The sequence below is a fragment of the Pituophis catenifer genome, unplaced genomic scaffold (genome assembly GCF_029215685.1).
Source record: "Pituophis catenifer annectens isolate HBS135680 unplaced genomic scaffold, rPitCat1.0.hap2 SCAF_6, whole genome shotgun sequence".
Lineage (NCBI taxonomy): Eukaryota > Metazoa > Chordata > Lepidosauria > Squamata > Colubridae > Pituophis > Pituophis catenifer.
In genome coordinates, this window is record NW_027256886.1 from 92,202,300 (window position 1) to 92,274,108 (window position 71,809).

Consider the following 71,809-nt stretch of genomic DNA (forward strand, 5'->3'; position numbering starts at 1 on the left):
CACTGTCAGAAAATTTCAAACAATGTCAAGTCAAAAAATGAACTGAAGTCATCCTCCTTCAGGGGTGTTGGAGTTATGGGACCACATGCACCCAAATTCCTTCCCTGAAAAGGTTGATTGATCACTGGGTGACATTGGCCAAGGTTGAAGGTAGTCAACCTAACACTAAAGGAACTGGAAACCAGTGTCCTTCAAGGGCTCCAGATACCATCTAGATCTGTATCCATCTCTGAGGCAACAGTTTGGAGGTAGATGGAAGCCTGGAGCAAGCTAGTGGCTTTTATCTTTTAAAAGATCTTTTTTCCCCTGACTAACATGTTTTATTAAAAGGTTTTGTGAGCTTATAAATGCTTATGCCTTAGATGTTAGTTAGAAGATACATCCAGATTTTTCCAGCCTAATTTTTTTTTCTTTCATAGATTAACCATCTCTCTAATATTATCTTCAAAGCAAATCACCCCAAGTCTTCAAGAAGCTGCTTGATCTGTCTTTGGGATACACGCAAGTGGTTTGGTTGCGTGTAAAAGAAACGACAGTAGTTTTTTCTCATCTCATCTCCCCTCCCTTCCCTTTTTTCTTTTCTGAGATAATCAATGAAGGGAGCACTGTGTTTTCTGATGCAAGCCTTGGTCAAAAACAATTATTTATTTAATTTATTTGCAAACAATGATGTGCCCGTCAGCAACCAAAACTGATGTCAAAAAGGGGCTTTGTGGCACTCCCATCCCTTTGTTACTCTTTATCTTTTTTTTTTTAACAGTAATTGTTTTAAGTTAATTCATCTTTTTAAACTTATTATAGTTTAAAATGACATGGGCGGCCACATAAATTTTCTTCATTGCTAGCACTAGCAATTATCATGCCATTTTGGTATATTAGGCAGCACTTTGAGGTGGTGAAAAAACGCCTGAAACCGGGGTGGGCTTGGTTAATGTTTTGGGTGGGAGACCACCAGGAAATCCTAGTGGCGTGGGCCCCTCCTGGAAGCCAAAAGTGCTTCCAAAAAGGAGGCCCCACCAATCACTCCGCCTGGCCGAACTGTGAAGCCAAGCGTGTGTTTATGTGGGGAGGGAGGGGGAGGGGAAGAAACGCGGCCAGCTCAGTCTTCCCAGCCTCCCCCGGGCGCTGAGTCAGCACAGCCATCGCCCGCCGCCTACAATCCCCAGCAGCCCCCGGGGCTGGCATGCGCACTGGGGCCCGGCCGCGCCCCGCCGCGAGGCGTTGCGCAGGCGCGGCGAGGGCCCGTCGGGCTGGTTGAGTAAGGCGCGCGCGGATTGGCGGCGTCCTGGCCGGGGGGCGGCGCTCCGTGACGGAAGCAGCGGGGGCAAATGGCGGCGCGATGGTCCAGGGCCCTGCTCGCAGCACCGCCGCCATCGTAGTCGTCGTCCTCCCCCCGGCGCGCAGGAAGCGGCGGCGCAGGGGGCGGCGGAGGCGACGCCGCGTCCTCCCGCCTTAGGCGGGCCGCGGAGAGTCGCTCGGCCCCGGCCGGCGGCTGAGGAGGCCCTGCCCGCCGCTCCTCCCGGGCCTCCTGAGGTAAGTAAGGCGGCACGGCCCCCCTCGGGCCTCGGGCCTCGCCGGCCTCCTCCGGGCTGAAGGGAAGCCTGGGACGGGGCGACGCCGCTCCTCGGCCGGGGATGGAGGCGGGAGGCGCGTCTGTCGGCGGAAAGCCACGCAAGCGCTGGGGGCGGAAATGGCCCTGTGGGGGCTGCCCCGGCCCGTCAGGCGGGGATTTCCTAGTGGCCTCCTCTCCCCCAGAGACCCCCCCCCCCCACGCACGTACCCGTGCTTCTCCCCCGGCGGAGAGGCGGCCTGGCCTGGATCGGGAACCCAAGGCCGCCCTTCATCTTCTGGGCCCTTTCCCTGGGAGGGAGGGAGGGAGGGTGGGGCGGATGGAGGGCAGCTGAGAAAAAGGAGCGGGGAGGGGGGGGCTGGCTTTCGAGGCCCCCATTAGCCGTGTCTTTCTCTCTCCCCCCCCCACAGCTCTCTTTAATGATAATAATAATAATAATAATAATAATAATAAAAGACGGAGAGGGGATCTCGGATGCGCCTTTTCGTGGCTTTGATGTGGCGAGATTGATTCTGGATCCATTCAACACTTTGTGTCAGGCAAGGCAACTTTTCTTGGCAGTGTTGTGGTGGTTGACGTTGTTTGATGCCTGGCCGAGGATATCCATGACGAAGGAAAAGTGAAAGAGGAAGGAAGGGAAGGGAAGCAAAGGAAGGGAGGGAGGGAGGGAGAGGAAGGAGAGGAAGGAAGGAAGATAGGGAGGGAAGGAGAGGAAGGGAGGAAGATAGGGAGGGAGGGAGGGAAGGAGAGGAAGGAAGGAAGGAAGATGAGGGAGGAAAGCAGAGGAAGGAAGGAAGATAGGGAGGGAAGGAGAGGAAGGGAGGGAGGGAAGGAAACAGGAAGATAGGGAGGGAGGGAAGCAGAGAAAAAGAGGGAGGGAAAGAAGTAGAGGGAAGGATAGGAAGGAAGAAAGATAGGGAGGGAGGGAAGCAGAGAAAGAGGGAGGGAGAGAAGTGGAGGGAGGAAAGGAGAGGAAGGAAGGAAGATAGGGAGGGAGGGAGGGAAGCAGAGAAAGAGAGAGAGAGAGAAGCAGAGGGAGAGAGGGAGGAAAGGATAGGAAGGAAGAAAGATAGGGAGGAAAGCAGAGGAAGGAAGCAGAGGAAGATAGGGAGGGAGGGAAGGAGAGGAAGGAAGGAAGATAGGGAGAAAAGCAGAGGAAGGAAGGGAGGAAAGTCCCTATAGGTACTCCTGGCTTTTCCCAATGGTGGGTTAAGGGAGTCATTTCAGACGAGGCTTGTCTAATTTAAGGCTCCGGCTGAGCTGTTTGGGAGCTTGAAACTTCCTAGCCTAATTAGACATAATTGTAGGGAGAGAAAAGGAAGATAATAAGGTGCTCTCTCTTCTTTTCTCTCTCTCTCTCTTTTAATGCCAAGTCTGCAGAGGCTGACTGAAGTTTTGCCTTGGCACATCTTGGGCTTCTTGAAATTATTCCTGCCAGTGAAAAACCGAGAGGAGGGTGGGGAGGATTGAATTAGATACAGTGAGGGAAAGCCAGTGGAAGTGCAAACTCTGGATCTCAGTCAGGGACAGCTTTTTGGGGGAAGAAGGACCAGGTAAACGGAATCTCACTGGGGCAGGATCGGATTGGGGGGAATTAGATATAGTGAAGGGACAGGACTGGGATTGTATGATCAAAGTTTACTGGGAAGAAGGGATAGGTAAAAGGATTCAGAGCTGACCCTGCTTTTTAGTTTCAAAATGTAAATACCAGTTGTTAATCAACATTTTATAAACACATGTAAGGTAGATAAGATTTCTTGTCTGTGACAGCAGCTTCTGGTTCACTCTTGGGGTTTTTTTTTTTCTTCTTCCCAGTAATACTACACTTGAACATGTCTCCCGACAGTAGACTTCCTTGGTGAGAAAAATCATTTGGCAGCCAAAGCTAAAATATGTTGATGAATGCCACCAGTGTTCCTACTGTGTCTGCTAAAGTTAGTTCCTTATACGAGTACAGATCACCTGGGACTTGCTCATTCTGATAGCATTTTTTTTTTGTACAAACATCTCCAGATCACTGCAATCCCACTCTCTTAATATCTAGAAAGCTTCGATATATTTTAATGCATCTGGAGCATTCGGGTTTAGAAAAGCTGTACAATGAACAAGTACTGTAGGCGTGTTTTCAGGTAGAAAGCCAGTGGTCTAACTGGATCTTCTGTATTGTAAATACTATAATCTAGTTAACATTCAAGTATCTAAATCTGCCTTTAGGTTAAGCTTGTTAATGTTTGTGCTCTTTAGTCAAATAACAGTCTCTGAGTATTCTTAAAATGGGTTTTATACATGGACCATTTTTTAAGTTGAGACTGGTGAAAAAAGTGTGGTTCTCTGGCAATAATCAGTCATAACTTATTGCCTAGAAATTGGCTAGTACAATACACTCTACTTTGAATGGATATGACTCGGGTGTTTGTGTGGGATAATGTATTAACAAATACGGGTTGCATTCACAGGATTTGTTTACCACAGTAAACAGACTTGACAGACTTCTCTGGGATCACATTACAAGTTGAAGTATACATTAACTATATGGCCCGAATTCATTCCTTATGTAGGCTAGTTTATAAGGACATGAGAATGGCCCTCCAGGATCAGGCTGAGGTATTATAATCTTAGCTGTAAACAGTTGTCCATTTTTATCTGTGAAAATATGCTGGATGAAGAACCAAAGTCATTTATTATATGTATCGTTCTCAAATTCCTTATTAATATCCACAATGTTTGGGGGCAGGGAGGACATATTTTCTTTATCTGTGTATCAGGGTTGATGAAATTCGACAGATGGCATTGGCTTATATTCACTATAAAAAACTTGCACTTGTAAGAGACATTAAAATGTAGAGCAGTTCCTTCATCCTCAGCTGTTTTCTTCTCTTCATCTTGCAATATTGATTTATACATAGAGAGTGGTTAGAGTTTTCAGCCATAGATAAAAGTGGTTTTACGTCAACAAAAAAAAAAAATCATTTACAATATTTTCTTGATATCACATGACATACTGTTTGGGGGAAAGCAGACTTCTTCAAAACAACTCTCGGGCATTTTCTATTTGTGCAGGCAACGTGTAAAGAACCGTGCCTTTATTTTGGGTGGTTTCATCACCTCTTGAATGATTTTTTTAAATGCAGCTTCGAAATGCCAGGGATTTTGTTCACCATTTTAAAATGTGAAATACGCAAATGTTCTTTTAAATAAAATAGAAATTGTATTTTAAAGCAATTTTTTTTCTTTCCACAGAGAATATGAAACAGGTGTCAAAATGACATCCAGATTTGGGAAGACATATAGCAGGAAAGGTGGTAATGGCAATTCAAAATTTGATGAAGTTTTTTCAAACAAACGGACCACTCTCAGTACAAAATGGGGAGAAACTACCTTTATGGCCAAGCTAGGCCAGAAGAGGCCCAACAGCAAGCCAGATATTTCCGAGATCCCTAAGAAACCCAAAGTAGAAGAGGAAGCAATAGAAGATCCATTTGGATTTGACAGCGATGAAGAATCTTTGCCAGTTTCTTCCAAGAACGTGTCCCAAGCCAAAGGCTCTGCTCAGTTGGAGTCACTTGAAGCTTCTCAGCCTGGAGACTTCTCTTCTGTACTTGAGTCTAATAGCAAATTTCCTCCCTTGGTTGGTGAAGATGCCTTGGCCAGCAAAATGGTGTCTTTTGATAATGCCGTGCATGATTTGAAAGAGAAGAATTCGGCCAAAAACGCAGCAGAAGAAGACTTCAGAAGTAGCAGTGCTATCCCTCTAGCCGCAGGTATGCTCACGTACTATAGTCGTGCACAAAGTTGACTGTTAGGCTGGTGTGGCAAGCTAGCTAGCCAGTCATTGTCTTTGCCAAATTCTAGTTTTCTGATTCGAATCACTCCAATTGGCATGTGCTTGGCAATGGTGGCAGGGAAGAAGGCGGTTTTAGATACGTCTCATATTCTGAAGTTTACCAGAAGATGAGAATCTTCACAATGTTTGACAAATTAGTCTCCCTAATCTGTTTCTGAACAACCAAATGTAAAATTTATTGTTAAAGCATCAATATCAGAACCCTTTTAATCCTTAAGTGAAGTGAATCCAAGTTAAGAAATTCATACAAAAGGCCACCTGTTCAACATAATCTCTTCCCTATCATATAGCACTAGTACAGAGTCAGCAACATCTTCCAACTTTACACATCTTGTACGGTTTTAAAATACTCATGCTTCCAGTACTGTACTGGATCTGTCAGTTAAAGTGTATAACCCTAACATGATATTAAAGAATACAACTCATTCACGGAGGGATGTACAAAACTACTCTGGGAACAAAATATTCTGGTGAATGCCAAAGTGTTCTGTTTCTCTGGATGATGCCAAGCTGGCTTCTGGGGGGGTTGGTGAGGTGGAGAAGGAACTTCTAGAAAGCTACCAAAATGGCTGGATTGGCATGGTCTGAATGAGAAACAAAATGTTACAGGCATCTCTGACATTTTTACTTCCTGGAACAGCAAGGTTTGTATACTTATACTGAGTGTATTGTATTAGTTTATATAGAGGAACGTTGCAGGATCATTGGTCTGAAATGAGCATATTTTTCTTTATCTCCTAAAGGAAGATTTCTTTAAATAGAATACAGTACCTCTAAATGGTATTTTAGCTATCCATTGTTATTCTTTTCCCAGTCACTGCTAATCCAAGCCATTAAAATCTGCTACACACTCTAGCACAGGGCCTGTTTTTTGAACCATCACCTACAGTGATTTGTGTAGAGGTGTGTGTGATTTCTTGGAAACAACAATATTGCTGTAGAACTATCTGGATCCAAGACTCCTAAGTTGATTTAAATCAAGTCAGTTTAAATAAAGTCGATTTAAATCATGATTTAAATCACTAGTAAAAAAGCTTGATTTAAATCCGCTCGATTTAAATCATAATTTTTAAAGAGCAACTGTCATCTCTGTCCCGCAGCGGCTCCTCCTCTGACCCGCTGTTGACTCACCGACCGTCCCATTCACTTTAATGGGATGGCTGGTGATGCGGCAGCGACACAACAAGGTGAGGGACGTGGCAGGCAGCAGGTGAGTGGATGCCCACTAACAGGTGCTTCCATGATGGATCTGAAATGACAGGTGCTCTTTAAAAGTAAGGACTCATTCTTGTTGGTAGTTAGAATCTTTAATATTATTATTTGCAAACAAAATGAAGGTTTCCTATTTAGCTTGCAGAGCTTGGACTCATTGAAGTGAGTTTACCAAAAATGTAAATATTGCAGAATATACAGCCTCATGCTACATAACTAAGCTCCATTTCATGCTGAATAAACTAAATTATTGATGTATCTTAAATAGAAAACTATCTTTAGATAGATTTTTACTCCAAAAGCATTTTATTAAAATAAATTTGATTTAAAAAATCCGATTTAAATAATAAAAATCCAATTTAAATTTTAAAAATCTGATTTTTTTTAATTATTTTTTTTTAATCGATTTTTATCCACCCTGGGTAATTCCTTTCAGGAAGTTACCAGAAGTGCTATCTTTTCTACAATGCTTTAATCCATTTCCTATTCAGTTTACAGGTGGTTTGCATCTACAAATAAACTCATCAAACTTCATTGCATTCATATGCTAAAAACTACTAACTATTGCTATTTATATAACATTTTCAACAAATCCAAAGCTTTTTGCTAATCTTAAGCAATCTTTGTAAAACTGTAGGGTGTACCTGATTACCGCTTAATGGCTTTATACTTTTCAGTTTTGGAACAGTTAAAATTCAATTACTTACCATCTCTGTTTAAGTAGTGTGTTAATTGAAGGCGTTTTCTTAAAAGAACTGTGCATATTGGAAGTAGAATAGAAATGTAATTGTAATGGCCTTCTGCTCTGTCTTGAAAGTGGGTACTTTTCTACCCATGGGGTAGGATAGGAATATAACAAGTGCTAAAACATGTAAATATCACCTGTGAATAAAAGTAAGTTAATGCAGGAATAAGTAGGGGGGAAAAAGAGCCATGTTTTGTTCTCTTGCTATAAATGTCCAACTGTTTTAAATTACATATGAAGTGTTAATGTAGAACTGTGTATCTGTGTATATGTATGTGTGTGTACACACACAATTTGTGTGTGTATTGGTTTTTGAAAATACTGAGCCTTGAAAAAAGGATACAAAATTGAAGGTTTTAATAGAACTCAAGCTTCGGGTGAAAATCATAGGGTAATAATACTATTCATTAGTGAAATCCACCTGCTCAAGAATTGGAAGAAAAACATATGGTGTTTACTTACTCAGATGAAATCCCACAGAGTAATAGTCATCTGGATTCCTGAAATCCTTGGTAAAATAACAACTCTTCATTCACTAGGCCTGTGCCTGCATATTTAGTCAAATTATGGTAACATACACATATATTTATAAAATTAAGCAAGGTTCAGGTGTGAGTGAAGAAATTGTTTTGGTTTCTGAGTCCTAGAAAATGAGCTGTTTAAAACAAAGTTGTGTCCTCATCACCTTGCACTTCAGCTAGTAGACATAATACCATTGGAGTGCTAATTTTTTTTAAAAAAAATCTTCATTGGATTTCCACACTTTTTGTAAGATTTAAAGGCATTTTGCTTGAGCATCAGATTGTATGTAACCTGTATGTGACATTAGACCATAGTTTATTGCCACCCAAATGAGCCACAGTGAACAATGCTTGGCTGCCTCTCTCTTCTGCATGGCTGGGAGATTAAAAGCTTAAATTATGGACAGTGTCTGTACTGATAAAGTACACGTTAAGTATATGTTATTTAGTTTGTTAATCCAAACAAGTTGAAAAATTATTAAAGCTTTTTAAGATTAACCATAGCTAACATCTAACAAAATAACGATCTGAAATTTAATCAGAAAAGCAAGAACTACTGAAGAAAACGGACAATAGGAGATTTGTGGCTTATCTAAATTGCACTAAATTGTGGTTTAGGGTGATGTGCAAATTCTGCTACCTGCAGCAGTCTTTTTACCATGCAAATTATGTAGCTGTTATAATTTGCAATACTGTCCTATACTGATGGCCACTGTTGCCAGATATATCATTTTATCTATCCATGGCAGATACTCCTCTTAAAAAAAATATTTCATAGAGTTCAGGTTTTCTGCTCCGTTTGGAGATATCTAATGTTCAAAAGCATCAAAATGAGTTTTATCACACCTTCTGTCTTTTTTGATAGTACTTTGGTGCACATATTCTTGAGTTATAGTTGGGGAGGTGTCTACTTAATGTTTCTCTTCTGATACAAACATTAGTCTATCAGTGCAACACCACACTGCCGTAAATAAGGTAGTTGTAATGCTGAAATTGTCTTTAGTTTCTTCCAAATCTGAGTTCAAACAAAAGAGATGTTAGGAAACTGGGCCCAATATTTTTACCTTTTCATAAGTGATCTGGAATTATAAATGAGAAGAGAAATAACCACGTTTGCAAAAGACACCAACTAATTTATTGTAGTCAAGCCCCTTCTTCCCTCTTCCCCCCCAGTCTCCCCCCCCCCATGGAATTAAGAACTTCAGCAGGAATTTTCAGACTTGGTGAATGCAGCTTATATTGTAAAACGTTTCTAGTATTTTAACTAACTGTTTTTTGAATTGCAAGCCATCCAGAATCATTGACTGAGATGGATGGCTATAGAAAATGTATGTATGTATGTATGTTCACCACCAGGAAAAGTCTAATTTAGAGCAATAGTGGACAACTTAGTGAAAATATTGTTCCATTGTGGAGCTGTTGTTTTTTAAAAAAGGAAATTGCATGGTGAGGATCACTAGAAAAGGAACTGTGCGTGCCGGGAAGCTGAGCTTCTCGTTTTCGGCGCTCCCGCATGCGTGAAGACCAGCTGGTCTTTGCATGCACGCCAAAAAACGGAAGACCAGGTGACTGGCGCCATGTGCACGCCAGAAACCAGAAGCTCAGTCTCCCAGCTCATGCATGCGCACCTGGGAACTGCTATTCCGGTTACTGGCACTCCCATGTGTCAGGGTTCCAAGGAACACCCCCCAATAAAATAAAGCTCTGAGGCCTGAGGTTCTTTTTGCTTCTAAACTGCCACACTGTGTGCGCGCGCCAGGGAGCTGCTCTTCTGGTTTCTGGCACTCCCCCACGTGTGCACGCTCCTGTTTTGGCACTTGGTGCTGAAAAGGTTTGCCAATACTGTTCTACTGGTTAAAACACAAGATTAGAAACCAGGAGATTGTGAATTCTAGTCTTAGGCATGAAAGCTGGCTGGGTGACTTGGGTTGTTTACACTTAGGTTGTAAAAAGGTTGTAAAATCGGTCACGGTCCCATGGTGACCTGCTTAATGACCACAACCTGTGACTATAATTTCGGGCTCAATTATGGTCGTAATTTTAGTACTACCTGTGTTGCTTTCAGTAAGATGTAAAATGGCTGACATATACATTGTTAATAGCAGTACTTTTATGTGGTATGTAGTTATATAACAGAATAACAAGAGTTGGAAAGGACCTTGGAGGTCTTTTAGTCTACTCCCTGCTGAAGCAGGAGACCCTCTACCATTCTGGACAAATAGTTGTCCATTTTCTTCTTAAAACCTCCAACGATGAAGCACCCACAACTTCTGCAAGCAAGCTGTTACAGTGATTGATTGTTCTCACTGTCAGGAAGTATCTCCTTAGTTTTAGGTTGCTTCTCTCCTTGATTAGTTTCCATCCATTGCTTCTTGTCTTCAGGTGCTTTGGACTATCTTCAGGTGCACCTGTCTTCAGGTGCTTTGGAGGGGTTGACCCCCCTTCCTTTGGGCAGCCCCTCAAATATTCGAACACTGCTAATATCTAAGAGCAGTGTGTCAATCTCCCACAAACACTATCCTGCGTGGTAGGCTGAGCTGAGAGAGAGGGAGATTGACTGGCCTCTGTTTCTAATGTTTACTGTTGTGAGCCTCCCTGAGTCCGGCTGGAGATAGGGCAGCATATAAATCTCATTAAATAAATAAATAAATAGTGCAACATAAACCCTTGCTGGCTCTTGTACATAATGGTTAGAAAATGTCATTTTATTGAGGTATTTTCCCCAAAATTTCCCTCTTGCTTGGGCAAAAGCAATAGCAATAGCACTTAGACTTAATTTTACAGTGTTTTACAGCCCTCTGTAAGTGGTTTACAGAGTCAGCATATTGCCCCCAACAATTTGGCTCCTCATTTTACCCACCTCGGAAGGATGGAAGGCTGAGTCAAGAAAAGTGTTTTTCTTCCTCAATGCGACTGTTTCCTTCAATCATTGTTTAGGGAAAACACTCTAAACAAGATGTGTATTATTTAAGTCAAACATGCCAAAATAGGGAAGATGTTATTTACAAAAACATCTGCTTTTATAATGCTGTTGATGAAAAATACTGTTAAACTCACTTTGGTTTGTAGTGTCAGGTATATATTTCTTTCACTGGTTTTTATTTTCTAGATACTGCACTGAGTTATCCCGAGGACAACGAGAACAGCCATTTCCTGTACAAGAATGCTGAAGACAATAGCGTTAACGCTCAAATAGCAGAAATTTCTGGATACAACATTGAACTCAAGGAAGCGCATGACTCTTGGGATTGCCATATTGCCAACAGAGACTCTCCCTTGGACGTATCCCATACTAAAGGGTCGCTAATAACTGGCTTATATGATTGGGAAGATGAGAACGAGGATGCCCAAAGAGGAGAATATATGTTAGGATTTGATGACGATCCGCTTTCAGAGATAAAACACAAGGACGAAGAGCTAGTCAAGGAAGAAATGGAGAGCCCAAAGGAAGCCATTAATGAAGAACTGATGCAAACTGTTCTCAGGCCGAGTAACTGTCGGACATATTGTAGATCAAGCAAAACGAAATTGCAGGGAATGTCAAATTTTGATAAGCTGCTGGATGGCACTCTTCAACCTCTAGCCAAAGCAAACAGTGATTCAAATGCAGATGGTGTGAACCCAGTAAGAAAGGTTGCTCTAAGTAGTGGGACCAGTTTTAAAGGCACAGGAAGGACTAGAGACTACACTGTTCTCCATCCATCCTGCTTATCGGTTTGCAATGTCACCATACAAGACACCATGGACCGCATGGATGAATTCACCACAGCCGCTCCCACTGACCTGGGGGAAGCGGGCCGTCTACGGAAGAAAGCCGACATCGCTACGGCCAAGACGACAACTCGATTCCGACCTAGCAATACCAAATCCAAGAAAGACGTCAAATTAGAATTTTTTGGCTTCGACGACAACGACGAAGGCGGGGGTGGCGAAGGCGGGTCCAGAACCTCTGGGAGCTCCAATTACAAAATTAAATACTTTGGGTTTGATGACTTAAGCGAAAGCGAGGATGATGACGAAGAACGACTGTTGGAGCGGAAAGTCAATAAAAAAAGAAGCCAAACCACAGTCGCCGCTTCTTCGCAACAATCCACTTCGGATGGAAATGAGAGCTATTCCCAGGATAGCCAGTCAAGTTCCAATTCAGGTAAGTCAGCATATCCTTGGGCTTTTAACACATGTGGTTTTGCCCACTCAGGTAGAGGGAACTAACTCATTAAACCTTAATTTACTTATGCTGAGAATAAGCAGCAAATTTTTATCTGTATTTTTTGATGAAAATCCATAGAATAAATGACTACTGAATACAGATGAACTGAGTTTTCCCGATTAGTAATTTCAAAGTGTGAGTTTTATCATTAAATTGAGAGAGTCTGAATACTGTGTTAAATTATAATATAAATCTAATCTACTGTAGAAGAGTCAACCTTGTAGGGTATATTTGCTCCCCGTGGGCCAATAGACTAATTTGTTTATTTTTTAAAGTTTCTGCTTCTTGACGCTAATTGGATTATAATTATATATCCTAATAAATAACATTGAGACTTTGATATGTCAAGATGCCTTAAAAATAGATGAGCAAATTTTCAGCTACCTGTGTTTATCCACCTCTGGAGATCAAACTTTGTAGAAAAACTGAATATCTGGGTCCTTAGAAACACTTTTCCATTCTAACATGCCTAATGTTAAAGTGTAGAATGACACTAATTTTGAATATGCAGAATTATATTATTTTAGAAGTCTTCCAACACAAAGGTATATCGAAAAAGGAATAGTAAACTGAAAGCATCCTTGGATTCAATGTAAGTGTTGAAGTGATTCAGGTAATAGGAAACCAAATCAAACTGAAGAATTTCTAACAAAGTCTTGATTATCCATCCTGCATTTTTATATAGCTTGATGTTTGATTGAGAGAAGTAACTTGGACTTTATAAAGGTAATTAATGGGTTTAAGCAATAGCAGGTAGCATATATTTGATTCCAGAGTCTTTATTTGTGAACATTTGTTAAAGTGATACAATGAATTGCTTGTGAAATAATTAGAAGTACATGTTTTAAATTTATTTCATCTACTGAAAAGATGCACAGTCTACAAAAAAAGAAACATCTATCAATTTATCAAGGAAGTGAAACTTTCAGTAAAAATGCTTGAACTGTGTCAATAATAAGATAGACTGGTTAATGTTTAAAGATTCTAAATAAAGGATGATTTAGCTGTGGTATAAATAATTTAATCACAGAGTAGGAGAGAATTACATTTGAACTAGGCAGTAAAGAAATTCTTCAGTTAAAAATAAATATTTTTTTAAATTACAGAATTCTCCATTACAAAGATAATTTCTCTGCTTTGCATATATTTCAAATGAAACTCCTCTGATACTTAATTGAGTCTCTAAATTAGCTTAAAAAGAACTAGAAAGAACCTTAATTGCAGTCAGATAGCTCTTGGTATTGTGCCAGAATAAATAATGTTTTATGATCTCATATTATTGAGATGGTTGGATTTCTTCAATGAAAATTGTGTTTAGCTTCTTTGGCCAGTTCATACATTTTATTTACTTATTTATACGTCATATTTATAATGATTTGAGACCCTGGGCAGCGTACATTAAAAAAGGCAATTGTAAAAAACAACAATTAAAACACAAAGTTGCATTAGAAAGTGGTTTGTTTTTCAATGAGGATAGAGTTGGGTGTGAGAGTTTACCATTCAAATGACTATAGAATATCTGAGTTGTTATTAAACTGCTACTTATCCTTGGAAGGAACCTACCATAAAGAAGTAGAAATGAAGATATTCATTTAAACTAGTGTTTTTCAAACTTGGCAACTGAAAGATATGTGGACTTCTATTCCCAGAATTCCCCAGCCAGTACGCTTCATGCCGGAATCCAGCTAAGGGCATTCACAACAGATGCTATCAGTTCCTCCAGAGAAGTGTGAAAGAAACGGGCAACCAAATTAATATATTATTTTTTTTAACTCCCTCCCAGCTACATTATATTCTACAAAAATACTTAACACTTACAGGTGCTATGAGTGGAAGTCTTTCTCTATTTATTCCCACTTTAAAAGAGGAGTCCCCACTCTTATTAAATATTTATATTAATTGCGTGATTCAGGCTCTACCCCAGAGCGTAATCCCCTTCCATGCCTCTCTGTGTTGACACTGCTGTCATTCTAGATTAGTGATTGTCGGAGGCTTCAGACTTCAAGCAACATTCTGCCACATTAATCAGTTGCAACTTAATTCCACTAAGTGAAGGTAGTCGTATTCCCCATCTTACCAACTGCTGCCTATTTGGGAAATCAGCAGTCTCTTGCTTGAGGTTGGCAAATATTTAGGAGTCTGCTTTCAGTCTTGATCATTTGATGACGACAAGACCAAAAAATAGCCATCTGTGTCCCTAAGCCCTCCCGTGCTAGTTGGAGTGTAATAAATAATTTGAAGCTGAGACTTTTTTTTTCTCTGCAGTACTCAAAACTATGATTCCATGTTTTTTTGCTCTATGCTGGAACCAAGTGAGGGTTTCTGAGTAGGCCATGGGAAAATTCGTCTTTTGAAATACGGGTTGAAACAAATTCCAGTCTATCCTCATCAACAAGATTTCTTCATCTTGGAAAACAGACTCGTTCTCCATAGTGTGGAAATGGGAGGTGCCAGGCTGGGTTATTTTAGGCCAGGGGTGGGCAATTGTGGCGCTTTTACAACCTGTGGACTTCAACTCCCAGAATTCCTGAGACAGCTTGGCTGTCTCAGGAATTCTGGGAGTTGAAGTCCACAGGTTGTAAAGAGCCACAATTGCCCACCCCTGTTCTAAGGCTGTAGCTCTATGGACTGAGTTAAAAACTTCTGAGGTTCTGCCTCCTTGGTGACGTTCCTCAGTTTTTTTCAACTCAGCCTGTGCTCATGGATGCAATATTTTAGCTCCAGAGCTTTGAGTTGAGCTTAGCTTAATTCCCTGGAAAGTTTTTATTTCTTTTTCCTTCCTCTTCACTTTCAGGAGGTTTTTGCTGGTTTGCAGCGGGGGAGGGCTCTCTGTGGCTACGGATTTGAGCTGGGGGGGTGGCCCTGGACGGCACCCCCCACCCTCCCCAATTCCCACAGGTTCCTGCCTATTTTTGCAGTTTTTTAGCTCAACCCTTGTTAATGTTTGGAGAAGAGAAAAGGTGGACAAAATTCTGCCTGTATTGTTAGAAGGTGGTGTCTTTGAATTATATGCTTGGCCAATTTGAATACTGTAGTTTGGTTACATATTTCACCCTCCAGAAACCGATTGTGCTTGATATTTGCAACAATCTCCTTTTTAATCTGTTCATTTATCACTTTAATTTATATTGTTTAATTTATATTACATGCATTCTCTTTCATTGTTTGTTTGCTTCCATCTCCTCCCCAATATGTTTGTTCCCCACTTTGCTTCTTTATGCATATTACCTCTATTTTTTTAAAAATGTCCAGCTTCCGTTTGAACATACCCAGTGAAGAAGAATCTAATACAATATCTCTCTGGCTCTTGGTGCCACTGTCAAATTACTGTTATAGTTGGATTCCCCCCCCCCCCCAAACATCCATCTAATTGCTTCTTGGTTTGCCTTCTCTATTATTAAACACAGGAATTGCTTTCAAAAGAAATAATGCTTTGCTGTTCAACTTAATTGCGCTTTCGTATTACAAATAGTTTATAAAATACCTTTTTGTGGCCTTTTTCTTTAGTTACAGGGAAGGGTCTGTCTGTTAGTAATGGATCCACGCATTAGGTATAAATATATAATTCTATAGTTTTGAACGATGAACGATTTGAACGATGTCTAGTAATTAGCCTAACATTCTGGTTTTTGTCCTCTTCTGATTACTTTAATTTGTTGGTTATCAAATGTTAGACACTATACAGATAAAAGTAGCTGGACATGTGTATCATAATTTTTACCCTTCTTAATCTTAAAACCTCCGGATGGAGGGGTTGCCTAGAATGATATTGGCCCTTCCATATCAACACAATACTTCTGAATTCATGGCAAGAGAGTTGGGAGGGTACTGTGTGGGGTGAACTCAAATCCCAGCCTTGTGATCCTTTCTTGGTGAGGCTGTTTTCAAATTAAACCATTTTAGCAAACACTTCGTTCCTGTTTCTAATTTCCTGCATGCAAAGTGGGTTTTGGAAAAGGATGGAAGTTATTAAGAGGCAGATTACTGGGAAGAAGCACATGCCTTTTAAATAGTTGTAGAATCAAAAATGCGAATGCATTAAATATTAAAGTAGAGTCAGTTTCTATAAAGAGGTAAAAATACTTATCAATACATCTTTGTGACTACTGCTTCAAATCCTCATCTATATTTGAAGGAGGGTTGCAGTTAAACCTTTTCCTATGTAGTAATTATTAAATCAATGTTATTATATGGAATGGGAGTACATAATTTCAGTTCATCAGGATGTTTTCACTGGGGTTTTGAGACTATTTTCTTGTTCATTTTAAAGTTTTATGTTATTTTTTTATTGCTTTTTGCTTCCATAGAATTCCAGTTATTGTGTTGATTAGTATGTTATAGACATTGGATATTCTGAGCTTTTTATCAATTGAAGAAAGACATTTCTCTAAATATATAAGCTTTTGCAGGTACTGTTGATAGATGTTGAAACAGTTCTGCTGCTTGTGTGTAGTCATGCATATGGTGACAGTTTTACCGTGTTTTGCCTTAATGAGTTCAGCTTTCATGTCCATGAAGCCATCCTGAAGCTGATGTTAACGGCACTCACCATTTGGCTAATGCTAAATTAAGATGCTTTCTACTATTAGAAGCGAAAATTGCTTTATAGAGCTGCTGTTGGTGGCATGGACAATGGCGATTAGCTAGGATGTTACTTAGCACGCATTTGAGGCTTTTTCTTACTTGCTTAGTAGGCTGATTTGTGAAGTTCCTGTCAGCTTGACCAAACACACTGCTACTTCAAAAGAAAGGTTCCAGCTTTCTTTAAAAATAAATAAATAAGATGGAGTAGTTTATTTCCTCCTCGGTTGTAATTTCATGTATCCCTGCTCCCACCCTCACTCACTCACTCAGTGGATCCTTTTCACATGACTCATTTTCACAATCTTTCCTCCCCTTTTTATTTTTAACATTGTGGGGAATGTTACATACTCAACCATAGTTGTAATCCGGAGTCCTCTGTTCCTCTTTTAAAATATAGAAGAGCCTGAAGCTACTGTGGTTTTAAGTCAAAAGAAGGTGGCTGTACGTTTTCCTGGAGATAAAATAGGTAAATTTTGCTGCCACTTCTTTTTATTTTTATTTAGCACCCTCCTCTCAAAAGTACTGCTGCTTTTTCAAGCAGATGCTCTCAGTCTATATTTAATCATTTCACCTTTGAAACAGACTCCTTTTTTTTTTTTAAAGAGATTTGTTAATTGTTAACCATATAACCTTTATTCTTGTAGAGCTGATGGACTTTGCAGAAGATTCATCCAGTGTTCTGGAAAGCAATAAGAAATCTACCAATTCGCAAGGCGATAAGTCTAAAGAAAATACACGAAAAATATTTAGTGGACCAAAGAGGGTAAGTAGGAATGTTAAAATCAGCTTCGTAAGTTGATTGCCTTTTCAAAGGTAGTTTTAAGACACAGTTGAGTCTCTTTAACCATTACATGTGTATATGTCCATAAAAAAATACAATAATAACCATGAACAACTCTACCTGCAGTTCATAGTATGTCGCAAATGTCCTTACTTAAAAATGGTAATTGGGATCAGAATTCTATCACTAAGCAGTGTGGTCATAAGGTATGATGTTGGGGTGACCGTGCTACTTAGCAACAATAGTCCTGGTGGTTCCCAGTTTCGGTTGTTAAGTGAGATCTTCACATGACTATGTCTTCTAACTTCCTGCCAGCTCTCCCACTGACTGCTTGTGGAAAGCTGACAAAAGAAAGTTGCAAATCTGATCACATGACCGTGGGATGGTTTGATGGTTGACAACCTTGGCCGGTTGCCAAGTGTACATGACATGATAGGTGTTTGGAAGTTTTGTTTAATCTGTGCAATACTGTATAGTTGCTTAACAGCTGGATATTTAATTAGGCATATTTAATTAATACAAGGACTTGATTGCTAAATAATTTTGTGGTTCTCATATACTGTGTCACGGCTTGTTATATTAACTTAAAGATATAAGATATGTGGGACTTTTCAAAATTGTTTTCAAGACTTACTCTTTCGGATTAATTTTGAAAAATTCTTTCCTACCTCTCTAATACCTTTTTTATTAAAATTTACAAAACCAGTGACATATTCTCGGAATTTGAAGCAATGAAATGGGATTTCAGTTTTGATGTTAGAGGATTATCTTTACAATTTAAAATTAAAATATAGAAAATGTTTTTAAGGGAATATTTCAAAGCACAGAAATAATATAATTGTATTAATATAATATTCTAATAGTATATTAGAATATTTTGAGAAAAGAAATTCTTATAAAATCTTCTATTAACCAGCACCTTTAACATTTGGTATTTCTGAAGAACAAACTGGGTACCTTTCAGAAATTAATGTTCTGTTTTAATTTTCAGTCACCAACAAAAGCTGTGTACAATGCTAGACATTGGAATCAGCCGGAATCTGAGGTTCTTCCAGCATCACAAGTGCAGAAAAATCCCAACGTTCCAGTAAGTATGATATTTTTATAACATCTTTCTTGAAAAATTAACCTTGAAAAAAGTTAAGGTCACGCACATTCACCAGTAGAAAGAAATATTCTGAACAACAGTTGCCGATTCTAGCGGTTAAGTTCTGGAGCAGAATTTCTGACACCACACCACATTGGAGACTCACTTAAAAATGGTCAGACTTGTGCCATAAATATTTTGGGAGGAAAGAGAGGGATAATGGTTTTGGATTTCATTAGAAAGCATAATATCTTAGGTTCTAAGTTTTTTTTTTCTTGCATGATTTTTCTAGGTTGTACAATCTAGTTGATCTCCACTTATTAGCTTCTCCTGTTTTGTATCTTACTGTATAGTTGGACCTAAACATTCCTTTATATGTTTTTGTATCTGCATTGATTATGTGATTTGATCTAAATCAGTGTTTCACCATCTTGCAACTTGAAAATGGTGGACTTCAATTCCCAGAATTCCCCAGCCAGCATGAACTGTCCTTCACATGAACTACCGTATTTTTGGGAATATAGGACACACTCCCCCCCCCCCAAAAAAGAGGGTGGAAATGTTGGTGCGTCTTATATACAGAATAAAGCCATTTTTGGCCTCCCGAAGCCCTGCCCCGCTTGTCCCATTTTTGCGAAAAATGGGCCCGTTTTTCACAAAAACGGGGTGCGCAGAGGGTTTGGGAGGCCTGCAGAGTGCTCCTGGGGGCCGGGGAGGGCAAAAACTTTTTTTTTTCTTACTTACCTCTTTGAAATCTTGGTGCATCTTATAGTCTGAAAAATACAGTATGTATTTAAATTAATTTCAAATATCCTTGCTCCATAAAAGGGAAGGGAATTAAGCATCATGCAATTTTCAGTTTATCCCATTGCCATGTCAGGTTTTATAAATATCCCCGTCATCCTGAAGAAGAGCATTTTTGGATCAGATAGGAAGGCACACAAAGCAGAAAATGTGTTTTGATTCACGTTTGGAATGAAAAAAACCCACTCAAAATGTTCTTGGTCGGCTGGATCGCATAGGCACAAAACTCTCAATAGAACAGCAGGAAAAGGTTAGCCAAAACCAAAGGAAGAAGTGGGTGGTAATCCATGTTGAATACTACCCTCTACCTAAATTGCAGAAAATTTGGGCAAGGCTATGATTTTTTTTTTTTAAATGAAGTCAAAGGAATTCCTGTAGGAAACAAAGGAATAGACCTTTTCTCTATGGTAAATTAATATTTGTTACTAAAAAAAAAAGTTCCTTCCCCACAGAAAATGTAAATTTTGTTTTTCAGATGGTTTCTTTTTAAACATAACATTACTTGGTCTCTTAGAATAAAAAGAGTAGCTAAACTCTTTCCTTCCAGTTATAACATGTGTTTCAAGTATATCTTTTTTGAGATTTTTTTTAATCGGTTTTTTCCCCCGGACCAATTTGTGCCAGTCACAAATTTGAAAATCATAATTATGTGAAGCAAATCAGTATACACCCCTTCTGTAATACCTATCAGCAAGAAAAAATGCTGCTCGGTACCCATCCATCCATCTGGTACCCATCCATCCATCCGTACCCATCCATCCAAGTAATTGATTTAAACTAACTATTCCTGACTTCTCTCACAGTTTCCAATAGAATGTTCTGCTTCCAGTTTTTAAAGAATTCTTCCATAGTGTAAAATATTTATGACCTATGATATCAAAATCCAATCTGCAACCCACCAGAGCTTAAATGTGTTTGTCCCAGAAATGAATCACCTTTTTATTATATATTGACCAAAACATTTTCGAAGACCCTATTAGAGATAAATAAAAACCTTCCAATGAAGCTGAGAATAGATGATATTCTATTAAATTTTCATTCTACATATATATGGCCAAAGATAAGCCCAGTAATATTTTTGAAAATCTGATAAATAAAACCAACATCCTCAAAATATAAATCTGAACCAATGAAATCCTTAGCAGCCTCTTTTCCCATATAAAATTCTTCAATAAATTGTCAAACTGAAGAAAATATATATTTAGGATTAATATTGGAATACCTCTTAAAGCAGGATTTAAACCTTGGCAATTTTAAGACGCGTGGACTTCAACTCTCAGAATTCCTCAGCTTAGCATAAAATTGCTAAGATTGTATTAAAGCATAAATAAATTTTGGAATACTACTGGAATAAAACATTAATTTTACCCCCTCAATCTAAGAGAAGCAGAAGGCTAAAAATAAGAATTAAAGTGCAAAAAGAGTATAATTTCTTTTGGAAAGATTGGCAGTGCAGGTTAAGACAGTTTGGAACCATTGAGCTGGGACTTTCCTCTGAATTGAGATATATAGAATGGCAAATTGGAGATTATGACTTCATTACTTCGGATGGGAAAAAATGTACATTTGTTTCAGTTGCTCACTAGAACCTTTCAGAATAAACAGTTTAAAAACATAACATTATCTCATTTATGTTGCATTGGCATCTTTGAAGCGTTAATCTTACATCTTCTAGCAGTGATGGCTAAACTTTTCCGTACTGAGTGTCCAAAGCGCGTGGCCAAACCCCCCAAATGCAATGTGTGCGCGCGCCACCCATGCACCGTGGCTGCATGCGCTGCAGAGACCTGACAACCAGCTGGCTGGTGGGAGGCGCGCGTGCATGCTTGGTGGAGCTGAACTGGGGCGACAGCTCGCATCACTGAGAGAGGGCACTGCTTGCCACCTGTGGCACGCGTGCCGTAGGTTTGTCATCACGGTTCTAAAGTCTTGTGGAAAGGAGAAACATTTCCCATCTTGTACTTGAACATCCATGTTTTTAATTAACAGGCAAGGTCTTCAAAAGAGGCAGTTCCTAAAGACGATGGGGTATTCAAAGCTCCAGCACCACCTCCCAAAGTGATAAAAACTGTGACTCTACCAACCCAGCCCTATCAGGAGATAGTAACTGCCTTGAAATGTAGGAAAGAAGACAAAGAAGTAAGTGGAACAACTCACATACTATTTTTCCATGATACCCTTTTTTTTAAGGTAAACATCTGAGCTATATCCCGTTGAGAAGCTGAGAAGCCTCTTTTAAAAATGAGCAAACCCAACCAGCGATTTAATTTCTGATCACGTATTGTTTGCTTGTTTTCCAGTTATACACTGTCGTACAACACGTGAAACACTTCAATGATGTGGTAGAATTTGGAGAAAACCAAGAGTTCACGGATGATATTGAGTATTTATTAAGTGGACTGAAGAGCAATCAGCCCCTAAACACCCGTTGCCTTAGGTAAGATATTTTTCTTTGGATAGTTTCTTCCTTAACCTTCGTAGATGGTTGCATGGTGGCACCAGGAGGTGAGAACAGGAAGGAAGCTGTTTGTTAATTTGAAACTGGCAACTTTGAGACTGTGAGAAGTTTTATATTGGTGCCGTGGTGCAAAAGTCTTACTGATGCTACATCAAACTTGTTTTAGTTAAGAGGCGTACCCAGGGGTGGGCTTCAAAAATTTTAGCAAGGGCTTTTCTGGCCAGTTGCTGGGTGGGCGTGGGCGTGGCCTAGTCAGCCTTCTGCATCACGGTGGGGAGGGGGGGACGAAAATGGCTTTCCCAAGCTCCAAAGGCCCTCTGGAGGCCTGTTTCCAGCCTTCCTGAACTTTCAGGAGTTTTTTTTTGCCCTCCCTGAGCCTCTGCGCACGCCCTGCACTTACCTACATCCAAAACATGCCGCGTGGGGACTCCTGGGAGGGGAGGGGAGGGGAGGGATGGGTGGGTCCAGCCAGGGGTGGGATTTGGGGGTTCTCCGAACTACAAAGAATCTTAGCTAGAGGTTCTCCCGAACGCCTGTGAACCCCCACTCCTGGGGGTACCTGACTCTATTCTTAGACAGAGTCAAGCCACCACTTTGCATGGAGACCAGGAAAGGCTACAGATCTTCCGTCTTTCTGACCTACTTCATGTAGCAGCTCCTTTCTTGTATTTCTAATTGTCTGGTGTGGCTTGCTCTCGCCCTGCTGTTTTGAATGTGCCACTCTGGGGCGACCCTCCAGAGTTGTGAGTCATGATCTTATAAATGTCAAGAAAGGCCCCAGTGTGTCTTCTTTTCATCCCAAGCCACATAGTCACCCTAATTGGGCTGAAAGTCAGTAACAATTATATTATATAGATTGTCACTCGTCTCCATTGCAAGTCACATTGCAAGAAACACAGTTTACAACAGCAGCGGACACTGTGGCAGAGAGAAAGACTGTTCTTTCTGTTCAGTTTCCTCTCTGCTTTCCAGCTCTTAAGAGTGATCTAATTCCAGAGGAACCTTATCCTCATGATAAGGTGGACTTTTATGAGTGACTTGACACAAAGTGATGCCTCTGAAAATCTCCCATGCTTCAGTTCATTCAGAGAGTAAGCTGATACAGTGTTAAGATGCGGCTCAGTGGACAAATCTTGCTAAACCATCATATAGTTGATTGCCTTTGGCTTAGTTGGATGGGTGAAGCTAGACACCAGGGCTTGTTAAATCAACCGTGGTTAACGCAAGCATGATAGGTGAGTTCGGTTTGTGTGCGCGTCTTGCGTAAGGAACTTGCTTCACTGAAGCTGACATTCTCCCATGCACTAAAGAAGCAGTGATGACCATTTCCAGAGGGCTCTTCTGTCTTCCTTGTATTCTTTTTAACTAGTTGTGATGGGTGTGCAATTAGCCTATGTGTGATTGTCAGGATTCCCCTGCTGCTTTACAGCCCCTGATTTGATTGGCTCATTGAGCACAAGGCCCCCTTTGGAGATTTTTGTGATCTTGCTGATGTCTATTTGGGAGCCTCTCAGCTCTCCACTCGACATCGGGGGGGGGGGGATAAAAGAAGAAGGGAAATCGATGGGGTGTAAGAATTGTGCATGGGAGAACAGTAGGCTAATGGCTTCCAAGCTTTGTTAAGCAAGCTGAATACAGCTTGGATGGTGTTTTACAGTCTGGCCACATCCAGGTAAACTGGAAGTGTAATTTCCAGAATTTGGTATTGCCAAAGACCATGATAGCTGAAAATGGCAAGTTGGAGCCCCAACATATTTTTAGGAACATCCAGGATATGTGATAGCTATCCATTTGTGTTTGCTGTCTCATGCCTGGTTCGCTTCTAGCTTACTAAAAGAGGGCAGTTGGATGTCTGTAGCTAATCCTGGCCGTAGGAATGTGTGGTAAGGATGGAGTTGGGTGGCAAGATTTGCGGTTCTCGTCACACCGCTTCCTAAAAGATGCATTTGACTAAAGATTCTGCTAATTTCAAGGCTAGCAGAGTTGAAATTACTGGGAGAAGAAGTCATTGGTGGATCATCCTTGCAGAAAAAAATATGAGTTTTTTTCTTTTACACCATTCTAGTGCAGTTGGTTACCTTTTACGTTTTATGGGCAAATTGTAGAAGAAAAACTGTGTTTCTTTTCTTGCAATGTGTATTTTAGTGATAAAACATTTGAAAGAGCATGAGAATGTCAAATCCAAGATACTTTGAAACCAACTGAGAAAACCCAAAGACTAAGCAATATGCACGTTCGCCTTTCATAATACTCACTGATTTTGAACACTGTTTTAACAATATTTGAGGGATTTATTTTCCTATTCCAAAGATGAAATCCAGCTAGCAATATTAATGTGTGCGCTTGAAGAATGCTTTTCTTCCTGATGTTTAGCAGAAAAAAAGCTAGCAGTTCTTCAAAATGAAACGACTTCATTTTTCTTGCTTGAAAGCGAGAGCTGTAGTTCTGTTTCTGATAGGTTTTCTGTCGAAAAAAACACATTTGTATAAAATATGAGATTGAAAAGAAACACCTCATTTTTTGTAAAGGATTAGTGTATTTGTTCAGTAATTTTACCTTCCTTAAATGACTGCATCAATTCTGAGTAATTTTAACCTCAATTTGTAATGCAGCTAATTTTACTGATTTTTTTAAAAGCACAGAATGCATACAATTTGACTCAGTATTGAACCTGCCTGTAGGTAACTAGGCAGAATTAATCTGTTTTTAGCTATAAACAGAGATAAACATCTCTGTGTCATGATGAAGTCCTACGTTTCCCCTTCAAAGTCATTGAGAGCATGTTAACTATGATTAAAGAGAAACAAAAAAAAAAGTAATTTACAGAGTGTGGTCTCATTTGATTAGGCTAGTATATTTATTACGACCAAAATGTTACTATTGACTGTGCAACCAGTTTTGCAGAATCCTTCATAAGGATTCATATAAGTGGTTTCATAGCATCCTGCCTTGTAGACTCTAATAAAGATATGTATATTTTTTAAAATTTTTCTGATGGGTCAACAGTATATTACTGCTTTCTCTTTTGCATAAACAGCTCTCTTTGATCTGGCATCTATCTGCTTTTTCTATTTGCTCAATTCTCATTAAATCTTGCTTCATTCATTCATTCATTTTTAGTGTTATCAGTCTGGCGACCAAGTGCGCCATGCCCAGTTTCCGAATGCATTTGAGAGCACATGGAATGGTTGCGATGGTCTTCAAAACACTGGATGACTCACAGCACCACCAGGTACCTCTGCCTCACATCGTTCGCTGTAGTTCAGAACTGTGTTTTCAGTTGACTACTGTTCTAAGGAAAATGTTTTTTGCATGTATTAAAAGATTAGGAACCATAAACTAAAAATGAAGTTTTAGTTTACTTTCTGTCCATTTCTGCTGATGATGTTGGCACTCTTTAAAATACTTGTGAAGGTACCGTTCGCGGGATTTCCTGTGTTTTTTTTTTTTTAATTTGCTTTATATGCCGCCCTTCTCCGAAGACTCAGGGCGGCTTACAATGCGTTAAGCAATAGCCTTCATCCTTTTGTATATTTATACGAAGTCAGCTTATTGCCCCCACAAACTGGGTCCTCAATTTACCTACCTTAGAAAGGATGGAAGGCTGAGTCAACCTTGAGCCTTGGCAAGATTCGAACCCTGCAGTAATTGCAGGCAGCTGGTCTTAATAACCAGCTTAATAACAGGGTGCCTTAAACCCCTGTACTACCAAGGCTCTATAACACACGATGTAATAATAGTAATAATAATAATAATAATAATAATAATAATAATAATAATAATAATAATGTGTTAAATTTATATGCTGCCCAACTCCTAGAAACAATTGAAGAATTGTTAAAAACAGTTAAGAAAAAAGCAACACACACACACACACACACACACACACACACAAACGTACAAACACAAAAAGAACACAAAGAAATAAAGATGGCAGAGAAGACAAATCCAGGTAGGAACAACAACAACAAAAAGGGTTGTATCTATCACTCTTGCTAACGTGTCCTTCGGAATACCAATAGGATGGGGGCCTTTTGAATCTTTAAAAAACATTTTTTTTTTTTTTTTAGTAAAGCAGGAAATGAGAATATTTCCTCCACGAGGAAGTGCCAGGCTTTGTCTTTACCAAGGGCAGCACAGTCGCATTCCATAGTAACAGTTTTGAAACTGTTTATATATCATGGGTGGCTTCTCTCTTGAAAGAATCAGTCTGCTAGCAATATGGAAACCCTGCCAGCGCACAAAGGATTGGTGCCACTCTGAATTCTGAATGCCTGGTCTCCAGTCCGGAACCGTGGCTTTGAGCATGAAACATCTGTTTGGCATGGGAAGCAGGGTGTTTTTGATCATATTGGAAGTGTTTCAAAGGTCCAGAGCCGATCGAAACGTCCAATTTGTCAGAACGACAAATTGTTTTGAATTCAGGGCCATGCGAAGTAGTAAGGCTGGGCACGGCACTGTTGAACAGCTTGATTTGAATTTTTGAAGGAGAGGAACACTTTGAGTATGCGCTGCATGCTCCAGAAGTAATGTCTCCGCATTAAATTGAGCATAAAAATATCTGTGGTATAGATTTTTGGGATAATTATCTCACAATCTTTGTACAGAAGTCTTTGTACCAAACATATGCAAGAATAGACACCGTGCGCACATACATGCAAATATGTACATGAAATTGGCTTTGACTGCTGTTGCTAAACATTAAGGAGAAGTTACTTATTTCAAGTGAATAGATGTGTATTCTAAGGGAAATGTATTTTAGGTAAAATAGAACAATAATAAAATTCCCTAGTCAGGAAAATCTAGCTAGCTTTCATTTAGAATTGTGAATTCATGACCCTTCAAAAACGACTTGAAACAACCAACCTAGTCTCAACGTTCTCCTACTCAAAGGAACCTTTTTCCTGTTCTTTTCTTTTTCTTTTTGCCGAAGAACTTGTCGCTTTGTACAGCAGCTTTAATGTATATCTTGAGCAGAGATCGCTTAAACATGGATCTAGACAGAGCCAGCTTAGATTTAATGATCCGACTTCTGGAGCTCGAGCAGGATTCCTCCTCCAAGTTGCTTAACGAAAAAGACATGAACAAAATCAAGGAAAAAATCCGAAGACTCTGTGAAACTGTTCATAATAAACACCTGGATCTCGAAAACATAACGGTGAGCACTAAGTTTACCTCTTTTTTAAAAAAATCATATGGAAAATGCAGAGAAACAGCAGTTACAGTTATATACGGTGCATTTTTATTCAACATAGCAGTAGCACTGAGACTTATATACCACTTCATAGTGCTTTACAGCCCTCTCTAAGCGGTTTACAGAGTCAGCCTCTTTCCCCCAACAATCTGGGTCCTCATTTTAACCACCTGGGAAGGACAGAAGGCTGAGTCAACCTTGAGTCTGGTGAGATTCGATCTGCCAAACTGCTGGCAGCCGGTGATCAGCAGAAGTAGCCTGCAGTACTGCACTCTAACCACTGCGCCACCGCGGCTCATTGATCGCACATGGAGGGAATCTGCCACGAAACATATATAAGTTTGCCAGTGGTTCTATTTTGTGGGAGGATTTTGCCTTTTGGCTGTAATTATATACAGATTTCACTTGTGTGTTTTCTAGACCGGTCATTTGGCAATGGAGACCCTTCTCTCTCTCACTTCAAAGCGGGCAGGCGACTGGTTTAAAGAAGAGCTGCGACTTCTGGGAGGTCTTGACCATATTGTAGATAAAGGTATTAATTTTGTCTTAAAAGGTACTTAAGTTTTATAACTGGAACGTATAACAATCTGTTGATGAATATCTTAACGCCATTTCGGGAAAGTAAAAAAAAAATCTTACAAAATGTCTTGCCGGCTTAATAATCATACCCGTCTTTTGTTTCTCAGTTAAAGAGTGCGTGGATCATTTAAGCAGCGACGAGAATGAAGAGAAATTGGTGGCTTCACTCTGGGGAGCAGAAAGATGTTTACGGGTCTTGGAAAGTGTAAGTATGAAATATCCTGAAGAAAATGGATGTTGAACCAGAATAAGGAGAAAGTGGTGTACGTGATGCCTCGTTTATTGGCTGGGGTTTGCCTTATTTGCTTCGCTGCGGCTTGAGGGAAGACATTTGGTTCTGCTTTCTGAAGTTGTCTGTGTTGACAGAGCTTTTGGTTTCAGGGTTTTTTTGAGTGGGGAAGGTGTTTGAGTGGGTCTGCCGAAAAATAATAAATAATAAGTAACATTGATAAGAATGATGGCGAGTGGTGCGGTGGCCCAGAGGTGGAACTCTCGCCTCACAATCAGAAGGCTGTGAGTTCGATCCTAGGTAGAGGCAGATATTTCCCTTTCTGGGCACGATGAGAATATATCAGCTGAATATAACTCTGCACTGGTGACAGGAAGGGCATCCAGCCAGTAAACACTCAGCTCCAGTTCAGTTGCCCAGACTCCACACCGCAAGGGATTATGGGGTCATTAAATGGAGATGATTGACAAGAATGATGGCGGCTTGAAGTGATTCTGGCTCACGTCGGTTTTGCAATTGCTAGTGGAAGGCTGACTTATTTAGTGATCCCCATGCAGGTACAGACACAGTCGGCATCCCAGAAAGTGTTCTGTCCCCGTCCCACACACGCACCCCCACAGACGGCCCAGAGTTAATAAGCCACACGACAAAATCTTTGAAGATAAAGCTGGCAGCAACCCAGTGGCTAGCTGCCAATTCAGACTTTACTCACACAAAACAAAGATTAGACTGCAAACATTCCGATAAAGCCGGCAAAGTTTCCGCAATACAAGGATTAGTCCAAATGTAATCCAACAAGGCACACAGAAGTCCAGTAACGCAGAGATCATGGATTATTTCTAGTTTTTGCTCGTCACAAACTGAACCGGCCACCACACCCACATTTATACCCTGTGGGGTGTGGTCCAGTGACTCAGCTAATCTCTGGCATGCCTTCCCCTCTGCTGCGCATGCTTCTCCCTGCGCCTCTGCTGAGGGTCCAGCCAGCACTTATCTCCTTCGTCGCTGTCCATCTGTGGCTGTGGGGACGTGCTTGGCTCTGAGCCTATCTTTTGGCCTTCGGTGTCCTCCGGAGGCATTGCCAGAGAGAAGGGTCCTGGAGAGGGAGGTCTTACCAACTCCTCTCCCTCACTCTCAGAGTCTGCATCTGTCGATAGCCCAGGCTCAGGCAACGGAGCCACAACAGAAAGAGCCTAAACCAGGTCCTCACTCTTTCACTTAAAGCAACCTTTACTTCTCAACCTTGTTCACTTGCAGCATTCTGGGAAATTCTGGGAGTTGGAGTCCATCCATTTTAAAGTTGGCACGGTTGGGAAGCACTGACTTAAAGGACCTCTGTGGCCTCAAGAGGCAGACCCCATGTTTCTGCCTCCCATGTTGTTTTTGTAATCCTAAATTTCCAGTACATTTAAAAAATATATTAATCTTCACCATTTGTTATTGTGCAGTTCAAACACTGGATTAGAGCTTGGTCACTTTCTGTTTACAAGTTAGGCTGCTGAATGTTGCCAAAATACAAGCATTACTCATTTAAGAAAGACTTAAGGAGTTAGTCTTTTGACAGTTTATTTTTTCCCCCCAGGTAACAGTTCACAATCCGGAGAATCAGAGCTACTTAATAGCATATAAGGATTCACAGCTCATCGTCTCTTCAGCTAAGTAAGTTCTAAATCATATTTATTTTAATGGTATAACGATTATTTAAAAGACTCCATCAACTTGGCTCAGTGGATATTTAAACTTTGAAAGTTTTACGCCTTGAAGCTTTTCTGTGCTGGCTTCTCTGAATTTACAGAGAAAAAGTGAAAAGTGAGCTGGGTTTTTTGGTGACAGCGTGCTATTATATTTGTATTTATTGACTGTAATTATTTTGATAATAAGTTTTATAAGAATGTTTGGGATAAGTGTGTTGACCTTACACAAACATTTTTAATCTTTAGAGAATCCCTTTTTTCAGTAAATGAATCTCAACCTTTGATTCCGTGTATTGGAAAGTGGTGTGTAGGATTTAATAAGAGCCATCAAGAAGTAACAAAAGATAGAAACCTTCTCATCCGTCTCATAAATTGTTAAATGTAATTTATGAATTCTGACGAGAAGAATTTGTTGGAAATAATTTACACGTTTCTCCTATTTATCTGCATTTCTCCGATTTGCACCATAGATGTTTAGACTGATTCATATACCAATAAAGGAGAATAATTAGAGCTCAGGATTGAACTGTGGGGTCCTTGGTGCTCTTTGAACTTGATTGTATTCTTGAAGATGTTTCATGACCCAAACTAGGTAATATCATCAGTGCTGTGCACTGAATCTCAAACTAGTTTCAGTGATGAAACCTCTGCAAAAAAAAAAAAAAAAAAAAAAAAGACTAGATTCCTTCTTTGTGGTTAGAGAGAAAATCTTATGCACCTCTTAAGTGGTGCTCCATACTGTGCTGGACCTGGAGCAAGCACTGGGCGCATGAAGGAGCTAAGATTCCAGATTTTTCTTTCCTCTGTCTCACTGCTTCTTCTGTAGACAGCTACCGTATTTTTCGGAGTATAAGACTCATCAGAGTATAAGACGCACCTACCTTTTTTGGTGAGGAAAAGAAGAAAAAGAAATCTCCCTCTGCCTCCGAGCAATTTTGCCTCCTTGCGGCAAACAGCCTGCTTTACTTTCATTTTCGTTTTCAGCATAGCTTGATTAGCACAAGGAAAAAAAGAAAATCTGCTCCGGCAATTTACCTCCTTGCAGCAAGCAGCAGAGCCCTGCACAAAGCAGCTGAGAGCAAATCAGCTGAGAGTCGGGATCAATTTGTGCTAATTAGGCTGTGCTGAAGCTGAAAGGAGTTGCTTTTTCTTGCTGTTTGCTTGCAAGGAGGTCACTGCTGGGAGGCAGAGGCCAAAGGGTGGGGGCCAGTGGGTGGTCGGGGCTACATTTGGTGTATAAGACGCACTTAAATTTTCATCCCCTTTTATTTTTACCTGAAAAATATGGTATATACAGTTATATACATACAACAGCGGCTTTTTCAAAGGTAATGCTAGCAGCTATGCTAATAATGTGGGTCCTAAGATTGTGTAGCAGTCATTGCTGTGGCTCGCTGTATTAGGACGACATGATAGATGACATTCAATTTCCAGTCAGAACTTGTTGTTGGAAACATTCCTTTAAGGCATGAGATGCAGGGATAATTTGGGTTGTGCCTTCTCGACTTCTTAATCTTTCAGAGCATTACAGCACTGTGAGGAGCTAATCCAGAGATACAACCGGGCAGAAGACACCATCTGTCTTGCAGACAGTAAGCCACTGCCTTACCAGAATGTAACCAACCACGTGGGTAAGGCAGTAGAAGACTGTATGAGAGCCATCATTGGTGTCTTACTCAATTTGACAAACGATAATGGTAAGTAACTCACTTGTGTAAGGAAGCATAGAAAAAGGCAACTGGTGGCGCAGACAGTTGATTCTCTCTAGAGAACATGTCCTTAGGACAGGGGTCAGCAACCTGCGGCTCTGGAGCCGCATGTGACTCTTTCACCCCTCTGCTGTGGCTCCCTGTCACTCAAAATATGCATCACAACCACCAATGTGCGACACCCGCCAGCACGTGATTTATTGAGCTTTTCAAGCCCCGGTAGGCCAACCATGGATGAATCCAAGAAAAGAAAAGTTTCAGAAGAAAACAGAACGTTTAATTCAACTACATAAGCTAGTTTTGTGGCTGCTCGAGAAATAGTCAGGCACGGGAAGGGTTTTGTGGCTCCCGGTGTTTTTCTTTTCTGTGGGAAATGGGTCCAAATGGCTCTTTGAGTGTTTAAGGTTGCAGACCCCTGGCTTAGGACATAGCTTGAATGGCAGAAGTATTTTGGGGGGCGGGGGTGGTTTGCTGGGTGATGTGATGTAAAGTAATCCATGAAAGTAGATTCTTTGGGGATCAACAGGTCAAATGCCATTCAGGCATCAAGAGGAAGAAAAAAATTTAGACAAAGGCCTGTCTGGGTTGAACGTGAGGTGGTCCCTCAGTTGAATCCCGTTAGCCTTGAAAGTCCTTTTAACCCTTCTGGACCTATCCATGTCTTATATTCAGTTTCACCCACTTGTTAGCGGCAGCATTGTTTGTCACAAAAATAAAATTTTAGTTTGTAGTCTTGACATAGCGGACAAGGAGATGCTCCGAAGAAGAACTGATGTTTTGTTAAGAGCAAAGTCTTCATCTATAGGGACGAAATGGACAATGGGTGACATTTATTTGTTAGATTTTTACCCCGCCTTTATTAGTAACTTTATTACTAAAAGAGCCATGGTGGCACAGTGGTTAGAATGCAGGGTAACTCGCTGCTCACTCCAGGAGTTTGATTCTGAATAGCTCCAGGTTGACTCAGCCTTCCATCCTTCCGAGGTTGATAAAATGAGGACACAGATTGTTGGAGGTAATATGCTGACTCTGTAAACCGCTTAGAGAGGGCTGTAAAAGAACTAGGAAGTGGTATATAAGTCTAAGTGCTATTGCTATTAGTAAGTCAAGGAGGCAAACACACATAATACTCCCTCCTCATATTTTCCCTACAACAGCCACCTCTGAATGAAAAGAGTGACTCAGATAAGAATTTAGGAATGTTTCTGGTTATAAAACAGACTCATCAGTTTCTCTCCACTATTAATGTTCGCAGAGTGGGGCAGTACCAAGACCGGGGAGCAAGAGGGACTCATTGGCACTGCTCTGAACTGTGTGCTTCAAGTTCCAAAATTCCTACCTCAAGAACAGAGATTTGATATTCGGGTTCTGGTAAGTCGAAAACCTCGTCTCTGCCCAAGTGTCTTTTGAAAATAAATCAATAAACTGTTTCTGTGGTTGCATTGCAGCCTTTTCCTTTTTAAGATTCTGCTGAGGCCAGTTTGGTCCCATCCAGCACTGAAAGATTTTCATAGCCTTTTGTGGGGTTTTTTGCCTCAGTGCAGGAAAAGGTTCTGGTTTAACTTTCAAGCTGCTTGGAGGCTTGTGACCCAATCGTTTGCAAAGCAGAAGGACCATTATCAGCGATACAAACATCTATAAATCTATAATGTGAATTCAGTAGTCAAGATTACCAAGATATACATCTACCTGTCAGAAAAGTTCCTTACAACTGTCTGGTCCATTTGAACACTCAATGTCTAAGTTAGGAATAACCACGGCATGTTTGTAATCCTTCTTCCCTCTTTTTTTCTTTTTCTTTTAATCTTAAGGGTTTGGGTCTTTTGATCAATCTGGTTGAATACAGCGCAAGAAACAGACATTGCCTTGTGAATATGGAAACATCGTGTTCCTTCGATTCCTTCTGCTTGGGAGAATCTGATGAGAGCTTAAGCACATCTGGACAAATGGCAGCTGTTCAGGCTTTAGTACAGGTGAACCCCATCTTTTTTCATCCAAAATATGTGCAGCTTGGTGATAATTCGGGGGGGGGGGGGAGTGTTATTGAAAACTGCCCATTCACAGAGGAGGCAGATAGGGTTAATTCTTCTCCTTTATCACCCTTTCTTTTCTGTCTCTCGCTTGCCTGGAATTGGTGCACTAATCTCTGGTGCCTGAAGCCAATCCAGGAACAGGGGTTCCTGGGGGCTAAACAGAAGTCATGTAGAGCTATAGGGACATGGTGGCTCACTGGCTAAGATGCTGAGCTTGTTGATCAAAAGGTCGGCAGTTCAGCGGTTCGAATCCCTAGTGCCGTGTAACGGGGTGAGCTCCTGTGACTTCTCCCAGCTTCTGCCAACCTAGCAGTTCGAAAGCACGTAAAAAATGCAAGTAGGAAAAATAGGGGCTACCTTTGGTGGGAAGGTAACAGCGTTCCGTGTACCTTTGGCATTTAGTCATGCTAGCCATATGACCACGGAGACGTCTTCGGACAGCGCTGGCTCTTCAGCTTTGAAACGGAGATGAGCACCGCCCCCTAGAGTTGGGAACGACTAGCACATATGTGCGAGAGGAACCTTTACCTTTACTTTTAGAGCTACTGGGAAAGTGGGAAAGCATTTGGGGACATTGATGAGTGACCAACTCCCATTGGTTGGTGCAATTAGAGGCTATTGGTTAGGTTCTGATTCTCATTGAATGTTTTCTGTTGCGCAATCTGAGATGCCCAGAGCCATTTTGGAGTGAGTGGGATGCAAGCTATAGCAAATAAGTAATAAATTTCATATCTTCACCAGGAGCTGACATTCAGCTACCTCTTGCGTATAGATTTTGCTAAGTCTTTGGGTATATCCCTCTCTTTCAGGCCCACCACAAAGGTTCTTTTCATTAAAAAAAATAATGATAAATCTACTCCAATGTAAAAGTCAGCCTTTATGTTACCTTTATTGACAAGCCTGCCTTAATGTCCATGGAGATTCTCAGTCATCCAGGTCACGGTTGTCCCAAAAGTGCTTTTTCAAGAGGCAGCTGGACTTTCTGATTTTCCTTGAAGACGTTTCGCTTCTCAGCCAAGAAGCTTCCTCAGCTCTGAAGAAGCCTCTTGGATGACAAGCGAAACATCTTCAAGAAAAACCAGGAAGTCCAGTTACCTCTTGAAATAGCACCTTTGGGACAAGCCTGCCTTAAGACTCACATGAGCCACATAAATTCTTAAAAGTAAGAATTGTTGCGAGCTGAAGGATGGTTCACGTACCCCCCTGGGAGGATCCCCTCCTGGGGGAGGGAACAGCCTCAACCCTCTGCCTTCTGGGAGGAGTAGACTCTTCCGTGGGAACCTCCATTCTGGGATCGTGGGCTGCTGCTCCCTCTTCATTTTGCCGATCTCAGCAAAACAGCACTGGCGAAAGGCAGGAAGGCAGGCTGTCAGCCGATTCGAGCACACAGCCTGAAGGTGAAGAACACGTATAACCTGCTTTGCTGGCGTAGTCCATCAATTGTAGACCTGGCGGGGAAGCTAAAGCGCAATCTCAGCAGAACATGGCAATTTCTGTTCATTTATTTCAACCAGTTCTGTGCCTGCCCCTGTGATGATAGAAAAGGGCTGATAAAAGCACGTCACACAGGTTCGGTGGGTGAGGCCCAGCTTTTTGAAGAGTTAAACTGCAGAAACCAGGCATTCATAGCAGGACACAATTCAGCATTTAACCCTTTGCCTGAAATTATCATCCCCTTATGCATTGTAAGCCGTCCTGAGTCTCCGGAGAAGGGCGGCATATAAATCAAATAAAAAAAAAAAAAATTGCACAGAAGAGGGAATATAGCCAGTCCTTGAAAACCATTGCCCTGCAGTCCAAATAGTTTCTTTTATGTACTCCAGGTTGGGTTGTGAGCTAGAGTTATACAGGAGCTGGTTGACCCTGTCTCCTCCCACACAGGGAGAATGTTTTTCCTGGCTGCAAAGAGCAGGAGGGAAAACAGCTGTGCCCGTTTCAAGTTATTGGGGCAGAAATCAAAACTTCCCTCTTATCACCTCTCCTTGGCAATTTTTCTCAGAAATATTATTTCTAATGTCAGCCAGATATTACAAAGCCTTAAAGGTTTCTCCCAGCCACCCTTGTGGTGAAGTATCTGGCATGGAAGTGAAACTCCATTTTATTCTGACAATCTTCCAAACAGAACAACGGGTGTATAAGGAGACTCATCCCTGCTTTGCTCCCATTTCCTCGACACATTCACAGAAGTATGCAAAATCTCAGATTTCGGCTTCATTTGGAAAGGTTCTAGAGCAGGGGTGTTGAAGGTTGGCAACTTCAAGACTTGTGGACCTCAACTCCCAGAATTCTTCAGCTGCCTGGTTGGGGAAATTCTGGGAATTGAAGTCCACAGGCCTTAAAGTTGCCAAAATTGGATGCACCTGTTTTAGAGGGTCTGCTGAATCTTTGCAAATCAGCCCAGAATCAACAGAATGAAAGCCTGGAGAGATTTGGTTGCCCTGCCTTTCAGATGAAGCAAATCTGGACAGGATAAGTAGCTTAAGGCCTCTTCCCTAACTCTAGCCCTACTCTCAGCAGCTCTGAATTCACTACCTGCCCCAAAGTCTTGGCCTGGCTTGACACAACCGCACTTTGTTTACCACCATCTGCAGAAGCGTCCGGGCGGGTGGGCGGAGCCTTCCGCCACCGCCACTACTGGTTCGCTCGATCCGGGGCAAACCGGTAGCAACCCACCACTGGTTTCAATCACATCAGAGTATTGTTTTTGCACAGACTTTCTACACTAGAATTGAAATTACCATTGGGCTGAATCCCAAAGCTCTTAACGGGATGCATGAATTTTTTTTTTTAATTTGATTTATATGCCGCCCTTCTCCAGAGACTCAGGGCGGCTTACAATGTAGAATTATAGTATTGTTCTTACCCGGCTCCCCAAACATGACAAACCCTCTGAAGTTGAAGCAATGATTCCTTTATTAGGAGCGCCCACAGCCCCGGCAAAAAGTTTTATCTCTCTCACAGCAGGCTAACAAGTCTGTCCAGCAGGGAGATGATTAGTTGTCTGCCACATCTATTCATCTCCGTTCCCTGCCTTTTATCCCCAGAGCTAGGGTGGGGCGTTGCTAGCAGCAGTGGCTCTTCCATCCCAAGGACCGGCCTATAGATTCCCACTGCTCTCCTCTCCTCTGCCTTCTGTGCATTCGCGTGTCAGGCACTGGACCCAGCTGTTCCTCCACTTCCTCATCAGCCACCTCCAGACCTGGGGGCTGTTGACTCTCCATCTGAGGACTGACAGACAGTCCAGGCTCCGCCTCTCTTTCTCTCTCTCTGCCAGCTCCATTCCCTCTTCCCCCTCGGAGCTCTCAGGTTGCCTTGATGCTGACCCTGACTCCCACGCCTCCTCCTCCTCCTCCTCCTCCTCTGATTCGGCTGTCGGAGAGGCCGGCAGCTGACACCCCCAACAAGTATATTGTGAAACGCTGAGTAAAAAGGGGAGCTGCAGTGAAGAGGGCGGTTGAGACGTTGGGAGTTAATGTAGTGTGGTTGACTTTTCTGACTCAACCATGGTTGGTTTTTGTCTTCTCAGTTGTTCCTGGAGAGAGAGAGAGCAGCACAATTGGCCGAGAGCCAGACTGACGAGCTGATTAAAGAGGCTCCCACCGCCCAGCATGACCAGAGTGGGGAGTGGCAGGAGACCAGCGGGGAGATTCAGTGGGTCTCCACGGAAAAGCCAGAAAACGCTGAGGAGAAAGAGAAGAAAGAAGAAGAAGAAGAAGAGCTGGATCTTAATAAAGGTGGGTGGCAGTGGCTGGACAAGAGGGCAGCCCATGAAATAGGCACTTAAAGGAGCCAGGATAGTGTGTGATTCTTGACCATCCTGGCTATTTTCTCATTTTTAAAAAAATCTTTTTGCTTAAGGCAGGGGTCCCCAAACATGGCAGCTTTAAGACTTGTGGACTTCAACTCCCAGAATTCTCCAGCCAGCATAGCTGGCTGGAGAATTCTGGGAATTGAAGTCCACAAGTCTTAAAGCTGTCAAGTTTGAAGACCTCTGGCTTAAGGTGTCAGCCCTTTGCGGTCTCTTTCCTGGAAATCCTTGTTTCTGACACTATTGGAAAGAATCTGGTGGCCCGTTTTCTGACTAATACATATTATTAAGAGGTATAAAAGCCTTTGCCAGTAGTACTGATTTTGTTTGTTTGTTTGTTTATTTATTAATCACATTTCTATACCGCCCTCCTCCCGAAGGACTCAGGGCGGTGAACAGCCAAGATAAAATACAGACAATACAAACATTAAAAGTCCCTTAAAATTATTAAATATTTTGGCCGAAACACAGATTAAAACAGATTAGTTGGAAGGGGGGGCTACCAGATCCCTTGGGGTTTTTTTGCTCCCATGGACTGACCGAGCTCTTCTCCAGCTGCAACGTCGTGTCTTGTTTGATAAAAGGAAGTTTAATCTTGTCTGTTGGTATCCGGTATCCTGGTTTCTTTTAAATTTCTATTTCTTTTCCTTCTCTCACTCCTTCATATCAATTTTTTGCAATGTTTTCCCTGGTGTCCTCTCACAGCTAACTGCAACTAATTTGATTGATGTGGGTTTTTTTTTTTTTTTTTTTTTTTTGAGCGCCGAATGTGTCTGTTGAATCTTATAATGTATTTATTGAGGAAAGAATGGGTTAATGATTGTCCTTGGGGTCAGGATTGGGTTCCAGTAAATCAGGAGTTGAGCCAGTGAGTTTCAGAGTCGAGCTGATCGGGGAGAAACTGCTGCTTTGTTCCTCGTTGGGATTGCTCGGTATTTCTCCGTGGTGGGAAAAAAATCAGGAAAGTTGTGTAGAATGCAAAAGGAGCCTATTGGTATAAAACCTTCTTGTTTGTTTACAGCCCTTCAACATGCCGGAAAGCACATGGAAGACTGCATTGTGGCCTCTTACACAGCACTGCTGCTAGGTTGCCTCTGCCAGGAGAGTCCAGTAAGGAAATTCACCACTTCTTGTTGTTGTTAGTTGCGAAGTCGTGTCCGACCCATCGCGACCCCACGGACAACGTTCCTCCAGGCCTTCCTGTCCTCTACCATCCTCTGGAGTCCATTTAAGCTCACGCCAACTGCTTCAGTGACTCCATCCAGCCACCTCATTCTCTGTTGCTCCCTTCTTCTTTTGCCCTCAGTCTTTCCCAGCATTAGGCTCTTCTCCAGTGAGTCCTTCCTTCTCATTAGGTGGCCACTGCATAACTGCATAACCCTTAGATGGCTGGAAAGAGTGGATTTGCTTGAAGCAGGGGAAGTGGGTTATATACAGCCTGAAACAGGGCTGAGATTCCGTAGGTAGAGAAAAGCTACCCGAAGTGTGCTTTTCTCCGGTTGTGGCTGTGTTTATAGTCTAATAGCACTTCTAAAGTGTTTACAAAACACACTTGAGGCTGTCTCATGTTCTGTATTGTTTGCTCTGGCTGCTGGAAGATCCCCAAGGTAATTTCTCGTCTTAGCATGTACAATGCAAGATCAACCTTGTTAACTCAAGGGCAGGGAGGTGGGGGGGGGATGGAAGGGGGAGTTGTTCAGCACACGAACTGCACTTTTGAAAAATCTGCAGCTGCCCAAGGCCCCTTAATGTCGTCATTGCCAGTGAGCAGGGCTAAATGTGTTTGGGCAGGGGGATTCCAGAATTAAAACATCTTAAGGAAATGAACGCCGACATGTGGACCTACATTTCCCCACTCCCAGTTGTCTCGTGTGCTGCCAAATTTATGTCATCGTTTAGGGCTGGGGACTGTGGCTGGCCTCCATCCCCCCCCCCCCCCCCCGATCTTGTTCATGGCAATGTCTGCTGGCAGGCTGGGAATCCCAGCCCAAGCAAATGAAGGAATAAAATATTTGATATTACGTCTGGGTTCTTTAGTCTGACACAACAAAGGCACCGCTGTTTGAACAAGCGCTTTTCTCTGACGAGCGCAGTCTCAACTGGAACAATGCTTAGTCATTGGGATCATTCGCAGCCAGAGAAAACGTTAAAATGGCAAAGCTTTTGGGAAAGGCTTCGCAGCTCTTACATACCCATACCACAGTGGAGGTGGAAAGGAGAGTGGTTGTCTTTCTCAAGAGCAGCGATAGCTTCCAACCTTTTTTGAAATGCTAAGACTGCTGACTTAGGCAATCTGTATACAAAAGGAGGGGGAATATCCACGAATGGCTGGGAAACTTTATGGCATCCAGTTTTTTTGATTTTGATTTTGATTTTGATTTATATGCCGCCCTTCTCCGGAGACTCAGGGCGGCTTACAATGCGTTAAGCAACAGCCTTCATACTTTTGTATATACTTTATACAAAGTCAGCTTATTGCCCCCACAAACCGGGTCCTCATTTTACCTACCTACCTTAGAAAGGATGGAAGGCTGAGTCAACCTTGAGCCGGTGAGAATTGAACTCACAGTTATTGCAGGCAGCTGGAAGCTAAATACTACCTTTAACAGTAGCATTAGTCTGCTGCGCCACCCAGGCTCCTTATTAAAGATATGCAGATTGATATTTGGACATCGGTCCTGCGTTTTGAGGCAGTGTGGATCAATGCGCGGACACTTATTTATTTCTTCCAGTGTCACGTTTTGCAAAATATTTTTCCTACAAGCTTGGAAATGTCCTGACGCAAAATTTATTTCCTTAGATCAATGTGACTACTGTAAGGACATACTTACCCGACGGGGACTTCTCAATCATGACTGAAATGCTCAAAAAGTTCCTTAGTTTCATGAACCTTACTGTAAGTAGATCTTCGGTGATTCTAATTATTTATTGCCTGACTACCTTCAGTAGCCTTGTTTGAATTATTATTATTATTATTATTATTATCTTTTGCAGCATAAGGCCAGGCAGATTTCTAGCTGATCTCGGCTAGAGGTTCACCACATACAGGCAGCCCGTAACAACAGTTCATTTAGCAACCACTCAAAGTTACAATGGCCCTGAAAAAAGTGAATTATGACCATTTTTCACCCAATTGTTGCGACATCCCCTCGGTCACGTGATCAAAATTCAGACGCTTGCCAACGGACTCATATTTATGACCGTCGCAGTATCCCGGGGTCATGTGATCGCCTTTGGCAACATTCTGGCAATCAAAGTCAACGGGGAAGCCGGATTCACTTAACAAACCGTTTTACTAACTTAACCACTGCAGCGATTCACTTAACAACGGTGGCAAGAAAGGTCGTAAAAATGGGGCAAAATTCACTTAGCAAATGTCTTGCTTAGTGGAAATTTTGGGGCTCAGTTGTGGTCATACGTTGAGGACTACCTCCCTCATATTAAACATCAGCTTTGGGAATTAGGCACAGCCAGAGAGCATTCTTCCACAGGGGTGTCAAACTCCATTTCCTTGGGGGCCGTTGTGTTTGACCTCGGAGTGGGCGTGGCCAGGGTGGGCATGGCCAGCTCGACATCCTGTAGCCCTCTGCCAGTGAAAATGGAGGCCCTCCCAGGCTCCATTTTTGCTGCAGGAGGCCGTTGCAGCTGAAAACAGAGCCCAGGACGGCTGCGGACAGCCCTCACAAGCTCCGTTTTCGCTGGCAGACTGCAGGCTGGTCCTTCAACTGCTTCCAGGGCGTCCTCGCGGGCCAGATCTAAGCACCCTGCAGGCTGGATCCGTCTTGAGTTTTACACCCCTGCTCTACCGGTTAGGGGAATAGGATGTTCTGGAGAGATCTGGAACATGGCGAGTTTCTTTCAAACGGCACCTAACAGTGCTTTTCCGTAAGGAGTAAGAAGCATTATTCCAGAACACTACCAGGCCTTGGCCAGACTGGCGCAGGTGGTCAGCAGAAAAACAAAACGCTCTGGCATCCCTCAAAAGGAAGGACGCCATCTTTAACATTTATCCCTGTTTTTGTCTCCTTGCTCACCCAGTGCGCAGTTGGAACCACAGGCCAGAAGTCGATCTCTCGAGTGATTGAATACTTGGAACACTGCTAGTTACCCCCGTTGGGCCACAGGCACTCGGAGGAGGGGGCTTTTTCTCTTAGAAAAAGCAGAGGAGGTGGCGACCGGCGTGCTCGGGGGATGCGTCAAGAGCATTCCTCAAGTCTCATTTTCTCTTTGGATTTTTAAGGCTACCTGGTCTCCCCACCACATCTGGCATTTTCCGAAGGACCGCTACCGCTTCAATCTGCAAATTTATCAAAAACGAGAAAAGGAAAAGATCTGGGGACCGAGAGAACTCACAATGTTTTCTAGTTAACTCAGCGCAGTATTTCCATGTATTTGGCAAAGTTTTATCCACCCTCTTTATTTGTCTGGCTTTTTTGTGACAACCTTCGAAGGGGAAAAAAAAAATAACGTACTGCGGGTAAGGCAACTGCTGTTTACTGTTGAGCCACTGTTCTTCTTTTCATGCCAGCCAGGGGCGAAGGCAGCTTTAGCTACTGAGGTATCGAGGAAAAAAAAAAATTCAAATAAAAATGCTCTGGGCAGCAGCGTTAGCTCTGATTTGAGTTTAATTTGCTCTTGTTTTTTGAAAGAGATTATTCCAAAACGATTTAAAAAAAAAAAGACATAGAAAGATTTTTTTAAATACTTTTTGCGATCTTAACTACTGTCTATATTTAAAAATGTGTTGGAATCCAAAGAGGTTGAGGCTCGGATAGTTTATTTTTTATACTGCTTTGATTGAAAATTGAGTTGTTGGAAGCTACTTCTCAGTTTTTGCAATTATTGTGGCCTAAGTACTGTAAACTGATGGACCGTATCACGTCAGAGCTCTGAGAGAGGCATGCAGAGAGAAAAAGATCCCCTCCCGGCCGGTGTCTATATCTATATTTTTTTAAAAATGCAGTAAAACATGCCCTGCTAAAGGTTAGTGTGAAACCATCCAGGGTAGTTTACACTTTGGAATAAGCAAAAACTTCTTAAATGCTGTCAGTTTGTTTCAAAGAAACATGGAGCTAAAACCATCCGGCGGACAAATCTTTCCAGATAAGGTAATCTTTCTATAGTTTGAGTTTTGAGCAGGTAAAACGCATACAATACAAAGCCTTAAATAGCTGAATATAGCAAAAATTTTGTTCAGTGTAGAGTCTAGTTCACAGCAAAGGATTGTGTTGAGACTTTTGTGGAACAAAGATCCCTGCAAAATACTTTCTTGTTTCATTCCGTTGTGTTTTTGAACATTAGGGACTCTCTTGCACTCATCGTCCCGACGGAATTGCTCATGACTTTTATTAAGCTGGTCTTGAATCTTCACAAAAGTTTCTCGGGGACATGTGTGTGTCACCGACACTTTTCACATTACCTGTGTTAGGTAGTTGCATCATCTTACTTTGAATTTGTAAAACTTGAAGCCATAAAAAAAAAAAAATTAAGTTCTATGTATAATGAGGGAAGGGAGAAATAACAAAAAATCTAACCTGCTTTTTAGATCTTGTTATCTCCGTGTATAAAATTACAAACGTGCTTTTGTATCAGTGCAAGCTGTACATTTTTTTACACACAGTGGCTGCCTTCTATGTCTTCCTATTTTTGATAATGCAGATTGTTGGGAATTCAGTATGGAAGTAAGTGATTAGAAACAAAAGCTTATCCTCTTCTTTTTTTTTAAAGAAAAAAAACACGTTCTCACCACTTTAAAGAAAACCAGGCACCCCCTTCCGTTCCCAAAAACGTACCAGTGTAACTTAGAAAAGACGGCTGAGGCTGTGTGTTTGCCCTTGGGTGAAGGACAAGGGAGAAACAACCGAATAAAGCTGAACTTGTAAATTATTTTTGCGATGCAGGATTTTTTTCTGGATATATATATATATTTTTTTTGGCATTTTTAGTTTGTAGAGCAAACGGCTTCCAGTTTGAATTTGATTTCATGTAGCTTTTAAGTTAGGCTTTTTGTGCGTGCGCCATGGCGAAGGACGATTAAATGCAATTCTGGGGGAATCAGGACCCACCCTTCTCTGTTACACTGGTAATGACCTGAATGGGAATTGATTAAAGTCTTGTGTTGACAGTTTTTAATTAACAGGCACTGAATGGATGCAGATGGTCCTGGGGGGGGGGGGTTTAAGGGTCAAGGGAAACGCCCCCTGTGGAGCTGCAGTGTATTTTCTTGTTTAAAACCCTCATCAAACTCTGCATTTCAATGGGTACTTGAGGCCAACCTTCAAATTGAAAAGTTTTTACAATAAAACTTTTTTTTTTCCCACTGTAAATATATGTGTAAATAAGCGCAATTGGAAACTAGAACCGTAGAAGAGTACTTTTCTGAATCCAATCCTATTTTTATTTTATACAGTATTTCTCAGCTGTGATCTTTGGAGCAAAAAGCCAACGGCAGGAATAATAGTTTGTACCAGTTTCATGAAGTATGTCTTTTGGTTTTTGTAAATAATTTTAACTCGAAATAAAAATTGCTACTTTCAATACATAAACCCACACGTAGTGAGCACAGTTTCTTGACACTGGAGAGTCTTGCCTGCCACATTTCAACCTGAAAGGGAAAGTAAGCATGGCTACCATCTGAATTTTCTCTAGTCTTCATGCGGAAAATAAGTGCCACGCTACAATATGATGGTTTCCTCTCTTAGGCTAAACTCCAGAGCATAAATTAGGCACCACAGGGATTTAACTCCCTAAGTTAAAAATCATAAAATTGGGCTGTGGAGTCAGTTCCCTAAGCCAGGGGTCTCTCACCTTGGCAACTTTACGACTTGTGGACTTCAACTCCCAGAATTCCTCAGCCAGCAAAGCTTTGGAATTCTGGGAGTTGAAGTCCACAAGTTGTAAAGTTGCCAAGGTGGGAGAACCCCGCCCTAAGCTACAGTATATCTGATGCCCATCTCAGCCAGAATGATCGCCAGATCATTGCTTCAAATAGCAAGTTCCTCTCGCTGCTAGGACGTTTTTCCTAAGGTGCAGCTGGGTTCTGTCCTCAAGTTCATTACCAGGTAGTCCTTGACTTACAACAGTTCATTTAGGGATCATTCGAAGTTGCAGTGTCACTGGACAAAAAAGGTGACTTAACAACTGTTTTTCACATTTATGGCCGTTGTAGCATCCCCGTGGTCACGTGATCAAAATTGGGATGCTTGGCGACGGGTTCATATTTATGACGGTTGCACTATCCTGGGGCCGTGTGATCCCCTTGTGTGACTTCTGACAAGGATCATCAATGGGGAAGCCAGATTCATTTAACAACCATGGTATTAACAGCTGCAGTGGTTCACTTAACAAATGTGGCAAGCAAGGTTGTAAAATGGGGCAAAGCTCACTTAAGAACAGGAACTTTGGGTTCCATTGTGGTTGTAAGTCAAGGACTACCTGTATTCGCTCTGGAAAAGGAGAGTTGAGCAACATCCCTTCAGGTGTTTGAAAAGATGCTGTCATTTCCCTCTCCTGTAGGACTCACCCATCTCCTTCAGAGTTTTTGCCATGGTGCTCGGTCCCCACTGTGTAATGGAAGATGCATTGCAAGCTCTAGAACAGGGGTCCCCAACCTCAGGGGCTGCCACAAAGAAGAGGCAGTCAAGCTATTCTCCTGTTCTGCCCCAGCTACGGGTCCCAAGAAGTGTAGCACACACACACAGCTCCAAAAACTCGGTTTAATACAAACAGAGCCCTTTCAAAATGCAGGCTTTAACCACAAATGTCCTTATCACCATGCTATGAATTACAGAGATTAAACAGTCCGACAAGGGTTGGCAATCAGCCCAGAAACCAAGTTGTAACAAAAAACTCGCTCTCAAAATGCTCTGCGTAGGACCAAACTGTTGTTTCCAGCAACATTTGCTATCTGTGTGCGAACTTAAATAGGCTGGGGGAGTGGCCAATGAACCCCAAGCCTTACTCTCGAGGAGATCTCCTGAGTAGCCACTCCTGCCTTTTGGCAGCCCTGCGTGCTCGAGCATTGAGAAGAGGCTCCTCCACTTCACTCTCTTCACTTGAAGGAGCCTCTGGAGGTTCTGAAGGCCCTGGCTGAGTCTCTGCCTCTGGCACCACATCCTCTTCAGCCTCCTCACTGTCCGACGCGAGCACCAGCTGCACAGGCTGCTGGCGCGACACCACACCAGCCTCCTCGTCGTCTGGATCAGCCACAATCCGCGCAGGCTGCTGGCGGGCCACAACATCTCCAAAGCACCTGAAGGCAAGACATGAAGCAATGAACGGAAACTAATCAAGGAGAGAAGCAACTTAAGGAGAAATTTCCTGACAGAACAGTTAATCAGTGGAACAACTTGCCTCCAGAAGTTGTGAATGCTCCAACACCGGAGGTTTTTAAGAAGATGTTGGATAACCATTTGTCTGAAGTGTGTAGGGTTGAATAGAAGACCTCCAAGATCCCTTCCAACTCTGTTATTCTATTCAATCCCGGACCACAGCCCACTACCAACCCTTGTGCCGTTCAAAACCGGGTCATGCAAGCACAGGAGCGCACAGATGCTCACTTGTGTGAGCAGTGGGTGAGTATGCGCATGCAGCTTGATTGACGTGCCCGCCGCTTGTGCAAAAAGGAACTGCATACGCATGCTTGCCTGCCACTTGCATGGAACCATCCCGTCCACAAAGCCGGAAAGGTTGGGGAACTTCGCTCTAGAAGCTACTGAAGTATTAAACGTTGCCTTGGGTCACACATTATTTACCCCTTAGATGACCTGCTAATCCAAAACGTACTGGTGTTGGTCTGTTTTTTAACACTCAAATGTGTGTTACATTTGCAGCATATAGAACAGTGATGGCTAACCTTTTTGCCATCATGTGCCAGGAGTCGGGGTGGGGGCGCACACGCGCGTGCCATACCCATAATTCTATGTGCCCTGCCCCCGTGCATGTGTGTGGGACCCCCCCCCCCCCGGTACTGGCATGCAATGGCATGGTAGGCCCGTTTTTTTGCTCTTCCCAGCCTCCAGAGCCTTTCTAGGAATCTGGGGAGGGCGAAAACTGCCTTCCCCCCCTCCCTGAGGCCCTCTGGAGGCAGGAAACTACCTGTTTCCCTACCTCTGGTGGGCCCAGAAGGCCCAAAAATCAGCTGGCGGAGCTGAGCTCGCGTGCCCACTGATATGGCTACGTGTGCCACAGATTCGCCATCACGGATACAGACTGTTCTATTGAGATTTTACCTACACCGGTAACCAAATAGCTCATAATTTGAATGCAAGAGGTTACAAACTCATCTTTCTTTCACAGCTGCTACTTTGGATTAACCCCATTGCTTCCCTTAGATGACCCCAAGTGTCAGAATAAAGTGGACAGGGTTTTTTTTTTTTTTTTTTTTTTTTTTTAAATAAGCAGCTTGGAGTGATAGGAGAACCTGTCTTGCTGAGCAAAGGGCAGTCTAACATGGGATTTTCACAATCCTGCTCTGATGAATGGAGAACAGCTTTGCTTATTACATGAGCTTGATGGCCACAGCTCTGAACATTCCTCTCCATGGGCATTACTGGAGAGAGCTGACACACCTTGAGACCAAAGTAAATTTTTATCTTCAAGTGATCAACAGTTTCTTCCTGGAGGAACTTTGCTATTATCTGTTTTTGCCTAGTACACAGTTTTCTCGTAGTGGAGACACTTTAGTAGGCCAATGCCAATGTGAAGGTACATATTGGAATACGTAGCAGAATTGGACATGCTTGGGCACATGTTACTTATCTATGATGCAGCGTGTTCTGACCCAACCTTAGCAGAAACAAGAAACAGACTGCTTGTCACGAAAACCCCCTCTTTATTTACCTCTTGTGAATTAATGGCATTCACCCACCAAAAAGTCCAGGCAAGAGTCCTGCAAGAGTTAACTGCGGTAACAGACCTTATCAGTTCCTTGCGATAATTGCAAGGCCGTGAGCTCCCAGCTGCAAAGCTGTAAATTAAGTTCTAGCAAGAAATCTTTGATGCAGAAATACAATGAGCAAAATCTTCAGAAATACGAACTGTTGTCTCCTACGACAACTGCTCCCCTTTCCTTCTATTTATTCCCCAGCCAGGGAGGGGCCATTCAGCGTCCATGTGTGTTTTGCTTCCCTAGTCAACTCCTTGTCCTCCGTTGCTTACCTCTCCTAAGTGCTCTGCGCATACATTCATGTGGAACAGGGTCCAGCTGCTCTTCCTCCTCACTCATCTCAGCCTCCAAAGGCAGCTGCCTCTCCGATGGCTGGGAAATGCCAGACGGCCCTGGCTCTATCTCTGCGTTCGACACTGAGCATCCATCAGAGCCTTCCCCAGACTCCAGAACTGGCCCAAGTTCCTCCCCAACCTCCTCATCGTCCGAGTCTGCCGCCAGCTCTGCTGGCAGCTGGCGGGCCACAACACATAAGAGTTGGGCAGGCATTCTCTTATGCTTTAACTACCCATGTTAATGCATAAAAAGGACGGCTATGAATTGCCAGTGCATTCCAGTTCTTTAATGGGAGAACTGGGACTGGGACAATTCCACACACACACCCCTTTCCAATGCAGAGTAAAAGACCAGTGGCTGCTATAGGTCAACATAAATGGGGGTGTAAACATGAATACTACTATCAAAAAAGGATACCTGTCGAATGTACCTTAAAGAATGGGCCTTAAATTTCCAAGTAACCAAGTAGCAGATTTCCCTTCTGAGCATCTTCCTGGAAAAGTGAGACCCTTATTTCTTGCCAAGCACAGGTGAAGATGCCAACAGGTTCTCACCAAAGGAGGCCCACCCTCTTAAGAATGAACTAATGAAGTTGCATCCCTTTCTGGATCGGGACTCCTTAAACACGGTCACTCATGCCCTTGTCACTTCCCGCCTGGACTACTGTAACACTCTTTACATGGGGCTCCCCTTGAGGAGCACCCGGAGGCTCCAACTGGCACAGAGTGCGGCCGTGCAGGTGGTTATGGGAGAGACGTGGCGCTCCCATATAACACCTCTCCTGCGTGAGCTGCACTGGCTCCCGGTGGTCTTCTGGGTGCACTTCAAGGTTTTGGTTACCATCTTTAAAGCGCTCCATGGCTTAGGGCCGGGGTATCTACGAGACCGCCTTCTGCCACAAACGGCCTCCCACCGGCCGGTACGCTCTCACAGAGAGGGACTCCTCCTGGTGACAATGTCGGCTGGCGGCTCCCAGGGGGGAGAGCCTTCTCTGTGGTGGCACCTACTATCTGGAACGAGCTCCCAACGGAGATACGGAGGATTCCGGATCTACGCACCTTCCGCCGTGCTCTCAAGACCTTTTTATTTCACCAGGCTGGTCTGGCCTAACCTCTCCCATTCTCTTTTTAATGTAAATTTTAATGTAAATTTTAATTTGTTCTTAACCTGGGATTTTAAATTTGTCTTGGGCTAAATTGATTTAATTCGATTTTACTTCTGCTCTTAAATTTTTGTATTCTGTGTGTTTTATCTTGTGCCTGTTCACCGCCCTGAGTCCTTCAGGAGTAGGGCGGTATATAAATCAAATAAAATGAAAATGAAGAAAGTCAAATGCAAAATGAAAAAGATCTGCATTTCTTCTCAACATTAAGAAGACAAAGGCAATGACAGCCACTTTGGTTGACGGTGAAGAAGTAAGGTGGTAGGGTAGGGGGAGTTATGTGTTTTGTTGTTTAATGAGTCTTAATTTGTATCTGATTGCATTACACGTACCCAACATTCCAGCTCCCTCCCTCTTTCTTTCTTTCTTTCTTTCTTTCTTTCTTTCTTTCTTTCTTTCTTTCTTTCTTTCTTTCTTTCTTTCTTTCTTTCCTTCCTTCCTTCCTTCCTTCCTTCCTTCCTTCCTTCCTTCCTTCCTTCCTTCCTTCCTTCCTTCCTCCCCCCCGCCATCTCTCTCTCTCTCTCTCTCTCTCTCTCTCTCTCTCTCTCTCTCTCTCTCTCTCTCAAATGACTTTTGATTCTGTAAAAGCAATGTTGAAAAGGTCCTTTTCCAAAGCTGCAACTCGACATGAGCAAGAAGGAGAACATGACTTCTCAGCCTGAGGAGAAATTGTATCAGGCTAGAAAGCAGGAGATTGAGTTCTAGTCTCGCCTTAGGCATGAAAGGCCTCTGGGTGACTTTGGACCAGTCTTCCTCTCTCAGCCCAGCCCACCTCACAGGGCGGTGGAGAAAATAGGAGGAGGAAGGTGCGCTGGATATATGAATGCCTAACCGCCTTGAGTTATTTGTAAAAGTTATTAAATAAAAACAAATATATGCAAATTTTTAACTGCATTATTTATCTCCAAAGTTAAAATACAGAAAAGAAAAAAGCAGACACAAACAACCAAACAAAAACCAGTAATAAAAGTATAGAACAAATAACAAATTTGTTTTTTTTTTTAAAAAAAACATTTTAAAAATATGTAATTTTAAACTAAGTAAACTCCAGTTCCCCCATAAGTGCCTTTAAGAAAAACTCCAGCAGGGAAAAGTTGGAAAATCAAAACTCAAAAGAGCTTTTATGGCCTTCAACTTGTCAGGGAGGTGGCTCAGTGGCTAAGATGCTGAGCTTGTCGATCAGAAGGGTCGGCGGTTCGAATCCCTAGTATAGGTCTCCTGCGTGAGCACGGGGTTGGACTAGATGACCTCCAAGGTCTCTTCCAACTCTGTTACTGTGAACCTTTCTGGAGATGGCAAGGCAGCCCCACAGCCTTCATCCTCTGCATTAACGAGCTCACCTGGTCCTGAGGGGCGGGAGCAGTTGCCAAGGTGCCATTCCAACCGGCCTATCAGCACTTTGGACAGCTTAACGAGAGGTCTCCCAGGTGGTTCCTCCTGTCCCTAATTAGCATTTTACCTCAGAAAAGAGGCTCCTGCTCCATTTTGTCCTTGGGTTGTGGGAATGGCTCTAGGCTCGAGAATTGAAGGTCTTGCTCCTCTTTCTAAGGAGTCAAGTTGAAGACCAGGGCCATCTTCTGGTACCTGGCTGAGGGATTTGTGGGTGTTTTTTTGGCCAGGTGACTGGAATTGAAAATGGAGGCTCCGTCTAAAGCATAAACTCCAGAGCATAAATTAGGCACCACAGGGATTTAACTCCCTAAGTTAAAAATCATAAAATTGGGCTGTGGGGTCAGAGGAATTCTGGGAGTTGAAGTCCACAAGTCGTAAAGTTGCCAAGGTTGGAGACCCCTGGTCTAAAGCACCGTATGGACCTTGCTAAAAAGCCAGTCGTCCCCTTCGCTTCTCCTACGATGGGGCATAGACTGGCCTGGAAGTTTTGAGGTTCAACTGGTCCCACCAGAAGACTTTTGGGAAGCAGAGGACATCACGGTGGGGCAGAAGAAGAAGCCGCCTCAGGATGGGAAGCAAAGGCGCTTCTGCAACCCCCAAGGAAGGCAATTTAATGGAGGTATTTCTTTGTTGAGGGTCTTAAAGTTGCCAAGGTTGGAGACCCCTGCTTTGGAAGATTCCCCCCTCCCCCCCTCGCTCAACTGTGATTAAAAATTAACAGTCTTGAGGGGATACAACTTCAGGGCTGCTAAAGCTCTTTCATTAACAGAGGTTTTGACAGCAGATACTAGGCCTCTGAGATTAGCAAATGTGCCAATGCTGAATATTTGCTGAATATTGGGCAGTCTGGTTGAGGAAATGGTGTATGTTTGGTACAGTGCAGTCTACGAATAACCCTGCCCTATGAAATCATCCATTCGGTCTATCCTGATTACTGCCTGTTGTGAATTCTGGGAGTTGAAGTCCACAAGTCTTAAAGCTGCCAAGTTTGGGGAACCCTGGTATAGAATCTCCTGCTTAGGCGGGGGGTTGGACTAGATGACCTATAAGGTCCCTTCCAACTCTGTTAATCTGCTGTCTGTTAAATAGAAGCAACATTTATTTTTATCTTTTGATTTAATTTTTTTTTTATTTTTAAAACAAACTTTATTAAATTATCAAACAATTATACAAACAATTAAAACAATAGTAAGATATTCATATACATATATCATATATTTGACATTTCATTTCTATTCTTTTACATATCTATATATATTCTTCTTCTCTACACATTATGTATTTCTTAACCTAGTCCCATATTCATTTTCCTGACCGTGAAGTCATTGTTGGTATTTATATGAAGTAAGCATGGAAATACCCCCTCAATTATCAGTTCTCAATTTAAAATTCACTATTAAAGAAAGGTAAAATTTAATACTCATTAAGATTATCTGTATGGTTTACTACGTATATCCTTATCCACTTTCTTTTCGCTTAATCCAATCGTACGTTGATTTAATTTTTTAACTGCATGACAATGTAGAAGTGGTGTACATACCTCCAAAACAGCATTGTTAATTAAGTTAACAAAAATACCAAGGTATCACGGAGAACTCATTGTGGGCCTGTATTGTTTCTTTGAGAATACAAAACCAAAAAGTAACAAAAAAAGACAAGCCAATAGGATATTTTTAAACCTACATCTATATCTGTGGAATCATCTTCTCCAAGGGCTGATTGTTTTCAAGGACTTACTCTGTTCCAGGTCATTGGATCTGTTGTGGTTATTTTAAGATTTCTTCACCTAATTTATTTTCAATATATCAAAGCAATACAATGACTATCAACAAAATGTTTTAAACCATTTCTTCTGAAAGTGTTAAGTATTATTTTGTGTTACATGTTGGCTTTTGGATTATATATGAATAATTTTAAATAAAAAAATATTGCACATTGCTTACATCTCTTTGCTTTGTAAGTCCCCCTGATAAAGGATTTTTTGAAAGTAGTTTGGTTGTTATGGTTTCCTTTCCTTTCCTTTCCTTTCCTTTCCTTTCCTTTCCTTTCCTTTCCTTTCCTTTCCTTTCCTTTCCTTTCCTTTCCTTTCCTTTCCGTTCCTTTCCCTCCCCTCCCCTCTCCTCCCTTCTCCTCCCCTCCCTTCCCCTCCTCTTCCTCCTTCCTTCTTTCTTTTCTACCTCCCTATCCCATCTTCCTTCCTTCCTTCCTTCCTTCCTTCCTTCCTTCCTTCCTCCCTCCCTCCCTCCTTCCTTCCTTCCTTCTTTCCATTTTTCTTTGCTTTCCTCCCTCCTTACCCTCCCTCCCTCCCTCACTTCCTTCCTTCCTTTCCTTCCTTCCTACCCTACCCTACCCTTTCTTTTTCTTTGTCAAAAATCAACATTTGCCAAATAATGTTTGGCTTGCTACTTGTAAGGAAAGCTCAGGTTGTGTTCCTCAAGAGTGAAAGAAATAAGCTTGGGGAGGATATGAGAAACAATAAAATGGTTGTAGTTAGCTTTCATCTAAAAAAAAAATCTTGCGATCATTTGCAAAAAGTTTCTACCTCTGGTAAATTTTTAGCCTTTTACTGTTTGATTATGAACTCAGAGGAAAGAAAAGATCTACATACAATTTCCTTTGATTATCTTGAGGTTGTGATTTTGAGGAAAGAGCCAAAATTAAGTGGATTGGTATAACAAGTTCTCACAACAGCAAGAAGATTTTGGAGAGCTTTAACTATCAATAGGAATAGGCAACATAGATAAGCTCTATAAAAGACTTTGACGGCAGCTCCTAAAAATGTTTTAAATCATTGTTGGTTTTAAAACTAGCAGTTGATATGGAAGACTGTGCTGAAAGAAAAACCACCAGCTTCCTTTTGCATAAACCACAACAGCAGAGCATGAGTTCCTACAGACTTGGGCTTGATAGGCCTCAAGGATGCTGTGATATAGGAAGTAAGGGCTGGAGAAGAAGGTTGAGGGAGTCATCCTATGCCACAGGGTGACAAGCAGAAGCCTGCACAGAAAGTCTCTGCTGGATTTCCCTTACCAGGCCTGACCAAACAAAGTTTTCCACCCTTCTGTCTTGCTTGGTCAGGACAAAGCTCAACTCGTCATCCAGATAGAGAAGACAGTTGGTTCCTCCAGCTGGAAAGCTTTTTCAAAGACAAGAAAGATAGCCAGAGACTGCACACGTAAAGAGTTCCTTTGAGTTGAGGACCTGTATACTGCATTGAGTCCATGGAGGACCTGTATACTGCACGAGTCAAAAAGAGGGCTGTGAAAATATTTACAGACCCCTCGCATCCTGGACATAAACTGTTTCAACTCCTACCCTCAAAACAACGCTATAGAGCACTGCACACCAGAACAACTAGACACAAGGACAGTTTTTTTCCCCAAATGCCATCACTCTGCTAAACAACTAATTCCCACAATACTGTCAAACTATTCATTAAGTCTGCACTACTATTAATCTTCTCATCATTCCTATCACCCATCTCCTCCCACTTATGACTGTATGACTGTAACCTTGTTGCTGGTATCCTTAAGATTTATATTGACTGTTTCCTAATATGATTTGATTGCTTATTTGTTCCCTATGACTATCATTAAGTGTTGTACCTTATGATTCTTGATGAATGTATCTTTTCTTTTATCTACACTGAGAGCGTATGCACCAAGACAAATTCCTTGTGTGTCCAATCACACTTAGCCAATAAAGAATTCTATTCTATTCTATACACTCATTGCTGAGTCTGGAAGGCTTATTGAACAGAAGATTAAAGGTGGGCTCCTTTGTGCTACTCACTGATGAAGTTATTTAGTTGGGTCATGCAAGAGAACAACCAAGCTCAGAGACTCTACAGTTCACCCTGAGCTATTTCTCTTCTATTGAAGATCAAATCTGAAACTGCTGCTGCCAACTTGTTTTATCTTCTCAGTGGGGTATTTTATTTTGAATGTTACTTTGAGTTCTCCAGTTGGACTACTGAGCTTTCCAAAAAAAATATATATATTTTTTATTGTCAACCCCTACCTCTGGATGCAGAGGTACCTGCAGGGGTATAGGATGAATCTGTCATTTTCATTGGTGACCTCATGATTTCTCCATAGAATGGCTGTTGGCTCACTCCAGATCACATACAATGACATTCAGATTTGCTGCCTTTGCTTTGGATTCCCTGGTTGAGACTTCTGGCAGAGATCCCCTTTTCATTTGTCTTTGGACTGTAATGACAATTTAATAAGGCATGCCTCTTATTTGCATGACATAAAAAGAATAATACAATATACAATAAAACATGCAATAAACTACAACAATAAAAAAGCACATGACAAAGAATATAAACACACCCCTATTGTGCTCGGATGATTAAACTGAACTCGCTATAAAATCAGGCTACATCATCAGGCTCAAGCTGTGCTCTCCACCCACATTTGCTTCCAAACTGTCTCCTCGGTTTCCATTGTTTTTTAATTGTTTTGTAATTATTAAGATTACATTTTAACTGTTACATTGGGATAAGTCCAGATATGATAGAGAGGGGGAAAGGGGATGTGGTTTCTATTATGACTGTTCTGGATCCAGGTAGGTAGTCTACTCATTTCCCCAAGATTCTGGAGTAAAAAATATTTGTGTTGTAGAAGAAAACCAGGATAAGTTTATGTAGGGAAATGCCAGCCTGTCTATGTTTATATCTGTTTCTATATCATATCTATCATCTCCATCATCTGTCATGCCTATCTTGTCATTACCATCTATCATGTATCATCTGCCTGTCTATCATCTATCAATTCTTACGGAATAGAATAGAATAGAATAGAATAGAATAGAATAGAATAGAATAGAATAGAATAGAATAGAATAGAATAGAATAGAATAGAATAGAATAGAATAGAATAGAATAGAATAGAATAGAATTCTTTATTGGCCAAATGTGATTGGACACACAAGGAATTTGTCTTCTGTGCATAAGCTCTCATTGTACATAAAATCTATAAGTGATAAATCATGATCATAGTCATCATAAAAATACATTCATCATAAACCATAAGATACAACACTTAGTGAGAGAATCAACATAAATCACAATAAGAAACTAAATAAAACAATACAAATTGTAAAGATACAAGCAACAAAGTTATAGTCGTAAGTAGAAAAATAAATGGGTAAAAGAAAGATGAGAAGAATACTATTAATATTTCCTTTTAGAACCCAGGAAAGGAGGTGATGTCTTTTCCATGAGAATGTGCTGAAAAATTCAGGATCAGCTGAGAACCAGCAATCCTTGGGCCAGAGTTTGCAGTAAACATTCAAAAGCTGCTCTGCTTCAAGCCATCAAAAGCTACCCAGGGAGCCTTCAAAAGAAGAACGGGGGGGGGGGGGGAATGTTATGGGTCTAAGCCATCATGGCCATATGAGGAATTTGCAGATTTGAAGTGGCAGTAGGCCATCAACTGTTTGATGGGGCACTGTTTTATTTTGCAATAAAGATTCTTATTTAGCTGAGCCATTTCTGCAAAACATCTGCCAAAACCCTAGCGTAGGAGAGCAGTGAAGCTATGAGAAGGAGGTTTCTGTTCTAATGCTAGGGTTGCTTAGTCTGACAGCTTGCAAGAAAAGGAACATTAATTCACAGTAGATCAGATGCCAATAGCAGTTGATTCCAAACAGTTGAGAAATTAAAAAGCAACCCATATATCAGGTAGAGATGATGAAAGGTCTCTACAAGCTGACGACATAAGAGAATTAACTCACCTGGATAGGCCATGAAATGCAAAAATCGCTGGACCTTTGAAAGCCCTGCCTGCTTGAGAGAAACCTTCTATGGATACGAGGTGCATTTTTTGTATTTTGCATACATGGCAGAGGTGGTATTCAGCCGGTTCATACCAGTTTGGGTGAACCAGTAGCGGTGACTGCAGGTGGGCTCACCAACCTGCTGACCTGCCCTGGCGTAATGCCATCCTATTTAGCCACGTTTTTGAGGCCGGGCGCATGCACGGAAGATGCACGCATGAGCAAAGGGCATGCGCTGAAGGCTGGGCGCATGTGCAGAAAGCGTGTGTGAAGCAAGCATGCATGCATGTGGTGAACTGATGGTCAGAATATGTGAAACCCACTGCTGATACCTGGGATTTATGAACTATAGAACCAGATCTTTTTCACCGTAGCACACTGTGAAATCTACCATCATGGTCTTAATTGAAATGTTTAAATGCAGATAATCCAAACCTGTAAAAAGAAGTGGCAAGGAATGTCAGTGGTCACATTGCAGTGGTGAAATCCAAATTTTTTTTACTACCGGTTCTGTGGGCATGGCTTGGTGGGCGTGGCAGGGGAAAGATACTGCAAAATCCCCATTCCCTCCCCGCTCCTGGGGGAAGGATATTGCAAAATCTCCATTTCCACCCCACTCTGGGACCAGCCAGAGGTGATATTTGCCGCTACCGGTTCTCCAGAACTTGTTAGAACTTGTTGGATTTCACCCCTGTCACATTGGTCTACTCTACACCAACAACTTTTCTGGACCAACTTCCCTTTGGCAGATTTGGGTCTTGCTCTCCAAAAATGCTCCATGCAGGTAACAAAGCATGCTATGCTTTAGTTAAACTTCCCCTTAAGAAAGATCTCGAGGAACCTTCCAGAAGGGGCATTTGGTAAATGCACCCTTCATTTCAGCCATTGCTGTGCAGTATTCAAATCAACATTATTTACAAAATGGACCATTCCAAAGTTTTCTTCTGTAATTCTTCAGTCTTTTGAAAGACCAGGTTGTGACAAGCTTCATAACAACTGTAGTAGCCTGTCGTGGGTGGACTAGTAAAATCTTTTGAAGGAGCAATTGGTGCAGCCTTTGAGGTTGCCTTAATGTTCTGCATTGCTTGTTAAACTGGTTTCTGCCACTCCTCGATTTAATTATATCTTGGTTGTTAACAGCAACGGTGTTGCTGAATCAGAACTTCCTCTAGTCCCTTTTAATTTGTTTTGGGGCAGAGATCTTTCCATCAAACAACTCCTTAACTCCTTCAAACAATTCCTTCAACAACTTCCATCAAACAACTCCTTCTGATGTGGCTTTGTGGGGATCTTTTTCTTCCTTAAATGTCTTCTTAAATACCTGCCTGAAACAATAGAGAAAAGATTTGGGAAGGGACACAATGATGGAAAGAAAAGAGGTTCACCAGAGAATTCAGTGGGCTAGCAAATTATCTGATAAATCTCTAATGTGTCATATTCACTGGCTGGCTTGACATTCTGAAGGACAAGGAAGACCTTTTGAAACATCTGAAGTTCTCCAGTTGGTCTCCAACCCAGTTTGTAGTCCTCTCAAATATGTACTTCTCCCAGTCTGAAAGAAATGATTTTGATATCCTGGAGATAAATGATATCCTGGAGATAAAAAAATCTTAAACCTCTCTGGAGATTTCTTGACTTTTTGGCAATCAGTTCTTTGCATCCTGTCAATGTTACCATCCTCCATACTCAAGGAGGTCAAATTTAAGGGATTTGTGCCCTGCTTACTTACTGTATATGAAACTCTATGAGAGGAACAAGGATTTCATTTACATTTTCCCCATTGATAAAGAAGAATCTAGATATACCACTAGGAGGGAAGCCATTTAATACAAACTTGTACCACTAAACAATTCAACTTCCTTTACTTTCTGTTGCTTTATAGTTAAAAACAATTTTCTGTTCATGTAATGATTTGAATTTATTCAACTACCTCTCTCACTCTCTTTGTGCATGTGTGTATATAAATATAGTCATGTTGTGTCATGGATTGTCAAGTCTTCTCTTAACATGGACCATTAGTGGAAAGTTCCTTTGCAGAGAAAGAAAATCCCTGCCCTCTTTGAAAAGAGTTAACTGAGTGGAAAAGAGTCGATTACATTTTCAATCCTATTATTTGATCAGGATGGTGAAAAATATTACTCCAGTAAACTGGAATAATCATCTTTTTATGACTGAAGCAATACTCTATTTTTAGATTAGATTCTTTGATTACAAAACAACGAAGACATTGTTTTCAAACAAAAGGGCTGAAAGTGTAAGCTTTACAGGCATGATTAACTGTGGATGAAGAATCTTCTAGTTCAGGAGTCACCAACCTTTCAGACCTCAGGGTCCACTACATTCATAATTTTAAATCCGGCAGACCACTAATATGATCTGCCTAATGACAAGCTGGATGGGCGAGGCTAGGTGGTCATGTGACTGGGTGGATGTGGCCAACTCAATGTCACTCACGTCTAGGGGTGCCTCGCCAGCCTCTACTCACCCCTCCCTTCCCAGTCACTCCTCGCCTCCCCGCCTGGGCTCCTTAGGGCCCCAACAGGAAGCAGTTGTTGGAGCTAAGCAGCCACCATGAGAAAGAGTTGGCAAAACAGCTCAGTTCAAATTGGAACTGACTGAGAAGGAGGCTCAGTAGAAGCACCTCACTGAGGATACGAGCATAGGCTTTCCAAACAGAGGGAAGACCTGTGGGAGTGCAAGGCCAGGTACAGGAACCTGGAGGCTCATGTTGCGGCTCCATTACCTGAGCCTGTGTCATCGGCAGGAGAGGACTCCAAGAGTGAAGGAGAGGAGTTGGCAAGGCCTCCCTCTCCAGGACCCTCCTCTTTGGCAATGCCTTCGGTGTCCGCCGAAGGACAAAAGATAGGGCCGGGGCCAAGCACGTCCATGCAGCCACAGGTGGACAGTGATGAGAGTAATGAGTCTTGGCTGGATCCACGCCAGTGTCGCAGAGATAAGCGCGCGCAACAGAAGAGGAGGCGTGCCCGAGATTAGGCTGAGTCACTGGACCACACCCCACGGGGTATAAAAGGGAGCGTGGTGGCCAGTCAAGCCTTGTGACGAACAAAGCTGAAAGCTTCCACGCCATTCTGCATTGCCGGACTTTTGCTATAGACTTTGCTGGATTATCTTTGGACTTGATTTACTCTGTAATTATTGAGCTGTTTCCTTTGATGTACCAGAAGCGGGGAGAAGTTATCTCTCCTCTTCGTAAGTAATAAACTCTTGGCAGGCAGCCACTAGGTTGTTGCCAAGTTCCATTATCATAAGGAAAAGGATTTTGTTGGCTGGTTTGGTCTTTAACTCTTGAACATCTGTTGGTGTGTGTGCGTGTGGGATGAGGACAGAACAGCTCAGTGGGCTGAGATGGTCAGCCAGTTCCAGGCCATGATGCAGTCCCACTGGAACAAGGTCCTCCAGCTCTTTGCCACCAGCAGCGTTTCCCTCCAGCCTTCACCCAAAGCCCCACACCAGGAGGCTGAAGCAGACCGCAAGTTGGAATTTCTGCCCCCCCTCCAACCCACACAAAAAGACCTGAAGGGGGAGACTCTCTGCAGCAACACAAACGCTCATTGCACATATCTGTCCCAGGGGCCGTAGTTTGAAGACCCCTGATTTAGTGCAATATAAAAAATGTGAATAATTTTTCTGTGGACCATCAGTTGGTGACCGCTGTTCTAGATCAGGGGTGTCAAACTCAAGGCCTGGGGGCTGGATCCGGCCTATGGAGTGCTTAGATCTGGCCTGCAGGGCTACCCTGGAAACAGCGAAGGACTGGCCCATGGTGCTTCTGCCAGCAAATACGGAGCTCAGGGAGGCCGTGTAAGGCCCACCCAGGCTCTGTTTTTGGCCACAACGGCCTCCTGCAGCACTCTGCCAGCGAAAACAGAGGCCCAGGGAGGCCGTACACTCTGTTTTCGCCAGCAAAGAGCTGCAGGAGTCTATAGCAGTCGAAAATGGAGCCTTGACGAGTGACATCAAGCTGGCCACGCCCCCTGGCCATGCGACCCCCTCTGGACCCCCGAGATCAAACACAACCCTGATGTGGTCCTCAATGAAATTGAGTTTGACACCCCTGTTCTACGCAAACAGGTGGCGATAAAGAGCCTGGATAGCTCTGCAGACAAGGCACTGCAATTTAACACCAGCTGCCTGCAATTAAAATAAGTTCAAATCTTGCCAGGCTCAAGGTTGACTCAGCCTTCCATCCTTTCTAAGGTAGGTAAATTGAGGACCCAGTTTGTGGGGGCAATAAGCTGACTTTGTATAAAATATACAAAAGTATGAAGGTTATTGCTTAACGCACTGTAAGCTGCCCTGAGTCTCCGGAGAAGGGCGGCATATAAATCAAATTAAAAAAAAAAAAGATTTTGAGAAAAAAAACAGGACACCTTGGTTTAGGTTTAAGGCATTTGTTTTGTATTTTTAAAATTTTGTTGGAGTATTACTGGTATATTGCCTTTCCCTATTATTAGATATAATGTTACCATAGTGGTTGTGCTTTAATGCAATTTCGGTATAATAGCACTCTTCAAAGAAAGATACAGAGATAACCTCCTAGATTAAAAGAAATGTTTAAGTTAAATGCTGTTTTAATTAATTAATTAATTTATTTATTGAATTTGTATACCGCCCTACTCCCGAAGGACTCAGAATCTTGTACTTTTAGTCAACAGATGTACTGTTGAGAGATGGGGGCATCATCTTGGTTCTTAACGTTTAATCTTTTTTTTTTCTAATTTTATTTTTTTTAGCACTTTTAATCATTATTATATTGTAAGCTACCCAGAGTTGCTGTTTTAGTGAGATGGGCTACATAGACATTTAATAAATAAAAATAAAATAGGTATCATTAAAATTAATAAAGTAAAATTAATTTTCTACACACCTTTTGGATCTTTCTTATTATTTTAAAATGGAGGCTAAAATGATACGTTGGAGGCTGAAATCTGGTGTTAGTAACATGGTGATGTTGGAGGAAGCAACGTGGGAGGATAGGTAGTGTGTTTGTGTGGCTCTTGGGGAAACCAACACTTGTTTACAAGCTAAAAAAAAATTGTGTTTCTTTGTTCTCTCATGTTCAGCATGGATGTTAGTAAATGAGTTGATGTGCCAGAAGTCTGTACAAGACTCAGTGAAACGGTTTGCCTCTGGAAGTTGTGGATGCTCCATCACTGGAGGGTTTCAAAAAGAGACTGGATTGCCATTTGTCTAGATCAAAGGTCTTCAAACATGGCAGCTTTAAGACTTGTGGACTTCAACTCCCAGAATTCTCCAGCCAGCTGGAGAACTCTGGGAGTTGAAGTCCACAAGTCTTAAAGCTGCCAAGTTTGAAGACCTCTAGTCTAGATGGTATAGGGTCTTCTGCTTGAACAGGAGGTTGGACCAGAAGACCTCCAATGTCCCTGTTATTCTATGATCTAAATTTCAGACCAAATGGTACCCCAGTCTAGAAGAACATGCTGACAATGCTATTTTTGCGACCATGGAATGAATGCAGTGTCTACAAATCTTAATTTATCTCTTCTAATCTAGACTCCTGAGAAGAAGTCTTAAGAGGCATGGAGGAGATTATGGAACATCAGAGGCAAGAGGTCTTTGAATTGCCAGCTGAAAGGAAGTGAGTAAAGCAGATCGTCAAAGCTATATGGCACCCAAGAATGTAAATTTCTGCTTTTATCTTAATTTGCAATTTCCAGCAGCAAATTTGGGTGATTATCTCAGTCCTGGTGGGTGGACCAAAGAAGAGGTTCTAGCATTCCTCTGAATTAGTGGTGCAGCTTCTGCCAAACCTAAACATTTTTTTTTTTGCTTCTCTCTGGCAAAATTAGTTCTTGGTGCTTTGAACTGCTACGGGATTTAGAAAAAAGCTCAGAGCAGGTTGCGTCCTCTGGAGGACAAATGGGGAATAGGATCTCGTTTGGAACATCAGAAAAAGGAACAGTTGGACAGAAAATTATTGCAAGCCATAAGAAAACACCAATTATTTTGCACAAGAAATATGCAGTAAAGTTTACAAGCCAACAAAATGAATTATTCATTTGCCAGAGTACATTTAGGGAGGGCTAATGAATATGCATGGAAAAAAAAAAGTGGTTTGCTAAGACAATTTTGTAAATAAGTCTAAGGCTCTTTGGTAAGCCAGGCAGATCATGCACAATTTAGCATGAATTCTTACTCTTGGTAAGAGGTAACTGAGAGCAATTCTGTTTTCTGTTTTGCATAGTAATTCCCTTCCATCTGAGGATGCATACTTTAAAAAAAAAAAAAAAAGGAAATCCAGAAATGTGTCTGGTGTCTCCTACCTGTCTGAAATTTCCTGGAAATAAAATGTGTAGTCTTCATAGTTACAATATCAGAATCTGATCTGAATCAACATTGCTTATTTAAGGCAGAGCTTTAACTCTGTTGTGAGCTTTAGCAAGGTTTGTCGAGCTTCTGCAACTACTGACTTAATATTTACATACGATTTCCTGATGCTGGGCTTCCCAGGAGTAGTGAACTATACCATCTCCAAGATGGTGATTGGTCAAATGAGCAAGGTTGATGGCAGTTGAAATTCCCACACTTACAAAGAGCAGATTCTACAAGATCTTAACTCTGATGGTGCAGGTAGGTTTCTCATAATTACCTGACTCACTGAAACTCTGCTGTTGAATTTGGGCAAAATAGTTGGATTTCATCATCAAGGCTGAGGCTAATTTTTAAATAGTGGATGGTTCTGACGGTGGGAACAGGAACAGTTGACCACTGAAAGATCTGCTACATTCATGGCCATCATTAACATCTCCCTATTCATAAAACAGGCTTGAAATGTATCATCCATACCTTTAAAGGTAAGCTTCCTGTTTATGTAGTTCTTTGTCTTGATATTGTTCTATTTAAGCCAGGGAAAGTTGAATGTGTACCACGCTCAATTCCATCCTATTCAAAAACTCCTTTGCAATTAATTTAAAAGCTTTCCTTATGTTGTATGTGAAGGATACATGTATGCAAGTCGTTATTTAATTGATTTGGGTCTGTCTTAGCATGTTGTGAAAACAGAGTGGATTCTGAGTTGGTTAATTAACCAAGGCTTCACATGAGATGAACGCAGGCAGATGGAGAGAGATTATAGAATAGAATAACAGAGTGGGAAGGGACCTTGGAGGTCTTCTAGTCCAACCCCCTGCTTAGGCAGGAAACCATACACCACTTCAGGCAAATGGTTATCCAACATCTTCTTAAAAACTTCCAGTGTTGGAGCATTCACAACTTCTGGAGGCATGTTGTTCCACTGAATAATTGTTCTAACTGCCAGGAAATTTCTCCTTAGTTCTAAATTACTTCTTTCCTTGATTAGTTTCCACCCATTGCTTCTTCTCCTGTCTTCAGGTGGTTTGGAGAATAGCTTGACTCCCTCTTCTCTGTGGCAGCCCCTGAGATATTGGAACACTGCTATCATAATGCTATTATTATGCCCACCAGCCCCTTAAATGTGGGGTGCTGCATGGTTCAGCATTCTTTTCCCTTCTGTATATCATTTACATGAAACTACCAGTGAGGTCATCTTCCAGTTTGGGGTCAATATCATCATGATGCAGGAGGTACATGGCTATATATCTCAACCACGGGAGGCTGTGTGCATCTAGATGGGAAAGAACAGATTCAGGAGCCATCCTGGCAAAACTGAGTAGCTGTGGCCTCCTAGATCAAAAAATATTTCATTGTTGAATCTCAACAGAATTGTATTTCCCTATTTGAGAGGGAAAGATTACATGCAATCTGGGGGGGGGGGGTCCCCTTGGATTGTCCTCTCCTGTGAGAAGAACAGGATACAGCTGTGCCCAGGAGGACCTTTACATCTAGTAGAACATATGGACCTAGGACTTCAGGTGGCCACCGTTGTCACTTCACACATGGAGTTTTGTAATGCACTCTACATAAGGCTGCCCTTGAAGACCATCTGCAAGGTACAGCTAGTTCAGAATGGGGGCAATGGGGCACCACATTTTTCAAGTGAGATTTCAGTGCTTTATGAGGTGCACTGATAACCAACTGGCTTTTGGTGCAATCCAAGGGGACTGTCTACCTTCAAAGCCATTACAGCATGTAGTCAAGCAGAGTGCTCTGGGTACTGTCAGGTAAACATCTTGTGGGACTCAGGAAATATATCTACTCTGTTGTAATTCCTGCCCTCTGTAATGATCTCAACCTTTTATGCTGTTTCAAGAATTATTAGAGAACTGGCTGTTCTGCCAAGTGTTATCGTTTAAAGGTAAAGGTTCTACTTGCACATATGTGCTAGTCGTTCCCGACTCTAGGGGGCGGTACTCATCTCCGTTTCAAAGCCAAAGAGCCAGCGCTGTCCGAAGATGTCTCTGTGGTCATGTGGCCGGCATGACTAAACACCATAGGCGCACGAAACGCTGTGACCTTCCCACCAAAGGTGGTGCCTATTTTTCTACTTGCATTTTTTACGTGCTTTCAAACTGCGAGGTTGGCAGAAGCTGGGACAAGTAATGGGAGCTCACCCCATTTATGCGACACTAGGGATTCAAACCACAGAACTGCCAACCTTTCGATTGACAAGCTCAGCATCTTAGCCACTGAGTCACCACATCCCCTGCCCTCTGTAATGGTGCCTTGTAATTCCTGCCCTCTGTTATGTTCTCAACCTTTTACGCTGTTTCAAGAATTATTAGAGAACTGGCTATTCTGCCAAGTGTTATGGTCTAGCGGCCCCTTTTTATGTAGGTTTTTTTTGTTTCTGTTTCAGTTTAAAATAGGGTGCTTGCTCCTGATTGACCATGTCCTTCTTATTCAAATGTATTGTTTCTTTTGTTTGTAAGACACCCTGTGTTGCCAAGTAGTCAGGCAACTGCAAAATGTGATTAAATAAATAAAAGAAACCATAACCTAAGCATAATATGGGAATTCTCTCCTCTAATCTCCAGCCAACCCTACCCACATTTTAGGAAATAAATTCATGAAGCTTGGAATGTACATGTTTTGGGGCTAGTGCGTTGAAGACTGCCAAGTTTATTTATGATCTTCCCCGTAGTCTCTACTGATGGATGCTTAGAAGATGCTGTGTTAATACAATATACTGATTCATGGTCTCTTCAACTGTAGGGCAGTGAATTGACTTGAATCCCTGAGTTCATCTGATATGCAGAGCTAGAATTTAGTCAACTACATTTTATGCTTACATTTACCGTGTTTCCCCCAAAATAAGACCCTGTTTTATATTTTTTTGAATCCTGAAATAAGCACTCGGCCTTATTGTCATGCGCTCAAAAGCCCGATTGGGCTTATTATCAGGGGAAGTCTTATTCTGGGGGAAACAGGGTAATGCAAACCTAGCCAGGGCTTGGTGAAGAGAAAAGAGAAATCCTGACAAGTTGACATGCAAAGTTTCCTCCTCTATAGAATTTCCCAAGGCATAGTACAGAATATCTCACCCCAAATTTGCCACAAAATCAGGGATGTGCTTTATATGGTGGAACTGACAATGAAAAAGAACAATTCCAGTCAGCTGGTGACCAAAACTAAATATTGCTCTATGCCAAGGTTTATGGAAATGGATTATTGTTGGCTGAAAATGGTTTTGTTGGTTGAGTGGTTTTGCGCTCAACTGTAAGAGTAGACCTTTTAGAACAGACACTGGTCAGCACTGCAGATTCTTCCTGGCTCAGCCATTTGGGAGGAAGGAAGGAATTCATAGCCAGTATTACTCAGTCTCTTCTCCACTGCCTAACATCCTGTCTCATGGATAAAGCAACTTCAGAATCTGAAGTTGTTGTGTGGATTTTTGTAATCCTTGGCTATAATTAGAGAGGAAGAGGCAGCCTGTGAACATGTTCCAAATTTGAATCTTGCTCCCAACGAGAGGGAAAGTAGGAAAGAAGGCAGAGAGATGAAAGGGAAAAGCAGGGGAAGGATGACAGCCAAATCTGACCCTAAGTTGTGCCTCAGTTTTCCTTTCCCAATAAGCAACTGAGTCAGAAGATCATTTAAAAACAATTTATCAGAGTGGGATCTTCCTATGAAAATGGAGAACCTCAAGACCCATCTTACCAGGGGTGCTATTCAGCAGATTCTGACAGGTTCTGGAGAACCGGTAGCGGAAATTTTTAGTAGTTCAGAGAACTAGCAAATACCATCTCTGGCTGGCCCCAGAGTGGGGAGGGAATGAAGATTTTGCAATATCCTTCCCCCAGGAGTGGGGAGGGAATGGGGATTTTGCAGTATCCTTCCCCTGGAATGAGGTGGGAATGGAGATTTTGCAGTATCCTTCCCCTGCCATGTCCACCAAGCCACGCCCACCAAGCCACACCATGTCCACCAAGCCACGCCCACAGAACCAGTAGTAAAAAAAAAAATGAATTCCACCACTGCCCTCAAGGAACAATTCTCAACAGCAAAGCTCTTGATCAAACATGTCATTGTGATCCTGAATTAAGCATGAAAGTAACATCTCATTCAAACTAGAATTCTTGTGACTGTCATAGAAACATGGGTTGTTATTTTTCCCCTTGAACCACAAATGTTTGGCACTGACATCTTGTGGAATGTTTTTGAACTTCTTAACAGCCCACAGTCCTGGGATTTCCTAGTGATTTCCCAGCCAAATGCTGACTAGGTTTTACGTTGTTTAATTTATAAACGAAGACAAGGTCAGTCATTTGGAGGAATCTTGTTGCCTAATAATCTGAAACCAAGGCATTGAGCTTCTACTTGTCTAGCTTTAGTTTAACAACCTCTGAAATGTTAAGATCACAATCTACTCTGCATGGCTCAATAAATTTAAGCCATAACAAATGTGAAGTCAAAATATCCCTGACAGTAAAATAGAACCGCGATTTAAAAAAAAAAAAAGAATAAGTATTTGTTATTGCATTTAAGTATTTATTATGTGTTTATACAGTCCATTACCAGATCAATCACAGTAATGTGGAATAAAAACAACCCTATTTCAGAAACGGAGTTAAGAAGGAAATGGCTGAATCTCTTATTTGACCCACTTTTCTTCTTGTAGATGTTTTCAACCATCTTTTTTTTTTAAAAAAATTAATTTATATGCCGCCCTTCTCCGGAGACTCAGGGCGGCTTACAGTGCATTAAGCAATAGCCTTCATACTTTTGTATATTTTTATACAAAGTCAGCTTATTGCCCCCACAAACTGGGTCCTCAATTTACCTACCTTAGAAAGGATGGAAGGCTGAGTCAACCTTGAGCCTGGTGAGATTCGAACTTACTTTAATTACAGTCAGCTGGTGTTAAATTACAGTGCTTAGTCTGCTGAGCTATCCAGGCTCTTTAGTTTCTGTTTAGCTCCTCTACCAACCAAGCTTTTATATTTAGTCTAGATTTAAACCATCGTGCACACTGCTATCCTTGCTACAGCAGGTGGAATAAACCAGGGGAAATAATGTGATCCATCATGTGGCATCATTAGGAGAATAGGCTAATAAAATGTGTCATTCAGGGGCCAGACAGGTATGTAGATAAATAGATATTGACCCTGAATCATCATCAGCACCCTATTCTTCTGAAGAAGGAAAATGACTAGCTGTAATTTTTCCTTCTAGAAAGACAGATGATTCTTGGGAGTGCAGCCTGTGAAAATTGGAAGTAGTCTATCGCTATTTATTTCCTGGTCACTTTCAATTCAAGCACCGTTCCGTATTTCAGCTCCATCCTCTTCCTAACCCCAGAATTTGGCTTCCTCCTCTATCTCTGTTGCAGACTTTCATGAAATGGCATTCAGCCCATGTTTGGAGTATGTGTCAGTGGCGAGAGTTTGGAGTGGTAGGAGTATGACTTGTGTTACCCTGTCTCTCATTTCTGGTGGGTCACTCCCACATCTGTTTTGGGGTTTACCTTTTCAGAGAATCATCTCTTCCCTTGTCCCAATGTTGACAGGCTGAGATATGCAGAGCTATAGGATTGGAAAACTCATAAAAGGAGTCTTGTGGTGAATTTTCCATCAGCACAGAAGCTTTCAGAAGCTGTATTTCGCTTCATCAGCTGTAGCTGCAACACTTCATGGGATGTGCCATGAGCCATGTGCCATGAGCCATGGTGGCACAATGGTTAGAGTGCAGTACTGCAGGCTAGTTCTGCTGCCTGCCAACTGCCTGCAATTTGGCAGTTCAAATCTCACCAGGCTCAAGGTTGACTCAGCCTTCCATCCTTCTGAGATGTGTTAAATGATGACCCAGATTGTTGGGGGCAAGATGCTGGCGCTGAAAACCACTTAGAGAGGGCTGTAAAAGCACTGTGAAGCGGTATATAAGTCTAAGTGCTATTTAGGATTGAAATCCAGCAGGTTCTGACAGGTTCCGGAGAACCAGTACTGGAAATTTTGAGTAGTTCGGAGAACCGGTTGCGGAAATTTTGAGTAGTTTGGAGAATGCCACCTCTGGCTGGCCCCAGAGTGGGTTGGGAATGGAGATTTTGCAATATCCTTCCCCTGGAGTGGGTTGGGAATGGAGATTTTGCAGTATCCTTCCCTTGCCACACCCACCAAGCCACGCCCACCAAGCCATGCCCACAGAACCGGTAGTAAAAAAATTTGGATTTCACCACTGGTACTAGTTTAGTTTAGTTTACTTTATTTGATTTGTATACCGCCCTACTCCCGAAGGACTCAGGGCGGTGAACAGCCAAGCAATAAAATACATAAATACACAAAATTTAAAAACCAGATAAAATCAAATTAAATCATTTTGGCCCGGACAGATTAAAACACCCCAATAATTTAAAAACAGATTAAAATTTACATATTAAAAGAGGGAGGAGATTAGGCCAAGCCCGCTTGATGGAATAAAAAGGTCTTCACAGCGCGGCGGAAGGTGCACAGATCTGGGATCCTCCGTATCTCTGGGGGGAGCTCATTCCAGACGGTAGGTGCCCCCACAGAGAAGGCTCTCCCCCTAGGGACCGCCAGCCGACACTGTTTGGCTGACGGCACCCGGAGGAGTCCCTCTCTATGAGAGCGTACTGGCCGGTGGGAGGCTATTGGTGGTAGTAGGCGGTCCCATAAATAACCAGGTCCTAAGCCATGGAGCGCTTTAAAGGTGGTAATCAAAACCTTGAAGCGCACCCGGAAGACCACCGGGAGCCAGTGCAGCTCGCGCAGGAGAGGTGTCACTATTGCTATTGCTATTGCTATGTATGAAGAGATGATATTAGTGTAGAATTTAAAGGGAGTGGGGGGAAGTGGAAGGGAAGACTGGTTGGTTAAATAGATACAGGTGAAATGTTATAGGTGTTTCCAAGCAAAAGTGCCCCCAATTCTTTATGATAATATAATTTTTTTCTAGTCCTAAATGGCGATGCACAGACCAATATGAAGGATATTTTGCAATAGAAATGAACTGGAAGGTAGCAAAAAAAATAAATAAATTACAAAATGGCATATATGTCCATCAATTAGTATGGTGCACAAAAGATGACATTCAGATGTATTCAGATTATTTTCCAACATGGTTAGATAATGGTTAGATTGGGAAAGGATGGTTGGTCTGTTAGAATATCTCCATTACAATGTTCTAATATCTAACTGAAAGAGCACCAAAATACAGCTTTTTAAATCTTCCCTGTGCCTCAGTTATCATTACAACAAACCTCTGTTCCAGCTTCCATTTTTACACATTATGAATCACACCAGAAACACAATTTAAATGAAAACTACTAGGTAACATTTGCTCTGATGGACATTTCTGCTAGAAAGCAAACAAGCCCTGATAAATTAACCAATAAATTGTATTTCACAGTCTCTCATCAATTCTGTCTGCCTCTGGTAATAGAACTGGGATAGAGACTTTCAGGAGAGAGTTTTCCAGAACAAATGGATCGGTTGCATTTATATTTGTTTTCTGTTCTTTATGTCACCAATTTGACAGAAGGTGGCAACAGTTTAGGTCTCTTTTTCTCTGTGCAATCAGCTGGATAATGAGGTAATTTGAAGCTCATCTTCATTATGTAACTCTTTTCCACCCTCTACTCCCCCCGTTTGCCCCCCCCCAGTATGAAGCGAAAGTGAGATCGATGAAGAGAAACCAATAGAGTTTCCAATTTTAGATTCATAATGATAGCTGATCGAAATAGCTAAAATTCAGTTCAATGTGATGCCATTGTTTTAAGGAACAAGATTCGTTTCATTAAATGTTCTGAGATTTGTATGCTTCTTTTTTCCCGCTTTTCAATGACAGTGAACATTTTTACAGCCCAGTTAGACCTGCCAACTTAATTTGAAATGAGATAGAAATTATTCTTCCAATTTTGTTCTTCTCACTGTTTCCATATCCTGAAGTGATAGTCCCTATTTATCAGGACCTTTCTTTGAAAAAGAAAAATCTACATTTGACTCTTTATTAAAAAAAAAAAATCAGAGAATTATTTTACAATTTGCCTACACATCCCTTCCAACAAATATTTGGAGGAACTCCGATGCTTTAGGAAGTCCTCAAGTTGCCTATTTCTCAACTTACATATTTCAGTTCCTCTTTTATGGTTCTCCAATGGAGAATGGAGCAAGGGATGTGGTGGATCAGTGGCTAAGACACGGAGCTTGTTGATAGAAAGGTTGGCAATTCAGTGGTTCAAATCCCTAGTGCCGCGTAACGGGGTGAGCTCTCATTAATTGTCCCAGCTTCTGCCAACCTAGCAGTTCAAAAGCACTTTAAAAAATGCAAGTAGAAAAATAGGGACCACCTTTGGTGGGAAGGTAACAGTGTTCCATGCACCTTTGGCGTTTAGTCATGCCGGCCACATCACCACGGAGACGTCTTCAGACAGAGCTGGCTCTTTGGCTTTGAAACGGAGATGAGCAGCACCCCCTAGAGTTGGGAACGACTAGCACATATGTGCGAGGGGAACCTTTACCTTTACCTTTTAATGGAGATTATATGCATCTTGAGGGCAATTGTTAGATAGGTAGGTGGAGATACTTCATAGGAAGCTCCTGTTTCTTTCCCTTCCTCTGTCATGAGCTTCTGCCATGAGAAGCAGACTTATGGGTAACTAGGCAATTGTTGGCTCCAACTTAGATGTTCATAATTCCTGTAGCTTCCTTTGTCTTCAGATAACTGTTCCCAGGAGCAGAAGTTTTAGAACTGAACAAGGGAACTAGGGATGAATGACCATTCTGTATCAAATGCTTTCCCCAGAGGCAAAAAAAGTAGAGTGTGGAAAGACTGCTGATTCCATACACTGGTGTGTGTGTGTGTGTGTGTGCCGAATCACAACTCTTCTTCCTGATGGAACTCCAGCAATAAAACACAACCTCAATCTCATCACTTCTGAAGCTGCTCAGCTTTCCTTTGTATCTGGAACAAAGAATCTCAAACAACCTTTTCTAACCCAAACTGTTTCCAGAATCTTAGATCAGGGGTCTCCAACCTTGGCAACTGTAAGCCTGGCGGACTTCAACTCCCAGAATTCCCCAGCCAGCTGGGGAATTCTGGGAGTTGAAGTCCGCCAGGCTTACAGTTGCCAAGGTTGGAGACCCCTGTCTTAGATTACAGTTCTGTGAATGGAAGAATTGCTGAGGAAAATGCCTCACAGGCTTAAGTGTAAGATGTTTAATCTTTTCTCTTACCAGTGTGGATGACCAAGATTTGAAAGGAGAGGAATTCTAGCACTCCTTAGGGATCAGAATCTCTGTAAGATTATTGGGAAGACGGCATCTGTTATGTAAATAGGTTTGTTTGGCGGGAAGTTCGAAATAACTGACCCTCAGCTGATTGGCTGACCACTACGGCTGTAAGGTATATAAAGGGAGCTGGCTCCCTGGGTTAGTTGCTGGAGTCTCACTATACAATAAAGAGCTGTTGTCACAAACTACTCTGGCTTGCTGCGTCCTCATTCACCCAACTTAACATTGGCGACGAGGATGGGATTTTGAGGCCAGAAGCAGAGGAGAGCTGAAGCCACACTCGAGAAAAAGAGCTGAAGCCACGTTCAGAGAGGAGACCGGAGACCGCAACCGAATCCAGCCAGGCGAGCGAGCGGAGCACAGGAGAATCCCGAAACGATGTCTGCCTACACCCCGCCAGCGCCTTTCGACCCCAAGGAAGAGAAGTGGGGATCCTACATGTCTCGGTTCGAGTGCTTCATGGTGGCAAATGACATGCAAGGGCTACCAGATGTTCGGAAGAAAGCCCTGTTCCTGAGTCACTGCGGGCCAAGGGTCTTC

General features: G+C 42.0%; 1 protein-coding gene across 4 annotated transcripts; it reads left to right on the forward strand.

Moving 5' to 3' along the window:
* The first annotated feature begins 1,328 nt into the window (after nt 1–1,328).
* On the forward strand, nt 1,329–43,607 carry WAPL (WAPL cohesin release factor). 4 transcript variants are annotated; one of them, XR_011600538.1, is made up of 21 exons: nt 1,329–1,533; nt 4,811–5,331; nt 11,002–12,039; nt 17,084–17,152; nt 17,331–17,449; nt 18,459–18,554; nt 21,348–21,497; nt 21,659–21,795; nt 24,937–25,048; nt 26,750–26,974; nt 27,431–27,542; nt 27,697–27,794; nt 29,401–29,477; nt 31,034–31,209; nt 32,477–32,592; nt 33,033–33,194; nt 36,781–36,988; nt 38,084–38,172; nt 39,863–39,958; nt 41,101–41,539; nt 43,472–43,607. XR_011600538.1 is itself a non-coding variant. In XM_070946518.1 (20 exons), exons 2-20 carry the CDS (start codon nt 4,833–4,835, stop codon nt 41,164–41,166), a joined length of 3,645 nt encoding a protein of 1,214 aa, XP_070802619.1. In that variant the 5' UTR covers nt 1,329–1,533; nt 4,811–4,832; the 3' UTR covers nt 41,167–43,607. The 4 variants fall into 4 exon arrangements, 3 of the variants coding, with proteins under 3 accessions (XP_070802619.1, XP_070802621.1, XP_070802620.1); XM_070946518.1 differs by having other exon boundaries at nt 41,101–43,607; XM_070946519.1 differs by lacking the exon at nt 1,329–1,533 and adding an exon at nt 2,017–2,109 and having other exon boundaries at nt 41,101–43,607.
* Nucleotides 43,608–71,809: the final 28,202 nt, after the last annotated feature.

Bases quoted from the DNA above. Each gene is read 5' to 3' on its own strand.
- WAPL (XM_070946518.1), top strand. From the start codon at position 4,833: ATGACATCCAGATTTGGGAAGACATATAGCAGGAAAGGTGGTAATGGC. The intron at 5,332-11,001 runs GTATGCTCACGT...TTTATTTTCTAG, and splicing joins TGCTATCCCTCTAGCCGCAG to ATACTGCACTGAGTTATCCC. The intron at 21,498-21,658 runs GTAAGTGGAACA...CTTGTTTTCCAG, and splicing joins GTAGGAAAGAAGACAAAGAA to TTATACACTGTCGTACAACA.